The sequence below is a fragment of the Pristis pectinata genome, chromosome 3 (assembly GCF_009764475.1).
Source record: "Pristis pectinata isolate sPriPec2 chromosome 3, sPriPec2.1.pri, whole genome shotgun sequence".
Classification (NCBI taxonomy): Eukaryota; Metazoa; Chordata; class Chondrichthyes; order Rhinopristiformes; family Pristidae; genus Pristis; species Pristis pectinata.
In genome coordinates, this window is record NC_067407.1 from 114,008,493 (window position 1) to 114,080,581 (window position 72,089).

General features: G+C 40.0%; 1 protein-coding gene across 1 annotated transcript; it reads left to right on the forward strand.

The window, feature by feature from the left end:
- Positions 1-3,118: 3,118 nt before the first annotated feature.
- Positions 3,119-47,580, forward strand: pkdcca (protein kinase domain containing, cytoplasmic a). Its single transcript, XM_052011923.1, has 8 exons — positions 3,119-3,184; positions 3,275-4,028; positions 16,728-16,850; positions 19,321-19,592; positions 22,199-22,278; positions 25,521-25,628; positions 44,719-44,892; positions 46,200-47,580. The coding sequence occupies exons 2-8, from the start codon at positions 3,306-3,308 to the stop codon at positions 46,283-46,285; spliced, it is 1,566 nt and encodes a 521-aa protein (XP_051867883.1). The 5' UTR covers positions 3,119-3,184; positions 3,275-3,305; the 3' UTR covers positions 46,286-47,580.
- Positions 47,581-72,089: the final 24,509 nt, after the last annotated feature.

Consider the following 72,089-nt stretch of genomic DNA (forward strand, 5'->3'; position numbering starts at 1 on the left):
GAAGTCGGAATGAAATAACATTCAGGGGAATGCCTCTTGCATCACGCGCCATGTTGCGGTTATCTATCTGTTAATATGCTGACACGTTTATTAATTTGATGTATAGCAATGTATTGATCTATTTATAAATATTGAAGGGTAACACCAAAAAAATTACATTTATTGCACTAGTACGCATCTTTTTATAATACCTTGGTTATTAAGGGAAATGGGGGAACTACTTCAGTATTATCCCACGTAATGTGCATGAAACATCTCTATGTTGAACTAATATTACTGTTATTGATCAGTGCTTGAGTCTCTTAACTGAAGGTCCACACTGAAGTCTGAAATTCAGAATCTTTGTTCATCGAAGAATGCCATTAGTACAGATGCGAGAGTCTCTGCAAAACGACACTTTCGGAATCAATACGAATGTGACAGAAATCATTACTGCTGTAGTTAAAACACACGCAGAGTGAAAGGCGACTTTAAGGATACATAAACAACGAGAACTCTCTAACTGTGGGCTCTATTGACACTGCCTGCCTTCGCTCACTGAATGACTATTATAGCTCTCCATTTGAATGGATTCCGTTGTGAACGTGTGCCAAGCTCAGTAAACGTTCCTGGAAATAGCATCCAGAATGACAATTCCCTTGCTTGCAAACTAGCAAGATAAAGGCTAAATATGCTGATTTAAAGCTTCAAGACACATTGAGGTTGATTGATTACGATAGATGTGACCAAGCAAAGAACGGCCGTTCGTTCAACACACCGTTATACCTCTCCCAATACGATTATTTTTATTTTTGACAAATATTACATTAAAGTCCTTGGTATTCCTTTTTAACCAATTGCGGATGGATGGACAATAGCCCTTTCGTTTTAAAGAAATTTACAAATTTTGAAAGCGACCAACACAACAATTTTCCTAAACAGCTTTTCTATAAATCGATGGCTGAACATTTCTAATTCGTTAATTTTGTATTTATGAAAATGAGCTAATGTCCATAGGCTAGTTATATAAACCTTGAAACTTTAGATTCACATATAACAGATCTTTGAAATAAAAACTTTTTACGTGACCTGGTGTATTTCATTTAATATGTGTGGAAATCTTAAATCATGTTCCTCTACGGATCTTTTGATGACCGTCTTCTGATCCAGTTGGCATAGTCGTTTATATCACAAGGAAATTGGTGCCGTGCATATTTTTATTGACATGCGCCGGGTAAGTGAGTAGTGGGAATGGTGTTTCTGAAACGAGTTGGATTTATTGCTCGGAGCTGGCTTGGTCACCCAGTGCCGGAATGTTGGCCTCTCGGGTTTCAGCAGCGTGAAACAGTAGATGGCGTATTTCTTAATTGCGAGAACATTTCTCGACTTTCCGTCTCCGAAATGTGTTGCTAGTGCTGACAGTGCACACCACCCCGCCCCATCAAACCCAGACCACAGTGAAGATACATTTCCATCAAATAGGCCTAACCACAATATAATCCAGTTTATAAAAGGTTGTGGCATGTTTTTATGTAAGAAATTAATGTTGGGGTCGTTTTAAAGATATACATGAAAGAGTACAAAGCGTATTAAACCTGTCTACAAAATTAACAGGACGGGTTCGAACCACACACAGAGCAAACCACTGCAGTAAATATATTGCGCAATGCTTAGGGCTTTATAAATATGTCGCCGATTCTATGTTTCTGTGAGAGACGAGACTCGCAGTACAATTAACACGCAGACACAGACACACACTTATACACCAAACACCCGAGATATCGGAATCTTTCTGTTGGCAGGCAGCTTCTCTGAAAAGAGAAAAGGACAAAATCAACTAGGTGTTTCAAATGTGCGTCTCTGTGTTGTTTCAGCCCTTTACATAGGGAGTGGGTGGGTGTGGAAATGGAGAGGGGGTGGGGGAGAGGAGCAACTAATTTAAACTAAATTTAAAGTATTTTATCCAGTGCTTTAGCCCGTACAATATTCAATGTTAAACTACGTTTGTGAGGTCAATGTAACAAACAAGGAGGATAAGTAAAGAGCATGGGTAGAATAATTGTATAATATTTTCAGAAAGTAAATCTTGCTTTTTGAAGAATCAACGATGACCTACTCAGATATGCATTTTGGGGTTCTGCGTATAAATACCAAAAGAAAACGCCACTCAATTTAACCGACAAATGCAATTTTAGTTTAGTTGGCGCTCTGAATGTCTCATATTTTTAGATTCAGTATTTAACAGCCTTAATGAAGATGAAAAGAACTGATCACAGGCGATTTCAAACTGAAGAGATATATGTGCTGTGTGCGGTCGATTGTCGAATAAACCTGATAACATTCGGTGCATTCTTATGAGAGTATGATCAGGCTGAATTCAACAGAGGTTACAAGTCAAACTACTGTTATATCTTTTTAATGAAAACACTCCATCACCATAAGGTACGTTTCAAACGTTGACCTGTTGCTGATTGGATAAGGCTTGTAAGAAGTTGCCCAAATTGACCCATTGACTTTAAGTACATATTTCAGCAAGTATACTGTAACATTTGTTGACAACATTAATGAATAAGCTGCGTAAAAAAGCTGCCCTAAAGATGTTCAGGTTACGCGCCCTTAATTTATTACCATTCATCAATTATCGCACTAATCAAAACATTTATTTTTTTTGCTTCTTTCCTGCTCCTCCAGAATTTGAAGCATGATTGCATCTGTTAATTAGTCGCTAATAGCAAGCTAATGTGCGCTTGATGGATAACCGTGTCATTGCCAATCACGCCACTCATTCACATCCCCAGCGGTGCGGCGCTGTCGTGTTTGCGCTCCGATTTGTCACGTGCACAGGATCTGGGGCGGGACGAGAACGACCGAGAGGAGCGTTCTTAATGATTGGCATTAAGTCTAGCCAATAGACTTTGCGAGTCTTCCGCCTAACCCAGCCCATCATCGCGCTGATTGGCTAAGACTCACAAGTGGGACTTTCCCCCCTCTCCCAGACTCGGCGCCTTGCGGATGCCATGGTGCATGCCGGAACATGTAGTCCTGGACCTTCGGAGCCGCCTACCAACCACAAAGCGAAGAGACTACAACGCCCAAGATGCTCTGCGCTTGGCTGGTGCAAGACTGTCAATCATCTCACGTCACGCTGGTTTGCTTATCAAGGTTTTGGAGGAGGGCGCAGCAAATGTGAAGAATACATAAGGGGGTGAGAATCCAGTGTTATCTTCCCTGCGGGGTAGAAATCTTTACTGTACAATGTGAAAACTTCAGTTTCAATCTCTTTCCTGTTTCATAGCACCCCTCGCAGATCGCAGGTTAGCAACGAAATGAAACGCAGAAAGATTGCCATCGCAGCTGGGTTTTGCTTTTCCTTCTTCCTGGGCACATTACTGAATTTGTTATTTATCCCTGGTTTTGATCATCACCATCAGCAACAGCGGCATCAGCGTTTGGAGCAGACCGCCCAGGACCATCTCAGCAACGAGCCGCCCGTGCTTTTTAACCGGGTGACTGACCAGGACCTGTTGAAACAAATTAAAGAAAGGTACGAGGAGGTTGTCCGCTATCGGCAGCAGTCAGCCCCTGCAGCGGCTGCGGGGAGACTGGCCAGACCGCTGGAAAGGCGCTTGATGGACCTAGCGCAGAACAACTCTCCAGATCAGCTCCAACCCCAGCATCATCATCAGCAGCAGCAGAGGAGCCCGGATTTTCAAGAGAGCAAACCATTTACTGTTCAAGGAGAAAACACCTTCGTTTCCAGTAGCCCGAACACTGACTTTCAGTTCCGTTCTCTCCCTTTAAGCTGTTCAGATATTAATAACGCGAGCAGTGTCCATTACTTGGGTTCTGGATACACAAAAGCAGTATACAAAGCGGTTCTTAATGAGACCCTGGCGGTGGCGTTAAAATCGGTGGACTTTGAAGGACACGACATGGAAAACTGCATTAAACAATTTGGGACATTGAAAGATTGCTACCGATTAGCGTCGTACAAACTTGTCAAAGAAATGACACTTTTACAACGGCTACAGCATTCAAATATTCTTAAGGTAGGGACCTGCAATGCCTTATCAGCAACTTGTTATTAAACTATTGCCCTAGTAAGAAGGGAGAAACATCAGGTTTTATTGGGCAATTTAATTCATAGTGCAGGGATCCCTAAACCCATCCATCTGATTGATCTACGTGTCAAATAGAGGAGTGGGGAACGTTCCTACACCGGATGCTTAATGAGCTCTTCGCTAAAATCTGCATCCTAATCAGTCATGGCTTCCCAAGTATCTTGAGTAAGCTATGAACTGAAGAAGGCATATGTAAAACAAAACATTTTTCAATTTGTAGAAGATATTAGTTTCACAAGAAGTTAATTGGCCGTGAAACTGCGCCTCTAAATATCAAACATAACACAAAAGATTCAGCAACGTCTGGCCAATTATTCAGCAATATTTCGGCTCATAATCAATTGCAGCGTCGGATCACGATATTAACGCCCAACAGTCAAGTTCCCAAACAACTCGCTTTTTAAAAAGTCAGGGAAACAGAATCCCGCACTGGGGTTTCTAAGGTGAATTTAGGGTTTTCAGACGAAAGGTCATTATGACTAAGAATGTGTTTAGCTCTTTTTCTCCTCCACTTGTTTGCTATTTTATGCAGATACTTTGTTTGCATTAATTTCCACCTGGTCTTTGGGTAGTAAGTTTTCGGGGTTGCTGAAAGGAGTGGTCCTCTTGGGTGCTGCCAAGTGCCCCTCCAGACCTCGGGTGTCTGCTTTATTTTATATTTAAGGACTCTTGGGTAGTAGAAGATGCGATCGCACCTTGTAGAAAACACAGGTGCTGAGGAATATGTTGCCAACATCGTGGCAGACTGTTTGAAAGGCTTTAAAACGACTGTCACTAGAATGGTCACGGTGGATTTCATCGCCACAACATCAAGCACCAGGTTTTTCACCAATATTGTTACAGTTCAAAATTGAATTCAGTAAATCGCAGCTCTGATTAGAACATCAGCAGGCAATTGAGGTTAAAAATGCTATTTCCTCAGTATTTAAAAACGATGGTCCTTGCTAGAATGCAGCACGTTACAAAGCCAAGAACACAGCTTATCACCATGTGACTCCTGACGTTCTTTTTAAAGATACGTACGTGATGTAGTTAGACATATTTTCTTGAAAGTTGAGTGAATCCACCTCGGCACAACCCTCGTAAAGACGAGACTTGTCATTTAGGTTGTCAGGTCACCTGCTAATGTGCTAATTCCCTCTGGTCAACCGTAATGAGCCCGTTACGGACCCGGGGGAATCCTTCCTGCTGTGACTACCTCGGGCATTGTTCATGATTAATGATTTGGTTTTAATTTTAAAAAAACTATTGTGGAATCGGCCCTTCAATTAGTTGATTGTGCGGACCTGCTTTGGACAGCCACAACGTGTTTGTTCAGTATGATTTTCTTTTAGACTATTTGAATAGATCCCTTTCTTCAGAGCTCTTTGTGCTTAAATCAACCCCAGAATGAATGAAGACAGATTAACTGTATAATAACATGACCAAAAAAAGCCTGAATGTACTTTTAGAGAATTCTTGCGCTTGTACAGTCAGCAGTGTCAGTAGTTTGTAGAAAAATGAATGAAGTTGTGTTGCGCCCGTTGGTCGGTTTTCTGTTTCGTTTCGTGCTTTTTTAAAAAAAAATTTAATTGAGGAAAAGGGACCTTGTGGGTTGTTGGGGCAGATGGTAGGCTTGTGCATAATTTGCAAGATAACGGGCACATTTGTACCGCCAAGATCAGATCAAACTCATTTCACTCGTATGACTTGTACCAGCCTACTACCAACTTCAGATATAAATAGTTCAGAGGACGAAAAGTTTAAACTATAACGTACAGCAGTACGCTTTATATCAAACTTCAGTTTTTATTATGCCTAGGCCTGAGTTAATAATTTCCACTATGAAAAGGGCACTACATATCCGCAGACAGACACAAGGTGCCAAAGAAACAGAACTCGGCAAAATGTTTTCTGCTTCTGTTTTCGTTTCTCACTGGTCTCGACCCTGATGAAAAGTCATCAACCTGAAACGTCAACTCTTTTTCTCTCTCCACAGATGCTGCTTGACCTGCACGTTATCTCCAGTGTTTTCTGCTTTTATTTCCAATATTGTACTTGGTGTAATGTTTAAGGGTCTCAGTCTAAATAACGATTAAACGTTGCACTCAATAACAGCATATGACCATATCCCTCAACTGTACTGTCCTCTCTCTCCCCAGTTGAGAGAAAACATAAGTTTGTCCTTTTTTAAACACTAAACATCGGTTAATCTGTTTAAGGACCAAAAAAAAATCTTAAATATATGCGTCACAGTGTTAGTTTGCAAATAACTTTGCGTCGAATCTCCTGCTCAAGCTAATGTTTGTTTCTAAAGTGTTTTAAAAAAACAAAGTATAGTGTATCAGATTTTGTTGAGGAAAGTTTGGCTGCGTTACTGGCCTATTCTTAGCGCAAAAAGTCCAAGAATAATGAGGAGGGGTACTTTGGAACAGCGCTAAATGAAGGAGCCTATGACAGTAATGAAATGATGGCATCATGCAGTTTGCATGGTTTTAAATAAACTGGAAATCTCAGAACTCGGGCTTTTGATTATTTTTCCCTGGGAAGAAAGACCTGTGCAAAATTTAAGCTACGTAATAATATTCAAATATGATAGAATGAAACCATCTCAGCTTGTGTTTCAGACATGTCTTTAAATCTTTTGTAGAAGAACTACATAAACCTGCTGACTACGCGTTGGTAAATGGGAGTAGCATAGAGAGGTACCTGATGGTTGGCATGAACGGGATGGGCCGAAGGGCCTGTTTGTGAGCTGTATGACTCTATATTAGACTGATAATCAGTGACGTTTAGATTGTACATTTCCATATTCGCCATAGATTCTTAAGGTTAAGAGTAGTTGTATTGGAAAATATAGCTCTAAAAGGTGTTTTTCCTATCTTGAGGCAGATAACCAATGACAACATCTGAACTATATTACTTATTTATTTGGCGAAACTGTACATAAATAACTTTTCTGTTAGCCACCCACTCATTAAACTAAATGAAGTTCTTTGAGACGAGATTTGAATATGCAACAACGGCTGTCTTGTTGCGAAATCTCATTTTCTCCTTTCCTCAGGAGCAGGTGTCTTGGGGCTGGGAGAAAATGTATCTTTCAGCAACCGCTGTTTAATTAGTAAGGACTGGATCCGAGGGACGCCAGAGCAAAATTAATGCGGATCACTGATTTATGACCAGACATTTAGTTGGTACAAATTGCACTCGCTTTGTCACTAAAGCGGGGAAGTCCTCTTCCCTTCATTGGCTTCCCCCCCCCCACTCATTAGCGTGCTGTCCTTTCTATTTCTATGCTAATTTTACTTGGTCAGTCAAAAGTCTCAAACGCAGAAGTCTCATAAATGAAACAATGTTTATAAATATAGCCAAATTGTACACTAACACTTAATAACCCTGACCAGTTGTGTATTTTAGGATATTTGCAGGAATATTCAGTGGGATTTTTTTCTGCGCACGCTGTATTTTATGGACATTGTAGTTAAGTTGTAATTAACATTTGGAGAACACAATGTGATCAGCGCCTTGATTGATTACCAATGGTCACCAGAACCAGAAACGCCTCCCTCCTGAAATCAGTGCATTTCTGCTTTGGATGGCATTCTTTCTAATTAAAGGAGATGGTAATCCGCTCCTGATGCCCGAAGCTGATTGGGTTTTTTTATTTATCTTCCACTGGAAAAACAGTATTTGCATCTCAGAGCCTCGAGTTAACAAAATGCAATCGATTGACGAGATTAACCGAGCGATCAATTCCTAGTTAACTGAGTTCATGAGCGTGTTTTTGAAAGGTGCATGTTGCTTACTATTTTACACCGCCGTGTTTCTGATATGTGTGGGGATCCCGGAGCATTAACGGAATGATTTAAAGAAAGCCTCTTGGAAAAATTACCTGCCGCCACATTGAAAGTGTTACTCGCACAATTTTGTCCAGTGTAGCCTTTTCATTTATTCCAATGTGGCAGCCTTATGGATTTTAATTAGTGTTGCTCTGGGGGAAAAAAATACTGTTCCCTTCCGTTCTCGAGATCCCTTTACGAAAATGTTGAATTAGCATTTACTTTGCAGCAAGCTAGTTGTTCGAAGCAGATACAGAGAATCGTCTAAAACTGTTAGGCTTGCTCTGGCGTGAGAGTGGAGTTGGGTTCCGATTCGTTATCTGCGATGACAGATGCCCTTTAACCTCATTGCTTTCCGCTTGGTATATTACTATTGATCGATTGCCTGTCATCTTCCGCTCTGCAAGCGCTGCATCTCACCAGCAGCCGAGGGGCGATCTTTGTTCCACCGACTCTGGGAGAGGGAGGAGGGGTGTCTGGTCGGTTGGGTTGTAGGTCCGGTCATTGCGCGTTAAGCTGCGGCTCCCGCTTTAATTCGCGGGAGATTTAAATCAGTCAGTCAGCAGTAGAGCCGGGCGCTGGGGGTTCGCTGGTCTGAAGGGCTCAAAGCTTTGCATGCACTGGCGGCAGACTGGAGTGTGCCTTGTGTCATCGCTCAGCACACGGTTCCTCGCAGTAAACCATGTCCTGGCAGCTCTTTACACAAATTTATGCAAAGCCAGTTGCTTGCATTCACTAAAACATCAGCTTGGTCCCCTTTTAGCTCTGATTTTTACTTTACTGTCTATGAACCCATGCCTATCCCTTGAATGTAAAACCCAAAGTCATCTGACGGGGAACAATGTGCCTGAATGTTCCCGCGGAATGCCAGCATTGTGCAGCGCGTTGGATCTGTTCTGCTGCGTTAATGGGTAATTATTAACTCGGGATTATCCAGCAAACTCCCACGAATTAAAACATGAGCCGAAGTTTAACGCGCATTGAGATGGCTTCCGGTGAAAACTTGGGACTGCGTGGGGCAGCTGGTCTCTCGCCAGTAGAACGATGCAGGCTGTGTGAACGCGAGGGTCCGGGGCGCTGGAGTGTGGATGGAGAGGATTTGGGGGAAAAAGCTCATGTCAGTTTGTTTCGCGACGGACTCATTTGTGATGAAAGGGAAGAGTAGTCGCAAAGAGTACCTGTTAGAGCCGCCACTATATGCTGCGTGTATTAAGAAAAACAGGACGGTGATTCATTTAGTTCTGTTGTCTTAAGTTGCTGCCTTATGGAATTTAACCATCCAATGTACAGATATAAATTCAGTTCAAATACTGAGAGGAGGATACAGGAATAAGAAAGATGCAAAATAATCATCTGATGAAGGTGCCTTTCATTCCTTCTGTGTGAGAGATAATCAGGGGAAAATGAGAGGGAAAGTTACCGATTAAGACACAGATTGTGTCACAACATTAAATGTAAATCTGCAGTATATATTGTTGTCAAGAATGTACTTTAGGTTATCAGGTGCACTTTTAAATCCTGAGGTGTTAGATTCTTTCAAGCAATGCTATCACAGATCACTTTAACTTCCCACAAGTGTCATTTATACTAGTGGTGTTTGGAATCTGAGAGATCTGCATCCATAAACCAGGTCACAATATTTACGCTACTACATCCAGCTGTCTTTTCTCGCTGCACATTGTTAATAGCAGTTAAAAGGTCTACCCAGATTTCGTGGTAAAAGTGCATATTGATGGCTCATAAACCTAGTCTTCTGGAATCCAGTCGCAATGAAATTGTAATTCTACCCTTGTTTGGTTCAATTCATTTCAAGTTCATAAGAACTCTGAAGGTTTGTCTTCCTGCCATTGGTAATTTTAATGCAAAAATACACAATGTAATAGGAGAAAATACCAGCATATTATTTGGTGCTGATATAAATTATAAAGGCTTGTGAGAAGTATTAATTGAGTAATATTTTTGTTTAGGACCGAGTTTAAAAAAAATCAGCAGCATTCTATAACTGTGAGATCAAATTAAAAAGTGAGAACTTAATTCAAGAGACAGTCTAGACTTTAAACCCACATTTACATCGGGCTGAATGGCCTAATTCTGCTCCTATATCTTATGGTTTTACATACTTGAATGATAAGTGATAGCTTATATCCCGTTAAGCATGAATATAGCAGCCAATGATAGATATATCACTGTGGCATGGGAGGATGAGTAGAAAGGCAGACATCTTTAGATCTTGAGCTCAGTTTGGAAAACAGTATTTGGCAATAAGCTGATATCAATAAAATGACCTTGAATTTGTTAGACTGCTGTAAAAACCCAAGTAATTTGCCAGTGTTTAGGGGGAAGTAAAACTGCAGTTGTTTCTTGGCCTGTCCTCTGTGTGAATCTAGTCTCTCTGTAACATTGCTGACCTTTAAATTCCTCCCTGAAGTTACCCAACAAATCACTTGACCCTCCAAACTGGGAGGATAAAAACTCAGGACAACAAAGGAAGGGCAGTGATTGCCAGTCTTGCTAGAAATGTTCATATCCTAAAAAAATTTCCTTTCAGAGATAGGAATATTGCTCCTTGAAGGTAGTATTCGAAGCAGTGGATATACTCCAAGAGTCAAGTATCTGGGCACGCCAAGGAGCTATATTGAGGAGGAAGATAGAATCGAATCATAAAAGAATTTATGACACATGAGACCATTGAGTTTGTACCAGATGGAAAAAGAGCTACACAACTTAATTTCAGCCTTTATTAGATTCATGGCACTGTAGGATACAGCTCTTCAAGTGCACATCCAAGTACTTCTATAAATGGGAGTTTCTGCTCTTATCCTCATTTAAGGCAGTAAGTTTCAGACCCCCACCGTCCTCTGGATGAAAATATTTTTCACATCTCCCCTCTAATTCTTTCAATAATTACTTTAAGTTCTCTGGTTTTTGACCTCTGCTAAAGGAAATGCATCTTTCCTATCACTCTTTGGAGGCCCCTCATTATTTTGTACATCTCAATTGATTAAAGGAGCAATGGCAGAGATATCACTCCTGGTTCATAGAGGCCTTCAAAGACAACCATTTGTGATGCCAAAACAATGGTGAGACACAGACTATCTCCAGGTTTGGATTTGCTTTTTATCTATTATCTTATCCTTTTCTCTGCATTTCTCAGTTCCTCTGCCAAAGCTGCTGTCTGATTCTTATGTATGGTCACAAAGGCACTATTGGCCCGCTGACATCTCACCTTTGCTTTAGTGTTCTGAAATTGGAAGCCTAGACTGTGGCTCTCAGCAGGTCACTTGAAAGTTGGGAACATCATACTTGGGCTTGACCCATACATGTGTGCTTCATTCACTGGCTAGAATTTGGAAAAGAACACTGGGCTGACATTCTTCTCCTGTAACTCTTCTCCCCACTTCCATCTGGCAGAGATATAAAAGCTTGAAAACACACGCCACCAGGCTCAAGGACAGCTCCTATCCTGCTGTTATAAGACTACTGAATGGACCTCTTGTATGATAAAGATGATCTCTTGACCTTACAATCTACCTCATTATAGCCTTTTCACCTTATTGTCTACCTGCACTGCACCTGTAACACTATATTCTGCATTAGTTATTGTCTTTCCCTTTGTACAACCTTGTTGTACTTGTATTTTGGAGTGATCTGTATGGGTGGCATGCAAACCAAGTTTTTCCACTGTATCCCGGTACATGTGACAATAATGAACCAATTCTCAATTACGTAGAGGTGCAGTGGCATCTCAGTGACAGAAATCATTCAACACTGTGCACGTCCTTTTTCTGTACATATTACACTAAAGTGCTCTTCTAAAAGATGAGAAAATGTCCATGGGGCAAGCTATTCTTAGTTGTTCACCTTCTTGGGTGTAGTCTCATTGAATGCTTTCCACAACCATTTGTAATGTGTAAAGGAGGTAAAAGTGACACATTTTGCATTCTATTTCAGAAGGAAAAAACCCCATGGGGAAATTCAGTAAGATAATTGAGCACCTCCCAAACCTCCAGTCTCTTACTGCTAAGAAAGACAAGGGTGGAAGACAGAAATATCACCACCTGCACCTTTTCCAAATCAGAGGAGTGAGAGATTTGGAGATGCTTCAACATTTATTTATCTTGACTAGGTCCAAATATTGGATCTCTTTCTCAAACACGGCTGCAGTATCTTTACTAGATAAATGGCTTGCCACTATCTTCTTGAGAGCAGTTCAGCAGTGACAACCTATGTGGTTTTATAAATAACTGAAAAAGAATGTGAGATCTCCATAGTTACCCATGATGCTTCCAAGGGCATTTGCAATTGTCACAGCCATGATATGCCAAACTGTTCTCCACCATCAGGGATTCCATGTTTGCCATTTCCATGAGTAACCTATTCCTTGGACTTTCAACACTACAAAAAATAAATATTGCTGGCTGTTTGATTTCTTTTCTACATGTTTTTGGTATGCTCTTGTCTCATTCAAATGTTATTTTGATATTATTTGAATCCACCACATCCTTTTCTACCACAACTTAAAATCTGGACACCATTTCCCGAGCTCTTAAATCGTCCCTGTCCTCATCCACTATAGAATAAATTAAAATAATATGTTTGATTATACCAGAACTTTGTGTAATCTCATCTTTGGATCTTGAGGGAGAGCTCCAATATCTTTAGTAAATACATAGCAACTGATTGACAAATTGCATCCATCTATTTACAGAAGACAATATTTTGCAAGATAACTTGCATGACGCAATCCCTTTTTATTAAGGCTTTCCCAGTGAACTTTATCTGCTCTTGTTGAATAAAATTAAAATGTCTGCTCACAGAAATTCAGAAAAATGCCAGCTCTATACATGTATAAAAATCGCTTGCTTTGAGTCAAAGCAGTGCTGGATTCTGGCATAAGAGCACTGACTCGCACTAGGATTCTCCCTCCAGTAATTCTGTTTGCTATTCACTTCACACAACAAACCAAGGCCCATTTTTCTTGCATATTCATTCATGAGGGGCTATTGCATGCATGCTGTTAACTTGCTGATGACAGCTTAATAAGGTCCTCACTTTGTGTTTCATCCCAATGAGCTTGTCGAGCTTTGTGTGGCAGGCTAACCTTTCCTCTTTTTTTTCCCTGAATATGGGGCAGCTGTGTCACTATTATTTAGAAGAATGAAGGACCTTTGAGAGACCATAGCTGTGACAGATTATACTAAGGTTGTCTTACACATGAAAACCTACAAGATTCTCTGTGCCATTATTGGAAACAACAGTGGACAATTTAACCTAAAAAAAATGCAAGCCATGTTACAATAGGGAACTTTAACAGTTGGACAGAGATGCTGTGTAAATTCAGTAACTTTGATTCCATAGGTCGTTCCCTTATACAAACACTTAATTACCTTTTACTAAAACAATTGGGAGTTGACTTGAGGTGCAAATTGATTTTTTAAAAAAAGCTGTTGTCCTGCAAAGTATAATTTTCTTTGTTGTTTGTGAAGTGGATAACATTCCGGGCCAAAAATTTAAAAAATTACTCTGTCGGAGAATGATTTATAATTAAGTAGCGAAGAATGAACAACCTGGAATCCCCAGCAATTAGGCAGAAAATAATTGTCTTTTTACATTGCATTTCAGTTAGTACTTGGTATTCACAAATATGTATTCAAGTGTGGGAGAAATTAAATTGTTGTTTAACATTTCTGAAATACAAAATGGAAAAAAAGCAATTTGTATTATTTGATAGTTAGAAGTCACTTTATTTGATTTTATTATATCACATGTAAACAGTGCTCAATTTCCTGAGAATCTTTATTTATCTATTCACTTATCTATTTGATTCTGACAAACAGATAACCATAAATTAGTTTTGAACCTTTTAATTAGAACATTTTTCCCTAAACCTAAAGGTGTAGAATTTACCATAGATGTGAACATCTGGAAACATTAAATTGTTCACAAATCAACAATAACATACTCAAATTTTGCTAATATTTGTAGAATGTTAAACTGTAAATCATGGCAATGATTATGAATCACACTAGTTTGGTGTGTGTAAAATCAAAATAAATTGCCCACAATTGACAATAAGGCTGCCAATGCAGATATCAAAGATAATGTGAGGAAACAGGTGTTGATGATGGAAATATGCTGACAATGTCATTGAGATTTGACTTAAGGCACCTTGTTGAGGTCAAGTAGAGGAAGCTTTACTTTGCAGGTAACCAAAGTTATAATTTGACTCCATACTTGACACTGAATTAGGTGTAAACAATGGGTAAAAACGCTGCCACCCAACACTGAGAAACTTGAAGCTAATCATCTCTCAAAAGGACTTGGCTGAGGTTGCTAATAATATCTGATTTTAATTCTATATAGAACAATTAAAGTTATAGTGCAATTTTCCAATTACTTGAGGTTGAGTTTTTTTGCCACCCAGTGTAGAGCCCATAAGATTTTCCCTTTTATTGATTGCTGCATTTTTTTCCTCATTGAGTGGGAACAGTTAAATTTAACCCCCATGTTTTGGAATTGAAAATTCCTTTGATCCATTGAATTTTTTTTTACTGCTTTGCAACTGATATGATGGAACATATTAAAAGATCATAAGATTACTCTTGAAACATTTTTAATGGAATAAAGGAATACCATTTCCATTTAGTTGACAATTACATCATTAACATGCATTTTTTATTGCAATGATAAATTCTAATCAATATTTTATAATCTAACCATTGTAGCAAGGAGATTCCAGTTTCCATAACTATGGAGTTCAGCAGTCTTTCCCTCTGGCATTTCCCATGTTGCACCGATTGCATTGGTGCATGCAACAGGTCCAATGACTGACACTGATGTGCGCTGCTAATGTTGGCTTTAAACACATGCACCCCCAAATAATTATTTTTTCAAGTCGTTGTGTTAAATAAATAACATGTTTTTCAAGCTTATCAATGTTCATATTATTAATGTCTTCGAAGAGCTAAGGAAATCATCACTATTGATCAGAAAATATCTTCTTGGGAATATGTTGGTGCAAATAAATTAGGTTATTATTTGCTGGAATAACAATATGCAGGACAGCAGGCAAGGTTAAGAGGCAAGGTTTAATTTGGAGACTAAAAGCCAGCATTCTGGAACATTGATTCAGACATATGAATTCAAATCCCACCATGGTAGCAGGGAAACTTGAATTTAAATAAAGTAAATAGCCTCAGTAATGTAATGATGGAACTACTGGTTTGTTGCAAAAAAAAACAGGTTCAGTAATGTTTCGGGGAAGCAAATCTGTCCTCCTTACCTGGCTTTGGCTTGTATGCGACTCCAAACCAGTCAATGTGGTTGATGCTTAACCATCTCCTCAATATTGGGGCAATTGTAGGAATGGGCAATAAATGCTGGTATTGTCAGCAATGTTTAAGTTCCATGAATGAGTAAGTATAAATTAAACTCTTCTTTGTTCCATATTAACAAATCTGAAATGGAGATTTTCTACAACCAGTGGTCAGTATGAGGATACATTTGCTCCATCATCCTTAACATTTAAATCTAACATTTGTCTGGATATCTACCTCAGATTAATTTGATTGATATTTGACACTGAGAATATCTGGTGTTTGGGGAAACTTGTGAGAATTCTTTGGGATGCAATGGTCTTGAAATAATAATTGGTCTGCAAAGACCAGGAGGGACAGAAAATTATTTGCTTTGCCCTCCTCTGGTTGTAAGGCCAGATTTGTCCTCTATTTATGCTACAAAAGTTTTTGAGTTAATTTCTAAGTTGCATCTCCAGGTGCTCTTTCTTAAGATGGTAATTAAAGACCATAACATCGTGCACCCTCTGTAAAAACTAACCCTTGCAAGCAGTTGCAGGGAGGCAGTCAAATGAAATACAATCTCATTGGCCAGCTCTTTAAGTCAGCAAAGCAATTAGAAACTATTGATTGCTTTTGGACATCTTTGCCATGCTTGTTTATTTTAGTTGTCTATTCTTTATGATTTGCCTAAACATCACAATGGAAGAATCATTAAAATAAGAGATCCAAGATATACTGGGATCACTGAGTTTATCTGATCAAGTAATGCTAATGGTAGCTTGTCTTGCAGAAGTCTGCACATTCCCCTGCCCATTGCCAACCCTAGTCCCACAGTGAGCCAGAGACCCTGATTCTTCCTTGGGTCTCAGTCAGCCAGAGACTCCTGCCACTCAATTGGCTAGTGTACTGAGAAGTTTTGGCTGCCTGCTGGTGCAAAGATTCCTGGCTCCAGCTGCACAGTCAGAGACTGGGTGGGCTGGAAGTTGCCAGCTTGGAAGCTAATGAGCATCTCCACAGGTCCAGCCATCTACTGAATTGTACAGCAGGTAAGTGTCTGCAGCTTGGGCCGTATCTGCTGGTCAGTGAGTCCAGTGTTCTGGCCCAGTGGGTTTGATGGAGTAGATGTTCCGAAAATATTTTGCAGTGTCTAAAACAAGGGGATGTACAATAGAAAATTCAGGAGGGAACCTTATTCCAAAGAATTGTTAGTATGTGGACTCACTACCGCAATGAGTAGTTAAGGCAACTAGCATTTATGCTTTTGTGAGAAAGCTGGATAAACATGCAGAAAAAAGAAACTGGGGATTATGCTGCTGGAGTGAGATAAAATAAGATGGCAACAGCTTGTCTGGTGTAAATTTTATGAAAATGAAACAAATATCATACTTTGTAAATCCAGTAATTATACATCACAGCAATATCACCAGTAATTGTCTGTTGTTCCATCGAACAATTTTGATTAAACAATTTAAAATATTGATTTTCTTGTGTTTTTTGTTTCCTTTTTACAGCTCTATGGTTTTTGCTACCAGGATAGCAATCACATTGCTGACACATTAACCACTATTACAGAGCTTGGATCCCCTTTGGAGATGATTCAGCTTTTACAGACCTCATGGGAGGAGAGATTTCGAGTAAGTAATGATTATCTCTGGAGCTTTGAGTGCAAAGGAAGTTGTGGGGGAGGGAGGGGATGAAAAGTGCAGCAAAGCAGAGAAAGAAAATTTCTCAGCTGCAAAAGAATTTTGTTTCCTGGACATGTTTTTCCTTTTAAAATTTTGAACCATGCTTGGTAAACAAGCATGTCTTTTAAAATCTTCCAATTAGGTGGGGGACTGCTGGTCAAATCAAACTGATTTTCATTTGATTAAGCATAATGAGATGATTTCTCTGCTCTCCCTTTTTTAAAAAAAAACTTCTAGGCTTAACATTTGAAATACCACAATATTTAAAATGAAGATAATGTGCTTCCTTATCTTTCTCGGGGCATCTTGTCATGAATGTATTTTTTTTTATTTTCATTTGGTGTTAGACTCAGAACTCTGAATGTTGTGGGGAAAAGCATTCACAAAAGGGACCAGGCTCAGACACACCACTCAGTTTAGGAAGAGACATGATATAATGTTACACATTCCATTTAATTTATCATAACTAACTCTGTCTAAGCTCATTTACATCACTATGCATAACCTGTTTCACTTTCAAACTAGTTTTTTGACTTTTTAGGAAAAACCAAGATAAATTTAATTTACTTACCCTTTTTTTGTTTGGGGTGGGGAGACTTTATTTTCTTTTATCCAACATAAGTATCCTGTTCTCCCAGTCAGGTAGTCACTTCCATTCGGCATACAAACAACTATTGAAACTGTCAGTGGTAGTAATTTGTCACCCATCTGGGAGGGAGAGTTCATTGATGGAGGAAACTCCAACTGGTGAATAGGGTTTTTCTTTATCTACATGCTCCAGAAAACTACTTTCTGTGAGACCAGCATTATTTGGCTTTCTAGTTGACCTCAAAAGAAAAAATAAATCATCATTGTATTCAGTAAATCACAGAAGAGCCCCCCTTACCAGATTACAGTGAATTTTATTTTTCTCTTCCCAAAAGTAGGTACATTTAAAGCCTTAAAACTGTCTGCTTTAACATATTAACTTCTCAGGAAATGTTAAAAAGTGAATTATAAGATACTGAACAAATCAAAGGGCTGATACCTGAAACTGTACCACTGTCCTAAATTAGCCAGGATGTGTATGTTCTTGTGTATAGTGTAAACAAAGTGAACTTTCCTTTGCGTAGTGTCATATTTCACTAAATGTTTGAAGATGGCACATGATAGGAAAGTGTGATGTAAATGCATTGCATGATACGGCACTGTTACAAAATAGTATAGCTCGGGTCCAATTTGCAGTCTTTGCAGAGCTAACAGATTTTCATCCGGGCAGCAGTTGGGGCTCTTGTATTAGGGAGAAGGCAAATCGATCAGCCTTGCTGCTTTTAATCATTGTCTAATGCAGATTTACAGGCTTCGTATAGGGATGGAATAGGATTTGGCTAGATATCCTACATGATTGATTTACATATTAATAGTATTTAAAGAATAGACATTTGGATGAGATGTAGACTGCTTCTATAGACAGTAGTCTAGAAATTCTGTGAGCAGCTTGACATTTCTTTGTGCTGCACAAAGGAATTTAATCAAAAACTTGATCTGGTGCTTGCTGCATAATTCTCTCAGGACATCAGTTTGGTTGCAGGTTCCCTTTTGCATATGATATGCTTATGGACAGGGGTGTCTGGACATGTACAATGGTGTTAAATGATGTACAACACACATTTTGATGCCATCCTCATGAAATTCAGTTATGCATAGGTGTCCTGGGGACATGCAGGAGCAGGATTCCACAAAGCTTGAAGCCTTCAGTGCAGCTGGTAGGAGATCAGTCTGACCTGGTTCATGACCGTGTAGTCTGACTTCTGGATCTTCCTAAAGATAGGAACCCTTTTGGTTTTCTACTTGCTCCACTCTCCAACAAACATTTCACAAACCCTATTCCTCCACCTTGCTGCATCGCCCTGCCTCAATATCAAACATATCATCTCTGCCTTTCCCTACACCCAGCCACTCTTCACATTTGCCCTTTTTCCTCTCTCTCTTCCCCCCCCCCCCCCCCGAATTCAACTCTTGAGATCCCATTCCCCTCCCACTGAGCTATTTTCTTTTAACCTCTTTCCTCCCAGTCCTGGAATCCCTCCACTGAAAGCTTTCTCTCCAAGACCCACAATCTGCAGTCTGCATCCTATCTCTGCTAGTTACACAATGGAAAAAGGGTTTGGAGGGATATGGGCCAAACACAGGCAGATGGGACTAGCTCAGGATGGCATGGATGAGTTAGGCCGAAGGGCCTGTTTCTGTGCTGTATAACTCTGAGCTACATTGGCTAGATATTCATAATTTATGATCAGTTTCAGTGGAATTCATTCCTTGTTGAATATGTTTATTGGAGAACAGCTGAAGCCATATTTTACTGAGCTCTGTCATTCTGCAGTTTTACTTAAGCTGAAGAAAATTGTATGACTTGTACCTTGTGCTACTTTCATCGCAGATATGTTTGAGCTTGATACGCTTATTGCACTATTTGGCCCATTCTCCTCTTGGCTCAGTAACATTGCTAGACTTCCGTCCTCGCCAATTTGTTATCGTTGATGGTGAACTCAAAGTGACAGACTTGGATGATGCCAGCATCAATGAAACACCGTGTTCAAGCAACAGTGATTGTTTTATGGAGTTTCCTGCCCGAAATTTCACCTTAATCTGCTCATTGGAAGGTGTATGTCAAAGGATGAATGAGAAGCGGAATCTCTACAATGCTTATAGGTAATTGCTTCTTTCACTGTTGAACATGTCAGAAGAGCTCAGTTTGCAACCACCACCATTGCCAGAAACTGAATATTTTTCAGTTTCATTACTACGCAAAACTGCTTTGAAACTGCATTCCACTTTGTAAAGGACTTGTGTAATTGACATCATTTTGTGGTCCTCAGGATAATATGTCCAAACATGGTATACAGGAAGTCCCCGGGTTACGAACGAGTTCCGTTTTTGAGACTGTTCGTAACCTGATTTTGTATGTAACTCGGAACAGTGTCCGCGCATGCGCACTTGGGCCGGGGATGCGTGGCCGCGCATGGCCTCGGCCACATATGCGCACTTGGCCTGGGGTTGGGCCAAAGAAGGTGTACCGCCGCCGTGGTAGGATTGGGTGCCAGGCCCACTTACAGACCGACCACGAAGGTCAGTTCGTAAGTACGGGTGTTCGTAAGTCGGGGACTTCCTGTGCTTCATGTTTATTATGACAAGAGAAGTAAAGCAATGAATAGTGAGAAGTTTGCAATGATTCTAATATTTTTACATAGTTCGCTCAATTTAGACAAACAAGATAGTCAGTTACATGCACCAATAGTTTCAGCTTAATCCATTCAGTTCCTTTCAGAATGATGGACTCAACATAGAACATTCTATATAACCAGTAACACACAAAAACTAGCTCTACAAAATTCAGTAGGATCTCTAAGTAGAATTTCAGTGAAGATGACAAGGGTTGATGTGTAGAGGACAAAACTAAACGTTTTGTACTTTAGAAACCATAGTTGGATGTAGTCACTTTGATTGCATGAAACTGCGAATGAATCTGCTTTTGACTTTTAAAGTTACTGGTGATATAAATGAAGGACCACGGGCCTCCATTTGATGTTTGAGTGTAAAAGGAATGTAAACAGACCCATTCCACACTAATTATGCACGGATTAAGTGGCAATGCTGTGTTACTCTATAATGAATGGCTGTAAGCAATCTGTTATCTCTGGGCAGTTTCATAAACTCGTATCAATGGCGGAAATATGAGTGCACTGGGTGACGCTTCACCGCAGTACTGTTGCACAAGTGTTAAAACAGAGAACCCATGTGTCCTCTCCAGTAGAAATGAATGATTCAGCATTGCAATTGGAAAAATCATTAAGAAGGGAGTATTGACATTGGCCTAGTGAATATTTATCTCTCAGGCAATACCTGAAGCAAATGATCTGTCATATATTTAATTACTTTTTGCAATTTAATCAGGAGTTTTCTGTGCACAAGATCATTGCTTGTACTACAACAGGGACTATGAATATAAAATACTTCATTGACTGTGAGGTGCATAGCTATATCCTTGGCTTATGAAAGATGCTATATAAATGCAAGTTCTTTTCTCCCCATTTTTCAGTTTTTATGTTGGAATCTTTGCATGGTACCAATACATTTGTTCAGTGAAAGACAACTTCAAGCTTATTTTAAACACCAGCCCTTGTTTCATTAGCCATTTGTAACTTCTCTAGTCTTATTGCACACTGTGACATTCGTAAGACAGTTTTCAACTCCTATTGATCTGCCTGTTCTCAACCAGAATTTGGATGGTTAGCAACTGAAAATGGGTCACCTTGACCTTGTACAACGTTACAGAACAGCCTGCAAATGGGCAAGTGTTGTCCACCCATCTGAAATCTGCTTAAATAGGAAAACCTTGCCTAGAAATTCAATTGCATAATGTTTTATTATCAGTGTTAGCCAAGTGAAAATTGATTCAATTTTTCGGAAGTGAAACACAATAATTATTTTGTTTATTCTTTCTAGTGGAAATGAAAGTTAAATAGCTTCTATTATAGTGGCTGATTCATAATGGCACATTAAAAATTCACACCCTTGTTCTTTCTCCTGCATCTAATCTTTTGGAACATCATACCACGAGTGTTGTCTCAGCTTTGCTTACCTTTTGTGATTTAGTAAAGTGCGAAATAGAAAACATTGTGAGGCTGAAATTGTACTTCATTGTCGAGTGCAAAGAATGATGGTCAATGGGCAGCCAGTTTTACTCCCACACAAGTGACTTCACTTTATTTATTAAAAAAAATTATTTTATTTATAAAATAATATCAGTTGCCCTAAACTTCATGCCTGGTTGATAGCTTACAACTCTGCTCCAATGACTTTAAGGGACTTCAATGGGACAAAAGTTCGGAGGCAGGAGTACAACATCTGTGGTTACCAAGTGGGGATGCATTTACAGGCAGCATCTTCTGAAGAAGACGTATGGAGCTGCTTAGTGAAATATTGAGGGTGTCTGCTCAAAACAGGACACCATAGAATGACCATCCCTAGTACAATCCATCTGGTTTTCCTTCCCATTAGCTCCATACCACTCATTTTGTACCTTTTGATAACTTCAATTTCACGTCTGTGATCCGACCGTGGCTCTTGACTGAAGTTAAGAATCATTGGTAACCATGCTAATCCATTGCAGCACATCATTTGGCACGTGCTTGTAAGCAACTGAACTGTAGATCTGAGATTGCTTCAAGTAAGGAGAAATGGAGGTGGGGGGGGAACATAGTAAATCTCTTGCCCTTTCAAAGACACCTAATACTCAACACTTTTTCCTGTTGCAGGTTTTTCTTTACCTATCTCTTGCCACACAGTGCCCCATCAAGTCTGCGACCATTACTGGATAATGTGGTGAATGCTACAGGTATGGTATTAAAAAATTTTATTGCAACTGGCTTCATTAAATCCAAAGGTTTCAGTTTTCATCTTATACTTTTGGAAATATTTTGATCAGAAAGACATCAGACCCCTGTTCTTACAACAGGGTTGAGTGAAGGTTGCAAAAAACTTTCATCAGCTTGACCTTTTTAATCCTGACTCGCAGTCAGCTGTATCAGACATGTTTAATCGATTTATACTTAATCGCATAAACCATTTAACTGAATGTATTTCTGTCATAAAAACAAATCCCTTACTGTTATAGAAATTGTCCGGATTAGTTTCATTTGTTTCTTTTACATTTAATCTAATTTGGTCTTCTAATTGGCTGTTAGACAGAGGACATTGACAACAAATTCCATTCATTTATTGTTATTAATGCAGCAAAATTATTTCAAATCTTTCACTGAACCATGAGGAAAATGTCAGTACGAAAGGAGGAGTTAGAAAGCATGACCAAAAATATATCGGACAGAAAGATGCACTTTAGGGAGGGTTTGTTTTTAAGGAGAAAAAACAGTGAAAGGATCGGGAAGGAAATTTGGGCATGAGCCTTGGGTTTCTGAACTAACAGTAGAGCAAAAACCCTGTTGGTGTACAGGGGTCTGAGTGCAGAGGACATGAGAATGGGGCGAATGACTAGATCTAAAGGGCCAGAGGAGGTTCCAGATATAGGCAGGGGTAAGGCTAGGAAGGCAATTAAACATGGATTTGAGGTATTAAGGTATTTGTTAGAGATGAAGAGCAATGGCTGTCTGACTGAGAAACCTATTTGTCTTTGGTGAGAATGTTCCAAGTGGAGAGTCAGGAACTTGATTTGTGTGGACAGAGGAATTCACCACATAGAGAACTATAATCAATTGGAAATTAAAATGCCTCATTGTGTTGTATAATTTTACTAAGTTTCTTTGCAGGAAGGACAAGCATGGAATTGTGATGAGAAGTTGAACTTCCTGCTTTGGATAAATTGGTTTATTTGATTAATTCCATCTCTCACATTTCAGAAACCATTGCCTTCAGCAGAAACTTTATACAATTAAGAAGACAGTGTAGCTTGCAAAATGAGAGATGGATTGATACAAGGAGACATTCTACAAAGGATTGCTTCCATTGTATTTTACTTACTCGAAAGACAAAAACAGAATTTGAGACTCGTACCTCTGAGTATCCAACTAGGGGATTAGGCAGTGCTATCCATGTTGTGTTCCAAACAAACAAGGGTTTCCATTTATAGCTGAAAAGAATTTGCATTTACAACAAAATTACATAGGAACAAAATAAACTGCAGTGGATTGGATAGGGGAGATTATTGGAAATAAGTATTTTCTTTGCAATGGTTTGATTTATGCAGAAAATTGCATCCCTTACTGAACAAATTTTAACTGAATAAATATTTGACAAACCTCTAACTTCAACAATCCACATAACTGCTGCCTACAAAGAGCAAGACTCCACAAGCTCACAAAATAGCCCTTGTGTCAGGTAAATACCATTTAACACATTGCAGGTGAAAACTATGGGATTTATTAATCCATAAAACTTTAGTCCTGCTTTAATTATTTTTAAAAATAGCTACTTATAACCATTTATTTTCACTCAACTTTATTTTATCCCCAAAATATTAAACAAGTGAAGCATATAACCTGCTACCTGAATAAATTCAGTTGTTTTGAAATACCTTGCAGTAAATGGATCTACGGATTAGTACTTAACAGTGCCTTGGTATTTCAAACAATACTTGCTCATTGCAAAACAGGTGCAAACATGTTTTGTTCTTTGCAATGTAACCATAAATGCATTTTGTCACTAATGTCTTGACCTCCTGCTGCGTTATGCCATGGGGGAGGGGGGGGGGGGGGTGGAGAAACCAAAGATTAAGGCAGTCATTCCTCTGGCACAGACACTGGCTGTTGGCTATCTGACAGAACATTAATTGTTAAAGTTAACATACGGTCTTCAGCTAAGTGGACAGCAGGATGGACTATTAGAGTGACGAGTAGGAAGAATGTTCTTTTTGATTACTTATCCTACTGCAAAAGCACCATGGTTGGCTGATTCAGCAACCGATCACAGTTGGGCTAGCTCAGGCTCCCTGCCTCCTCTTGTACCCCTGGCTGAGAGAGCGGTTTGTGTATTCAAACTGCAACATGAGAAACAATATAGGGGCCAAAGTTTCTTCCTGTAGGTTTTCATAATTATGAAGAAATAGACAATGTTGCAGGGTATATTGCCACAGTACTGCTCTCACATTCTGTTTGTTAACGACACAACTGCTGTAGAACAAACAATTGGCAGTCTGAGGACGCAGTTCTGCCAAATACATTCCATTTGTCACTAATTGTAAAAGCTCATTATAGATGAAGCAGTCAGAGAAGAAAGTTTTAACTGTTGTGGTTGCCAAAAGTATCTTGTGTTTCTGACTTTGCTATTACTCTAATGTATGGTATTGAAGTTGTTATATGTGGTAACTTTTAATAATCCTTGTTTATTCCTGCCTATTGACTGCTCCATATCGATGATATGGTCAAATGCAATGTTGCATTTAGGAAGAAAGGATAACATGGGAGCTAATCATCTGATGTCCTATTGCCTGGCTCTTCTGTGGAGATCTGCCTACATTCTACGGGTTAGCTCCATACTGTCCTAGTTAAGATCAGGAACATCAAGTCTGGGAGGTTACAGAAACTGCTTCCTAACTCATTCTGTGCCATTGGACTTTCCTGAAGATCAGTATTCTACCTGTTGTTTTTTTTAAATTGAGGAGCTTTGGCATGATAGCCAAATTGACTGCAAATTGGCTATCGTGTTTCCTAACATTCAGAGTGACTACACTTCAAAAACACTGTATTAGATCAGGTTTGGGATATCCTGAAGTTACCAAGACAGAATATAAATGCACATCTGCCTTTCTTTAAATGAATGGCTTATAATGCAGTAACAAGAAGAGTAGAAGAGAAAGTAATTAACTTCAAAGTAATGGTTAAGTGACTTATGATTGGATTTGAAAAGTTTAGGGTTTGGAGGAGGAGAAAATGATTGGTATTTCACAGTTTAAGGTCCTAAGGAAGTGAAAGGACTGGAGTTAGAAACACAACAGTGAGTTCAGCACACTACAACTGTTAAGGGAGAAGGAAAAGAGAAAACTGGCCTTGAAAGTGGAAAGTAGCACAATGCTCAAGTGATTGAAATGGCAAGAAAGCATTTAACAGAAAGAGGTTTGTTTTACAGGGGAGTTGCGCTGGGGCATAGAAGAGACATTGGCTCAGCTCGAGGAAGTTCTGTACCTGTTCAAGAGTGGATTATATCTGCAGAATGTCACCAGAAGCCAAACCTCGGGTAAGATGGCCTCAAATACTTTAACTGCAGTACTTCCAGTGTTTGAGCACCAGGTTAAACAGAGGGGGCAGGGGAACTTTTATTCATCACAGATTGTCTCATTGATCCAAATGTTCAAAGCACTGTGATGAAAGAGTCTGTGTGGTTTGAGCTGTATGGAGGCAGAGTATAAAGAAAAGTAATTATAAAGTAAAGGCCACATATTTTAACCCTGGTATGTGTTTAGGTGGGGCTACCTTGCATGTATGTTTAGTTCTCTGCTGTTGATAACTTAAGAAAATAATAACTTTTATCATATAGTGGTTCATTAAAAATACTTTAGTCTGATTGTTGCTGTGAAAATAAATAACAGCTTGAAGCTTTTGAGGTTTTCTTTCTTAGTGCCAAAATTCATACTGAAGCCTAACAGTTTGCAGGAGCAAATTTCTTCTTGTATGGTTGTCACTGGGGGTAGTGGTGGGTGGGGAGGGGCTAGACGCTGGATTGGTGCTGTTTCACTGTTTGTGCATGAAATGGCTTGCTAGCCGCAACTAATTAAACATAAAAATTGCCAGGAATCTTGCCTAGAAATTCAACCCAGTTGGTAACAATAAATGTATTGTATAGAAGCAGAAGTGCATTGCACCCCACTTTCAACTCGGCTGAATTTTTAGGCATTGCCTCCTCACAGTGAGATAAAGAAGCAGAATGTGAGTTGCCTTTTTCCAATCTACTAAGCCTAATCTTATAAAATAAGCACACCAATGTATATTCTACAATTTAGACAAGATGTCCCTCCTTTTCAGAACGTTAAAAACAAATCTCTGTTAGCAGACTAATACACCAATTTTTATAGCATGTGACGTCTTTCATAACTTCCTAAAGTACCCTGCAGATTTTGAAATGCGATCACTATTGTAACATAAGTGTCGAGACCAGTTTATGCACAGTGAAGTCTCATTTAACAAGGCAATAAGGTGCAGACATTCTTCAAATAGTGCCATGTAATCCTTTATACCTGATGGAGAGAGCAGGCACGACATTGCTTTGATATCTCATAAGAGAAATGACACCCCCATTAGTGCAGCTTTGGAGTAAATTATTTTTTTTATTTACAGCATGGTAACAGGCCCTTCTGGCCCAACGAGTCCGCACCGCCCATTTTAAACCCCAAATTAACCTACCCGTACGTCTTTGGAATGTGGGAGGAAACTGGAGCACCCGGTGGAAACCCACGCAGACACGTACAAACTCCTTACAGACAGCGATGGGAATCGAACCCTGATCGCTGGCGCTGTAGTAGCGTCGTGCTAACCGCTACACTACCGTGCTGCCCACGGTACAACGAGTACAGTTGTGCGAGTTGAATTTCAACAAGTACAGTTGAAATTTTACATTGACTCCTTGCAGTGGGATTTGAACCCACAACCTCTGATAGAGGAAAGAGTGATACCTATTGTGGCACTATGAACTTGGCTGTCACCAGACTGCCAATCTGTAAATTAGGAAAAATGGGTGGAGCTTGTACTTTTGCATATGGCTTTCAAGGGACCACCGCAAGCTGCTCAGAAAATAGGTGTAGAAAGCTTAAACGTTTTATTTTAATGGGCCCAGTAAAAGAAGGGGTCCTGCTGGACTCACTAGAGACTCTGTCCTTTTGCTGGTTTGTTCAGTTTGTTACCCACTCCTCTGAATTGGAGGAGATTTCCTGTCTGTCTGATCATCAGATGTAGTTAATCACCAGTCTGGGATCCACTTCACTCTTTAAATGAGGCACAAAGGCAAACTGGCATTTGCCTGCAAAGACCAACATGAAGACCCTTCATTTCACAGACTTTGCCTGCTTTGAGTTGAGGTGACATTTCTTGCCCACTCTCGTTGCATGGAACGACATGCCTGTCTTAGTATCATGTGATTTATCTTGAGGAGCACCGCTGGAAATTTGGCAGGTTAGCTAAAGAAACACTAATGCTGGAAATTCATGGGCCTGTCAGCATCAAAGAAAAGATTTTTTTTGGGAATGTTTTGGGAGGGCTCTCATTAGAAACAATCTATTTTTTCTTTCAATTATTTCTGTATACTTTTATTAATAACTTTGGATATGTTGAGCTGGCAGGCAAACCTTTGGGTACCAGGTTACCTGAGGACTTGTTAATACTTTTAGAACTTTGGGATTTAAAAACAAACTTAAAGCTTTAAACTTGTGCAATATGTATTTAAACAAAAAATAAGTGTCAGAAAAGTTCAGATTGTTTTCCTGTGTATTAATATGTGACATTTTAATATTTGGTGTTAAGTTGATCATATTCATACAAATAGCACAACAGATCAAAACAAAAATGTTTGGTAGATGGAAAGGAAAATCCTAAACAGGTTTAGGTTGTGGGCAGATCTTGAATCTACTGCAGTTGAGTTATCCCGTCTTCCTGGCTGTTTGGCAGTTGTTTGATTTGAATTGGGCATCTGTCGCTTAGTGCTTCACTGCAGCTGTATAGCAGAGGGAGCTAAGTGATGACTGATTGTGGATTCAGAGGGAGGTATGGAAAGGACAGAAGGGCTATTCATTGTCAGACAGAAATGAAATAAACCCAGACTCTCTGTAGTTACCTTGCTTCGTAATTAGTTACCTTGAAAAGCTGCGCAGGTGTTCCGATGACTTTCGAGTGGTCTGAAATCCACCGTGCTCTCGCTGACTGATGCCTGTCATCACACTAAATTTATTTTCAGCATTACAATAAATATAACAAACATTTTCTTTGTGAGAAAGTGCCAGGAAGGTTGTGTTTTCTCTGGTGGCAGTTAATCCTATTTTGTACCAAATCGGAACTTGCCATTGAGGTAATATGAATTAACTGCTCTGTGCTGTTTTGATTGGGGGGGAGAAAAGTTGGTGAGAGAGACGCTAAATCTAGAAACAACTCCTCTTGAATAATGAGAAAGTTATGATCACTTTTTCTGTCCTTTGCTTTCAGTCTATGTTTAGTCCATCACACTCTATCCATCTTCCTCCATTTCTCTCTGCCAATCACCATGTCTTCCTCTTCTTCCTTTAAGATTTCCTTATTAGTCACATGTACATCGAAACACAGTGAAATGCATCTTTGCGTAGAATGTTCTGGGGGCAGCCCGCAAGTGTCGCCATGCTTCTGGCGCCAACGTAGCATGCCCATAACTCCTAACCTGTACGTCTTTGGGATGTGGGAGGAAACCGGAGCACCTGGAGGAAACCCACGTGGTCACGGAGAGAACGTACAAACTCCTTACAGATAATGGCCGGAATTGAACCCTGGTCATTAGCGCTGTAATAGCTTTATGCTAACAGCTACACTACCGTGCTTGCCCTTGTTTCCCTTCCTCATCTTTTTCTCTCAAACATTATTTCTTCCTTTCCTCTCAGTCTTTTGCAATTTTCTTCCCTTTGTCTCTGTCAATCATATCTCATCTTATGATACTTTGTTGTCTTTTTCTGTCTCGATCTCTTGATCTTGCCCTGTGTGATTCCAAGATTCCAATAATGGAATTAAGAATTTGGTCTCTTATACCATTCAAGATCATGACTGATCCTCTACTTCAATGCCATCTTCCTGCACTGTTCCATATCCCTCATTTCCCCTCATATCCAAAAACCTATCGAATGCTGTCTTAATGACTGACACCTGACGAAGATTCATTTCACTCTGAAAGATGACATTTCTCCCCACCTCAGTCTAAATGGCTTGTCCTTTCTTCTAAAACTGACCCCTGGTTCTAGACTTAAGTAGGGAAAACATTTTCCCTGCATCCAGCTTGTTGAGCCCTATAAGAATCTTGTTTCAATGAGACCTCTGATTCTTCTGAACTCCTGGAGATTACAGGCGCAATCTACTCGGTCTCTTTAGTGGCAAACCCCTGCCACCCCAGGAAGTGGTCTAAGGAATCTTCATTGCACTCCCTCAATGGAAAGCACATTTTTTTATTTTACTTAAGACCATAGTACACATTCCAGGTGCAGACTCGCTATAACCCTATATAATTACAATAAAATGTCCTTACTCCTGTACTCATCCTTTTCTCATAAAGATCATCATATTATTTCCCTTCTTTCCCTGCTGCACAGACCTATTAATTCTGGTTATTTGTGCACAAGTACTCTTGGCTCTCAATATTTCCCAGTCTCACCGTTTGAAAAAGGTACTTTTAATTCTTGACTCTTAATTGAAATGGACTAACGTGCCACACAGTTCAAGGGAGATCAAGAATGGGCAATAAATGCTGGCTTTGCCAGTGATGTCCCTGCCCCTTGAATGAGTGAAAAAGGCATAACAGCAGCAAAATGAGTGTCTAAGGATATTCCCAGAGGGGAGCTAGAGAAATGTTTTCACTAATTGTAATAGGGCAGGCACAGTAGTGTAGCGGTTAGCATAATGCTATTACAGCGCCAACGAGCCGGGTTCAATTCTGGCCGCTGTCTGTGAGGAGTTAGTACCTTCTCCCCGTCTCTGCATGGATTTCCTCTGGGTGCTCTGGTTTACTCCCACTTCCAAAGACGTACGGATTAGGAAGTTGCGGGCATGTTGTATGGGGCCGGAAGCGTGACGACACTTGCCGGCTGCCTCCAGAATACTCCACGCAAAAGATGCATTTCACTGTGTTTCAATGTACATGTGACTAATAGAGGTCTTATCTTCATGGTTAAATTGTAACACAGAACAAATCATTGGTATGAGGGGAGCTTGTGTGATATTACCTTTGCAAAGACAAATAGGATCTTGAAAGATATGATATACCATAAGCTGCATGTTATCAGTTACACCATATAGGATGTAACTTTCATCTGGAGACTGGATCCTGAAGTGTGTATTGTCTGAGTGAAATATATCAGCCACATCACAAGATGCAACTTGGCCTATCATCTAGAGTTTGGTTGGAAATTATCTTTTGAAAATTAAGTTGCAAGTAGATTTGTGCCTTCGTTGTTTGGGCAGAGCAAATTACCCACTATTACAGAACCCATGTTTTCTTCATTACTCTGAAATCAGCCGATGAGATATTGGATAAGATCTTGCTGGCCAACCTCACTGGCACTCTGCATCCTAGCACCCAGTGGCAGGGCCTCCAGTGGTAGAGTGAGGAGGCTCCACCCCAAAACATCCCTGAAAACTGGCAAAGTCACCCTCACCCTCCAACCACCTCCCCCAGTTTTTCTTGTTTTTGTCAGAAAGCTAAATGGTTATTCTGCTTTTTGCTGAAGCCATACCTTTAGAATCACAGTGAATTTGCAGGTGATAAGTGGGGAAAGGCTGGCATTTTTCCAGCCAGGAACTGCAGTAAATCACAACCTGACTGCTGTGGGTAGAGTCCATGGTCATTAGCACTGATTAAACTCAGCTTCAGGGGTTCCTCAGACAAGTTGAATAAAGAGACCAGAATCTATTGCATCTATTATAATGCATTAAAAGTGTAAAGTGAGTTTGTTTGACCCCACAGGCTTTTGGGACGTGTGCTTTTTGAGAACGTGTGCAAGACTGAGTTATTGCTGGTGAATTGTGCCTGTTGTAATCGTTCTTATGCTCTTTAGCTGTATGTATTCACAATGACTTGCCTGGAGGCAAACTGTAACAGATTATTTTGTACTCACCAAGACTGTTTATATGTGATGTATGGTATTTGTTCTTTGAAAGAAGTAGGACTGTCAAGTTAATTCAATTCAAGCAGACGTTTAATCAAAAGTAGAAATTACTGTCAAACTTTAAGATTTTTTTTACAGGAGTTTTTTTTAAAGGAAAAGTATTGACCAATTAGGAAAGTGATTTGCTTTGTGGTTTGAACTAAGAATTGATCCAGCAGATGTTCAGTCACCTCTGCAGTGCACTTCTGTTTACCCTTAAAGTGGTGGATTGAAAGATTAAATCTGTGATGGAGGATCTGGGGGCCAGTGGTGTAAACTTGTTGTATTTGTCTCCAATTTTTCTCCCCCTTTTTTTGGAGGTATCTTGCAGGAGTACAATTCCCCAGGAACCTGCAAGCCTTGGGTACCTGACCCAACTTTTCATTCCTTGTATATAGGACAGGATTGAAAGGAATTGCAACTGAACCCAAACCTGACTTTGGGGAATGTCCACTTGTGCTGTTTTGGTTTTTACTAGAAGTAACAATGCTGTTTGATCAGTTTCATCCTCTTTAAAACAGGGCCATTCAACTATATTATTCTTGGCAATAGCCCAACTGAAACCAGTAACTCCACACATACAGGGAACTAAATGCTGGACCTTCTTGGTCTGTCAGCTCAGTCCCACATTAGGCATTCCGTTTATCAATTTAGCATCTGAATGGGACTCAAATTGTCTCCAAAGCAGATGAGAGATTCCTTGTAAATCTTAAAATTGCCACAGTCAGATGGAAACTTGGTGCAGGATGGATGTGGAGGGAAATCAACAAAAGTATTACTAGGCCTTACTTAATTAGTAGCTTCTCAGATTGGCATTGGTAGAGGCCCATCAAAGGCTGCCCTCCTTACCCTTCCAGCTAACGTTGAGTGGTTCTGATAAAGAAGGCTTCCTTGAGCCTGGAATCAGAATGTTACCTTTATCATTAACTATCCTTACAGGGAGCATAAGAAATTAGAGTAGGACTAAGCCATTTGGCCCCTATAGCCTGTTCGACCTTCAATAAAATCATGGCTGATCAATCTTAATGTCATTTTCATGCCCTATCCCCATATCCCTTGATTCATCTAACTTCCAGAAGTTCTGTCCTCCTCCAATAGTACTTTTGAAAATGAACTGCATTAGATTTGCAGCTGGAGCTGAACCTCCCAGTTGAGTGGAATCTCAAATATTACCAATTGTGAGTGAACATGTTGAGATTTCTGGAGGCCCCTACCACTGAGACTGGATCGTGTAAATCTTAACGCGTCACTTTAAATAAAACCTTCAAACTGCAAGATGCAAAAGAACTGAGCCAAAGGACGTGCCCAGAACACCAAGACATTTCACTTCAGAAATGACACAATCACTTGGGAGTAGCTGCCAAAGAATGTTACCGTAGGCTCCAACTTGAAGCTGCCTGAGCCTTATCTGGGGAATGGGCTGATTAGAGGGAAAGGAACATTAAATGATCTGATTAAATGCCATTTTATCCACAAGCTTAAAGAAATATGCTGGTGTCAACACTCAAGTTATGAATGTATATCTATTTAATTTATTTTATAAATGTTGATTGTATTTTTCAATCAGTTTAACTGCAGCAAAATGTTCATTTAGCTGCAGTGCAAAAAGATGAAAATGTGTGAATTTATTGCAGTGCTTAGCTGGAGATGGACATGTACTTATTACTTTAAAAGGCCATTAGTGTGTAAATCAAGCATAACGTTGCTTTTTGTACTGTGATTTATTGTTGTGACCCTTCAAATTTTATTGAATTTTTTTTTGGGTGAGGGTCTCTCTTGGCAAAATGCAGGGCTGAACTTGGCCATGCCTCAATAAAATCTAACCATTTTATGAAGTGTCTCTGGGGCTGGGTAAAAGTTGAGGGAAGCTGGGTGAAAGTGTGCTTGGATTTTTGATAAATTGACATTTATCACTCACTGCTTTGACCAAGGCTGGTCATTGCTCACAGGAAATCTTTAGTCTCATTTTCATAGATTACCCTGTCAAACTGACTGCTCTGAATGACTGAGAAAGGGAAGGAGTTGCTGCCATTTTGTGGGGGTTGTGGGGTGAAGATGTAACGGATTTGTCATGGAGATAAAGGATTTGCCATGGAGATGAACAGAAACTTAGAACACAAGCATACCTTTTGCCTACCTGCACACTATATTGCAGGAAGTCCCTCTTCTCTCGGCATTGGCTGGGATCCAAAATGATCCATATTTATAGGGTAAAGATGTGTGTAGTGTGGGAGGTGATCCTCCAGCATCATACTGGAGCTACGCAGAGAAAATTACTCCTTATCAGGTAACATTGAGACAGGAAGGTAAATTAGGCAAAGTCTAACTCGAAGGTGGAAGTGAATTGAGATTAATGTTTAATTTTTGGAAAAAAGATGATCATGCTTGGTACGCGAGTGCCATTGGGCAGTGTGAGGAAAACTTTTCAGGATCTTGTGGCCAGACTGTGCCCCTGCTGTGTGCTGATTTAATGGGTCCATTCAGTTTGATGCTTTTTACCCTCTCAATCTGATATAATTTAGTGGCTTGATTGTGGAGCATGGACCAAGCCCAGAAAATATATGCACAAGATTACACCATTCCCCATGCAGTGTTCCCTTTGGATCATTATAGGGAAACTTAGACCAGGTTGTCTTGTGGATTAACCATTGCTGAGCACCAGGATAATCTGGTTTACCCAGCACAACAGTGGACTGAGAGACTAATGACCGAAATGGTGATTGGCACCTTGCTGCTGCACCCACCTAGTGCATCTGTTGTAGCACACTAGAGTGTCTAGGCAGACATAAAGGTTGTTGTTGTGGAAAGGCATCTGAACTAAGATTCATGTGACAAGAGTTCAGAAATGGGCCTATGTGCACACTGCCGTCTTCACTGCAAGACCAGATGTAGGCACTCTCAGCAGGGATTGTTGAATTGTGATCAAGTGCAAGAACCTTGGCCAGCTTCCTCTTTCAAAGGGAGAAGCCCTGTGCTGCCTTGCACTTTTGTGCCGTGTTGGAAGGTGGTCTCTCTGTGGCAGACTGCATCCTGTGCCACGTTGTAGGAGACAGTGCGGTTAAGACATATATAAATGGTGAACTCTGAATAGCAGAAGATCTGCTCCAAAGAAATTAATAACTATGTAAGTATATATAGCAAAACCACAATATATATACTGTGTTTTGCATCCAGGGAATAGCAAAGTAGCTTCCAAAATATTTGCTATATTTAACACATGAAAATATTGGATCTTTGCCTTTCCTTTACTTACCTCACCAGTTGTGAGTACTCCAGTACTGTCTAACACATGTTACCACTTTACAATGGTTTGGAAGGCCTGTCTCATTGCAACTTTAAGTAGCTTCATGTAAACGCATTCAGCACAGAGGAAAGCCATGCTGATGGAGAAAAGTGCAGTGAATGACGATGGAAGTGTTGGGGAAATTGCATTACCATGTGGTGCTGGAGAGCACATATACACATGGGAAAGGTTGTGAATGGCATCTTCGGTTATTACTCACTACAGACAAACATCATTGGCCTCTGTGGATTTGAAGTATCTCTTTCTTTGGGCAGGTGTATTCCTTTCCAAAAAGTGCTTTACTTCATTGGCCCCACTGGAGACTTTCTACATTCAGAAAGAGTAACTGGGTGCCCAATTTTCTGAAGGTGCTTTGAAAGAATGATTCTGCTTTCACTTATTCCAGTTTCTTCCTCAGGGAACCACCTACCCTCAGTGTAGTGTTCCTTTAAAAGCAATATGTACACCATAGCTTTGAGACAGGTTCTGAAATGTTTCCCAGCACTCAGGCCATAAAGTGATGAAGAAAAGAACATTGTTTACAGAATTAACTAACTAGTGTTGCACAATTCATTTTTTAAATATCTCTTTTGGTAATAATCCTATTCAAGAGTAGTTTTACCTGGGAATCTGAAAATCCATCACCCTCCCCCTCACTCCTATGATCACTCCAGCCAAAGTTGTTTTACCATTTAGAATATTAAATACTTTTAGAAACTGCTCAATCTTAATACTTCAGGAGCTCTTTCTTGTGTTGTCTACTTTTTTTTCTGGGGTTCTCTAACAATTTTTATTACAGTAACTGCTTTACTGGATATCTCAGTCATTTATATATTCTGAGTGGTGTATTGGCTGCGGGATTTAATCGTCCAGGGAGCTTAAGTTTTCAGTGACTCCCTTATGAACAACTGGAAAGGTGCCAGCTTAGTTCCTTACAAAATGTGCCATTTGCCTTCTTCCCTTTTAATTTTTGCTGCAAGAAACAAAGCTGAGAAGAAAATCTGATTCGGGGTTTATAAATTTTACATGACACATTATGATTCTGGGCCTAAACTAAACAATTGCCTTCATGAGCGTCTCATGACTCCGATTCAAGTGCACCATTTGTCTGCTCAGTAGATTTTGCTGTTACCATAAGGATTGATCAAGGAAGAATTTCAGCATGGAGGAACGAGAAAATTGTCAAGTGACTGTGTGGGTCAATAGATTAGGCTATTACCCTGGCTGGCATCTTACAACATTAAGGAACAGAGGGATTAACATTTCTCGTTGGATAAATTAATTTCAAAGCTCTCTCAATAGTTCACTGGATTAATGCACCATCTGGCATGATTCTGAGCCACAGGAACTAGAAGGACCCAGTTTCAAGTTCTGCTTTGTGTTGAGATGATGATGTGATTAGCTTGTGAGATGGAGAAGGGGGAAATGATCAGCAGAGTTTCCCTTTACTATGCAATTATCAGTGCCCAAAACTGATTGCATTTTGCTGGATGATACTTTTCACAATCCACTAACCTGTCAGTACTCATTATCTATGGTAACAAATGAATGATCCCCACTTACCCAAGGTAGCAGAGGGCTGCTGAATCATTTTCTCAACATGTCAGAGCTTTCAGAAAATAGGAAATGGAAGGAAACAAGTTTGAGCAATCTCAGCCCATTTCCTGTTCTCCAATGAGGCTTGCAGAGCAACAGTAGAACCTAACTATCAAAATGAGTGCCTGATTATAGGGCCACCATTTCCTTTTGGTCGATAGTTCAACTGTTCATTGGGTTTGGCTGGCATGGACCTCCACTAGTCATTAAGAAATTACTCATGGTAAGTAACAAAAGCTGTGATTTTGGTTTAGACCTACTGTTACTGTTTAATCAGCTATGATGTAAATGAGGCATATTATATACTGCAGCCAAAGTTGTTATCAAAACCTCTTCAAGTGGAAGCAATTGTGTAATACAGAAGTGACGTTATCGGGATACTTGTTGCTAAGAACACAGTTCAACAGAAGGCTTCAATCACATTAGGTTAAAAGGTGGGGCCCATTTACATCTGCACATATAAAAAAAATCTTCATCAGTGATTATTTTAATTTGCTGCTGCATGGCTTAGCTTAAAAGTTCAGAGGCAGCTGGGGAGTTGAGAAAAAGAAAAGTTGACTTTTTTTTCCTTGAACCACATAGAAATGAGGGAGTTAAGGAGGGAGGCGAGACTGAATGGCAGCCAAGGGTGCAATGCAGGGCAGGCCAGAGGAACTGGGCAAGAATCAAACTGACATGCTTCACATACTCCATTATTAGGATCCCATCAAGGAACCTTCTTCTGTCAAACAGAGCAAGAAAAGTTTTGTTAATTAAAAGCCTTTGCACTATTCATGTCCAGAGAGAAGAGAAGCAAAATAGTTTTGCGTTTCTGATTTCGGGGGAGGGGCAGAAGACGCCAGTCCAGCTCTAACACCAACAATCAAACTCAGTGTTTAGGATTTGATGGAAAAAATAGTTCAGTTGAATGGACGCTACTTATTAAAAGCTGCATTCTTTGTGTGAGAACTGAATTCAATAGAGACATGCACTTCATCAGGTAATGGATATTGAACCTGCTGAACCAAATTTATCTGTGACATCTTTTTCAGAAGTATGTAGGCTTTGTGTAGATTTAATGGATAAAGCTTTGTGTTGTTAATCACAAAGGAACTTTTCAAAGTTACAGTTAATGCTTTGTTTACAGGTGATTTTGAGGTGGTTAAAGGCTCAAATAAACCTTTTCCTGTATGTTTGCAAATAACTAAAAAGTTAAGGAGATATTTAACCACCTGAAGCATGCAATGCATCTCCCTTATTTAAAGAAACAATTAGTTCCATGCTCTTGGGAAACAAATGTTCAGTCCATTGCTTGTTAACCAAGCCCAGCTGGTTGTAGAGTGATCGGGAAGAAATAATGTATAATATGCCAAATATTTACAGCAGGTCAGACAAAAATGCTTGTTTCAGAGTAACAGATTGACTGACTGATTTTCAATCTCATAGGTATGTGTCCAGTTTCCACCCTGACCTCTTTCCATTGATATGGTACAGCTTTAAACTCAATGCCAGAACTGCCCGCATACATCTATAGGACTCAGTGTTGCACTTTTAATTGAATTTTAGTATGTTTAGTAATCCAGTGAAGCAGAAATAGGCTGCTGTAACTCTTAACACTATTAAACAACGTACTGTGGTATATCTGTTGTGTTAATGTATCTGTAAATGCCACGGGTACAAATTAGGAAGATCCCAAATCTATTACCAGGCGCGTGAATGTATTTTTCTTGTGCACGTTGCTCTTGTCAGTTTTTTGTATCAGGAGAAGCTGAAGTCGAGCAGATTTACACCTCTGATTGCAGTACTATTCCATCTACGGATACTGGGTGCGAACTGGATCATGAGAATGTGCAGAGTGTAGACTGCTTGGGTTCACTCTGAAGGATTATATAAGAAGAACGGTCATAAGACAATGTAGTGATACACTCTGTAATGATAGGTAGAGAGGGTGATGAAGAAGATATTTGGCATGCTTGCCTTCATCGGTCAGGGCACTGAGTACAAGGTTAGGGACATTGGTGAGGCCACACTTGGAGTATCGTGTGCAGTTGTGGTTGCCTAGCCGTGGGAAGAATGTTGTTAAGTTGGAAAAGGTGCAGAAAAGATTCACGAGGATGTTACCCGGACTGGAGGGCTTGAGCTATATGTAGAGACTGGATAGGTTGAGGCTGCTTTTCCCTGGAGTGTAGGAGGCTGAGGGGTGACCGCACAGGTATATAAAATCATGAGGAGCATAGATGAAGTGAATAGTCACAATTTTTCTCAGGGTAGGGGAGTCTTAAAATTGGAGGGCATAGATTTAAGGTCAGAGGGGAAAAATTTAAAGGGGACCTGAGGAGGCAAGTTTTTCCACGTGGGTGGTGGGTATGTGGAACGAGCTGCCAGAGGAAGTGGTAGCAGCAAGTACAATTGCAGTGTTGAAAAGATATTTGTACAAGTATGTGGATTGGAAGGGTTTAGAGGGATATGAGCCAAATGCAGGCAAATGGAACTAGCTCAAGTTGGCAACTTAGTCGGCATGGATGAGTTGGGCCAAAGGGTTTGTTTCTGTGCTGTATGACTCTGAGCCCAGCAAGATTCACTGCCTTTTAAGGAGGATACAGCAAATTGGGAAAGTAAATGGAGAAACCATACGACCAGATAGAACGGCACTTAATGAGATCAGTATATCAATTTACATTGCCATCACTGAGTTTTCTGGGGGCACTTTTGACTTTTCCAGAAACCTAAACCTTCACAAGAACTCCCTAACTGAGACATTTATCAATAATATAAAGGTTATCAACAATTTTTTTTACAAAAGGAAATACTTTTATGAAGTTCAGTGGTTAAGTAGTTGACTGTTTTTCTTTTTTTAAAGCCAAGCTAAAAAAGCTCATCTTTTAATACTTTAGTCTCACTTAACGGCATGATACTGACAGTAAAATAACATCTGTTTGCAAATGACTAATGTGACTGACCCAGTCCCATGGCTGTAAATCTATTCGTTGTACATTTAAGTTGCACGTGGCAAGTCAGCACTGCTTTGCCAAAGATTGTGCTTTGCTGAAAAATGAAAGGAAGAATTTGAGGAGCTGGACAGGCTGCAGCCAGATTTTGTTTTTAAAACACATGCTTTAGACTCACCATAGTACATCAATTCATCTGTTTACAATTAGCCCACTATGCCGTGTGTCTCTGTGCAGTCCAACTCATTTGGATGAAAAATCCATCTATAATCTGACTAACCAACTCTCCCTCATTCAATGGAGTCTCATGAGTGAGGTTGCTTTCTCTTGCCCACCTGCTATGGGATTTTGCTCTTAACTCCTTGCCAATATATCCCACGGCTTTTCTTGCTCTTCAGCGAGGAAAAAGGAACAGAAAACATTAACAAATTTCACTACCGGGTGGGCTGAAGAAAGAGTGAGAGAAATAGGGAACAAATAGTAGGAAGGAAAGAGAACAGGCTAAAGGGATTAGTTAATGCCATTTGACAGTCTTCAGCAGTGTTTGCGACAGATGGAGATTATTGCATTGAGCCACATGCATGCTTCTAGAGTGACTCTTAAAGTCTCAGATGTATGATGGGAATAAATTAAAATAAAGAAAAAGGCCACATGAGGGATGTCATGTTGATGACACAACTGAGAACCAGGTTGATGTTGGAAGGTTCAGAGAAGTAAAAAATTAGAAATGAGAAGGGCAGAGGGAGGGAGGGTGTGCAGAAGATCTGGCAGCAAACATTAAAGGGAATCCAAAACTCAGCTATAGATATGTAAGTAGATATTAAAAGAAGAGTTGGGGCCAATTAGCAGCCTAAAAGGAGATCCACATAGTGGGAAAGGGTATGATCTTAATAATAAATGAGTACATCAGATTGTTTTTCACCTACCTGCGAAAATGATGCTATAGAAGTCACAGCAAAAGCAGTTACCAGGGAGGCTATTGCTGATGCTAGAAAGAACTACTAGAATGGCTAGCTTCAGAATCAGATCTATTATCACTGATGTATGATCTGAAATTTGTTGCTTTGTGGCAGCCGTATTAAAAGCTGTATTTAGCTGTATTAAAAGCAAAGTAAACACTTGAGTCCAGCTTGAGTATATCCGAGGTTACAGAGGGAAGCAAGGGTGGGAATTGCAGAGGTATTGATCATCATCCAAATGTAGTTATGAGGTTGGTGTCTGTGGGCTGGAGAATTGCAAACGTCTCATTCTTGTTCATGAAGGGATCAAGCAAATATAGGCACTTGGTTGAAATTCACTGGCGAGAAAACTAGAAATGAAAATCAGGGAGCAAATTAGCAGTGTGTTGGAGATGTCAGAATTAATTGGGGGAAAAGCAACTTGGAATTTTTAAAGGCAAATCATGTTAACCTGTCTTGGAAGTGTTTTGATGAGATAACAGAGGAAGTCAATACAGAGGATGTGGTGCATATGAGGTAATAGAGACTGTGGCAACACAAATGGACCATTGGCTTAAGTGACGGGAAACAGGGTAGTAGTGAATGGTTAGATTTCAGACTGGAGAGAAGTGTACAGTGATTTCTCCAGGGGTTGGCACTAGAATCACTGCTTTTCTTTTGCATGTTCATGACTTGGATCTGGGTGTACACAATGTCCAAATTTGCAGATGACATAAAACTTGGCAGCTGGTGAATTATGTGGAGAGTGCAGACAGGCTGGTGGGATGGATGAAATTGAATGCAGAAAAAGGTTGAGTGTTAGATTTTGATAGAAAGAATGTGGAGAGAAGCTTCAACCAGAGGACATAATTCCTGTTGGTTTTATGGTGGTATTTGTGCCTAGATTCAAAGTGATGGTAATTAGTGTCCAGATTCAAAGTGCTGAATTCTCTTCACCAATTCACAGAATGATTGCAGTATAAAAAGGCTATTTGGTCTGTCAAATTCATGTCAGCTCTATGCAAGCGCAATTCAACTAGTCCAGCTTCCCCAAAATCAATTTCTTTTCAAGTCCTTATTCAGTTCATCTGTGAATGCATGCATGAATCTACCTCTGCTATTCTCTCTGGCAGTATATTCTAGATACAAACTACTCACTGTGTTGGTCTTTTATCAGTCACCTTCACTCTGCCAGTTAGAACAGTTACTGCACAGTTAAAAAGCGGTTTAAAAAAGTGTAGGGGACCTTGGGCTTTAGAAATGGAGGTATAGAGAACAAGAGCAAGGAATTCCTGTTCAGTCTTTGTAATACATTAGGTTTGTCACAGCAGGAGTATGCCTATTTCCAGGCAGTGCAATTTAGCAAAGGTGTAAAGGCCTTAGAGGGGGTGCACAAGAAATTTACTGGAATAATTCCAGTAACGAGAGACTTCAGTTATCTGATCTGACTGGAAAAGCTGGGATCTATTGTCTGCTAACTCCTGATTTTGCTGAACTGGCAGAGGAAGTAAGTTGGGTTTTGGATTGTGACTGGGGTAGGTAGAGAGGATTGGAGGAACAGAGAAGAGGATAGGGGGTAGGGTTAGAGAAGATTGGGCTGTAGTATGCTTGGAATCATGATCAGAGTCAGTCTGGGAAAGAATGGGGCTACGGTTGTGCTGAGGATTATGTTGGGATTGGATAGACAGGTAGCCAAGTATTAGTGGTTGGGATGTACTAAGTACCTGATCACATTTAACAACCCATATTTTGATAAAATTGAACTGCAGTAGGCAAAAAGGTTGCATTACCCAAAAAGGCTTTTTAGACCTATTTATCAGACCTTTCCACCTTAGCAATGTTGCCTTTTCTTTTTCTTGTCAGGTAACTTGTGTCATGAGTTATGGAGTTAAGATGTAGATCAGCCATGATTTAATTAAATGGAGGAGCTGGCTTTAGGGCCTAAGTAACCTATTCCTGTTCTAAACTCTCTAAGTTCCAAATTGCTACTCAGTTCTTCAGAAAGGGATAAGCAAAGGCACCTCAATAACATTTGGTGGGTGATAAAGGCATAGCAATTTACATTTAAAACAAAAATTAAATCAATCTACTTGCCTGGACTAGGCCTTGACGTTTCCAGAATCGGAGGTTATTGCAGGTAATTACAGATATTTAATCGTTCCAGTCAGTGATGTTATGGCAGTGTTTGATGGCAGATCAGAATCACATGTAAAAAGGAATATAGGTCTGGCTGTTATAATTATAAATAAGACAAGGTTTTAAAAAAAATCATCTATATTGTAATTATTTGCTCAGTTTATCTTGGCCTTTTGACATTGTATCAGATAAAGGGTAATGCAAAGATGAAAGCTACATTCCAAAGAAGTATGTTTCAACAGAAACCCATTTGTATGTAATGGTATGAATGCTACATCACACTTGAGTAGTCCAGCCTACAAAGACTGCCAGCCCTGGCTGTATCACAGGCCACTGTTTCAGTGTTGAAAGGGTTAAATGCTCATACACTTAATCTTGGATTCTTTTTAAATGAAGGCAGATGGAAAGCTGCCATTGCTCCCTGTGCAGCAGACAAAATAGCACTTAGAGCACTGAAATACATATGCTTTTTGGCAGTCTAACACAAATAGATTGTTACCAGCAGATACAATGCCAATATGACCCATGCCAAAAGCCATGAATGCATTGTTCCCACTTAGAAATCACAGATGCTGGCATTAAAATATGTTGATCGGAAATCCCATTTCCTTTTATAATCTTTATTCAGCAAAATGCTGACGGATTCTGAGTAACATGCGTCCAGAGAGTTATTGATGTGAATTTTCCCCATGATTCTCCCAATTAGCAGCCATAATCACAGGGATCGTGATAATCCCCAAAAGATGGGGAAAATAGGGAGTGGATTTTAACCCTATTCTGGTGAGGGAGGTGATTAAAATTCAACCTGTGAATTACCAGTTGATGCTTCCTGCTAATCTCACTACTGATTACTGTTGGTATTTCTGTTCAAGCAGTGAAGTTGTCCACCTAAAACTAGGTGTGTTCTTCTATCATCAATAACTGAAACATTAACTGTTTATCCCTTCACAGATGCTCCTTGACCTGCTGAGCATTTCCAGTATTCTTTTATTTTACTTTGTGTTCCTTAAATGGATATTTTGAGTTCCTATTATGTAATTCTGCCTTTATACTTAAGACATTGATTTGAGAATGAAACTGCAAGAAAAACGATGGATATTACTTTGGTATCTTGGCCATTATTTATCCGTCAACCAACATTAAGATTGGATGAACTATTTAGGTTATTATTATATTGCAGTTTGTGGAGGCTTGCTGTGCACAAATTCGTGAACAATGGTGACACCTCAAAGACACTTCTCTGGGACTACTGAGGTCATGAAAGGTGTCATAAAATGCAAGTCTTTCTTTCTCATGGTGTGCCAGTACTTGGATATGTAGTTGGTGGCATGATGGTGAGTGAAACCAATTATGGGAAACTTGGTGTTTTTCATCCCAGGCCAGTTTTATTCATTCAGTAACAATGAACAGATGACAAACTACAGAAGGATCCAATTGTACAGTGATCCAAGTGTTTCCATTTCTTGGTTACACCTCCTGCTTTACTCTCCCAGCTTCCTTTAGGAATGAGTATCTTTGCCAAAAAGGGAATGCTCTGCCTGCAGTTGCAGAGGGACTGGTTATCAACTGTTGTCCTAATTTGCTTGGCATCCTTCTTTGTGTTTGTATTCTGAATGGGATACCGATTGGGCCAGAAATAGCGCTGGAGAGAAAATGTACAATTGACAAGCAACGTCAAGAGAATGTATGTGGCGGTAGAGAGGAAATGATGAAAGATGATTAAGAAGTAGCTGAGGTATACTTACCCTCACAATACCAAATTTTTCCATGTCCTTCATTAACAGTTCCCGAGCTGCATCTTTGGGTTTTATCTATATCTGATGTCTGAACATGCTAGAATGGTGGAAACTAGTGTTCAGACTGTTCCAAACTTAAATGAAGTGTATGTGTATTTACAGTAGACACATGCACTGCATTCTGGAAAATATATCAGGCATGAGGTAGATGGAATTCTAGCAGCAAATTACTTCTCATTTCTCCATACCAACTACCTGATACATTTTGTAAAAAGAAGCTGCCAGCAGTGGGAAATCCATGCATTGGTGCTAGGCGCAGCGTTATAACTTGATCAAGATTGAGAGTGTTCCTCGATTCCACAATGCAAAATTAGTTTTCAGTACATTCTCACAAGAAATCCATTGAAAGTGGAATAATAACTGGACCATTTTCTTTTAATTTGATTGCTCTTATGGGTACCATTTTTCTGCAGTATGTGATTTTTTTTTTACAGTCAGCTCCCCTACTTATTTTTTGGAACATCAAGGAGGAGATGATAATGATCTGGGGATTGCTGGTGCTGGTAATTTATGACATTTCTCTTGCTGAAAAACCCAAGAGATGGTTGTAAAGGCAAGACTTTCACAGATTTTATTGCAACAGAGAGAAAAACCAAGAAACCAGAATGAAAAGGAGGGGAGAATAATTGACCTTCATGAAGTGATAGATGAGACATGTGTTTGGGATGAGTGGATATCTAACACAAACTGCATGCAGTTGAAAATCAAGACTCACTCCACCAATTATATTTATCAGTTTGCTTCGTGTACCAATGACATTAATATCATTTATTACATTTGGTTTGCAGAATATAAGCAATTGATTGATGTTGCTGTACCTGAGGAAAATTACAGATGTTGGCCATCTTACCACCATGAGGGCTGCCTGCTGTCTGTCTATGACATCAGTGAGGCAATGGAGATCTGTGATAATCATTCCCAATGCCATGCCTTTGTTTTAACCAATTGGACAACCTGGACCGGTAAGTCTTATTGCAATCCAGGCAAGTCCAGACTAACGTATTGACAATAGTTGAGCAAAAAGATGTAACAGCAAGTTTGAGAACATTGGCCTGGTTAGACCGTGTGAACCTCATTAACAACAGTTAATTCTGCAAATTTCTATTATCTGAGATTCCAGATCTTTACCAATGTTTTCTATTCAGTTGTTTTTCTGACATGCTAATGACTTGTACTCAATGTGCAAGATAAATGTTACAGGATTAGGTCCCATAGGGAGTTCAGTACATACACTGTCAGACCAATTTTCCATTTAAATGTTAACATGTAAGCCCTCCTAAGAATATTAATCTCAGGCATGTTTCCATCAGAGGTCTAACTACATCAAAACTAAATACTGGAAATCTGAAATAAAAACAGAATAATGACCAGGTTAACCAATCAGCCCTTCCAATCTGCATTCTAAGCATAAACATTGAAAAATTATTTGTTTTTAAAATTGCAGCTGTCTCTGTTCTAACTGTACCATGCCCCCTTCGAGGGTGTATGCTGCGGTTTGAAATGCTGGACTCTGAAGTACTCCTCTGAATGAGGCCAAACATTCTTTCAGATTGTAGAGCACCCAAATTCAAAACTGCTTTGGCAATTTGAGATTTTTTTGAAATGTATGCCGTCTAAGGAAACTTTTAGATTAAGGGACTGTTTTAGAAAAACTGTAGAAAATAAAGTCTGCTGAATAGAAGATATTTCTAGAGAAATGGTAATACGGAATCTGATTGGAGCACAGATGTGGGGAGGGAGTTTGGTTTTAAAAAAAATATTGACATCAAGTTATAAACTACATACCAGTGGTGAACTGGATGAACCATGGATCTATTTTTCTCTGTCATGTTCTGGTGCACACTCCAGTGATCACGGGTAGTGTAGACTAGGATCAAGTCCAGCTGCTGGTGAATGTGAGTGGGAGATCAGCTCAACTTGTACGAGGTCAAAGTGTGAAAATACCAGGCACTGATGAAATCTACAAATGACACTTTACTGAAAGATGCCTTTAATTACTTCTACGAGCTGCTGAAGGACGTGCAGTGTAGCAGCAACAGTAATAGGTGTCTGTCTGTCAGCATAATATTCTATTATATATTTTAATAGGAAGCTTTGAAAAAGTGTCCCATTTAATTATAGTACACAAAGTAAACTCATCATTTGACATTTACCTTGGCTATCTTTTACTGCAACAAGCTTGAGAGGGACACCAGTAGTTCAGGATGCCTCACTTTAATGAACCTCTATCACATTACTGTTCGTCTTTTTTTTTCTCCCCCACTTGCAGGCCGACATCTTGTCTTCTTCAAAACCAGTTCAAATCACATCATGCCTGATGTGGAGAAGATAACATTTGTGAAAGTGGCAGACTGAGTACTGCATGAGATTTTTGACACTGAGTTCGAACTATCCTGGCAGGGAATAAAAGGCAAAGCCCACCATGGGCCAAGTTGCTTGTTCTAGGGTACCGTGTGATGGGGCAATAAGTAGTTGATCACCAACATCTGGAATACTGATGACAAACGTGCAATACTGCGGGGGTGGAAATGTGAACAGCAGAATAATCCAAATGTATATGTGGCTTTTTAAATGTAAGGACACTGTTTAGAATTTTTGAACATGATGATCTCCTCCACTTGGTGCTAAGCAAGCAGAAGAAGAACAACCCATACTCTATTGGTTGGAAACCAAACCATAATCTATTGGTTGGTATTTTCCCTGTGTCGGGACATAGAAATGGATTAAGTGTCACTGTGGTCCTGGCATTTTGGATCTTAAATCATAACAATAACATCTTATTTGCCTTCATTTCCTGATAATGTCCTCCCCTCCCCTACTTTGCATGCAGTCACTCACCTTCTGCAAAAAATATGTTCTTTATATTCCTGGTGATACTGGTCCTGACAACTGGCATGGAATGTGCATGGCCAGTGCAAACAGAACCTCCATGACAAGTGCTTCCTTCTCCCAGAATCTCAGGGAATCTCACAGTTGAAACCTATCCTTTGAAGTTGGCCCTTTAAACTTTATTCAGATGAAATTTCCTTCTTGCTGTTTTGACTGAGATGTTATCTTTTCTTTAAAATACACCCCTGTGCCTAATTCCGAGGCACTAACTTTGACCATTCACGTAATATCTGCCACTTAAACACTGGTGCTATTAAATAACAAGGCTCATCACTCCATTGCTGTTCAGAAATATTGGAAGGAAGGAGAACATTAGAAATTCAAACAATGATACACCTAAGAGCATAAGCACAATTGCCAACCAGTCGGGTGTATTTTTTAAAAATAATGTTTTGTGATTGACAAAGTTTGTCTCGCTTATTTGCTTTCTGTGAAAGTATATTTGATGCAATGACATCAGTTATAATTCTTTCAGATGTCTAGAGGTATTTTCCAGCTTTAGACTTTAGTGAGGAAGCATTGCCAATTGGAGCTCATATTGGAAAAAGGGATGTGGATTGTGCACGATTTTCCAGCACCATAATGACATCATAAAAGTCATGCCTGCTTTTCCGTTATGTGCTTTTGGTGCATGAGGCTTTCCACTGAAAGCAATGCAGAAAGTCACCTTTTAATATTTTAAAAAATGTGATATACATATTTTAGTAAACATTTATTTATTATTTTTTTCTATTGAAAAAGTATTAAACTTGAAGTGAATATGCAGGTGTTGTGTATTTTTTTTCAGTGACGGTGTGCATTCCTATTTGAGGACTGACGTGAGACTGCTCAGAATCAGATATTGCACCCAGTAACAGTTTCTGTACTCTTCACTTTTGGAAGGATAAGTTCTAGTGGTCTGAGAGCCTTAACTGTACAACTGGATGGTCGTAGTGTAGGAGCCAGTGTTCTGTGGAACCCATGTAGTGAGGCAAGGGGTCCATGGTGTGTTGATGGCCCTCTATAGCCATGTGTATAAAGTGGGATTGGAGTGTTCAGGGGTTGGGGGATAGTGGGACAACTTGCATATTGTATGTCTCATTGCTGAGATAATGGAGTGTTTTATGGTTTTGGGAGTGGGTATGGAGAAGGTGTAGTTTTCTAGGCATGTATGGATCCTGTAAAGCTAAAGTATGACAGACCCGTTGAAAGTAGAAATCACAAGAACCAACTCTTGGTTGTACAGAGTCTGGCAAGGTCTGTGTATAGCAGGGACAAATTTTTGATTACACACTTGATTAAACCAGAACATTACACAGTTCATCAAAGCTTCTAAAACCATTGAGGAGGGGGAGAAAAGCAGTGTTCTAGCCTTCAAAATTACACATCGTAAAAGATAAATTTGTAAGACAAATAATGTGGTTAAACCAGTTAGCAGATGGACGTTGCTTCAGATTAAGGAAGCATCCGTGTTGAATGGAGCAGGTGTGATGGATTGCTTGTTACTCTATCCTCACTGTGAAGTTCAAACAGGCTGACCTGCCCTTTTGCCTTTTTAAATACATCTCCTCACTCCAGACCTGAGCAGCTCGAACACTGCTCTGAAAGAAGATCCAGCGGCCTGCCGAATGACTGACCCAGAGCACAAAAAAAACAAATCAGAAAGCAAAGCAGCTGAACAGTATTTATTCAGTGTAAGACCAACAGCCATTGATGAAAAGTGACTAAAGGATAGGAATGCCATGGAACAGGAAAACACAGTAGTTCAGTATAAGCTTTACTCTGATATCTGGATGTTCCTGCTATTTTTTTTAAACATGGGCCAATTAAACTACTAAGATGCATGTCTTATAGGATCGTAGGGAGATATAGTATGGAAACAAGCCCTTTGGCTCACTGAGTCTGCACCAACTGTCAGTCATCCATTTTTTTCAATAATCCTATCATAAGCCAGTTTATTTTCCCCATATTCCCATTGATAATTTGCTGGATTCTACCCCTCATTTACAGTAGGGGTGATTTACAGTGGCCAATTAACCCACCAACTGGCACGTTTATGTTTGAGGAAACTGGAGCACCCAGAGGAAACCCACAAGGTCATGGGGAAAACAATACAAACTTCACACAGACAGCATGGAAGGTCAAGATTGAACCCAGGTTGCTGGAGCAGTAGGCAGCAGCGACCTGGGTTCAATCCCTTGTGCTGCCCCATCGTCCAAACAACTATAGGCCCAGCCCACTGACAGCAAAGAATGGAAGTAAACTTCTTCAGGGCAGAGAGGAATTAGGTATCTGCTGGAAGAATCACTTCAAAGAGACCCTCAACCATGCCTCTATCCTTGACATGATGGTCCTTGACTCCATTCCACCTAAAACTATCCGGTTTACTTTGCCACTACCCCTGACAGATAATAAGTCAAATGGCGCATGTGCTAACTGATAAACAAGATCTTCAGAGTGAATGGTATTCCTGCTGAAGTTTAAAGTTAGATAAGTGTATCCACTAAATTTTAAAAGGTTCCTTTTGCCTTGGCAAGCCAGGTGAGGTCATGAAACTCTTTCTGGCAATACCTTGCCATGAAGCCTTGGAGTTGCCGCTGACTGCTCTGCCTGGCTCCTTTTTTGTGCAAAGTGACTGCTAAATGCCAAATATTGGCTTCTGTCTCTACCTAACTTTGTGGAAAAGTACCTGCCCAGATCCATTACCTGCCATGAAAAAAAACTGAATAATGTCAATGTGAATCTTGGCTCATGAAATGGAGTGCCCATTATCATTTTTCAAATTAGACTGTCTTTAGAAGCTGCATCAGTTTCTGTGAACTTCTCAGTGGGAATCAAACTTGGACATTTACTGCTTTGGTTTTTAGTGAAGTGAAAAACCTAGATTCCAGTGCCCACATATTCACTTTGTGTCATTGGATGGAATTCAAAAGCAGGTGTTCTCATTGTTGTTACCCACCTTAGCTAAGGAGCTCTGAATTATTATTATTTTTATTATTAGTAGTAGTTCATTCCATTGACCTAATTCAGCAACTATCCCAAATGAAAGCTAGGAGTGCAACTGTTTACAAGGCACAGATTTTTAATAAACAATTCATTAATTGTCCAAGTATAAATTAAACCTTGGTTGTGCCATGACTTTTAATAATTGAAATAGTTGTTTGAAAGCTCAGGCAATGAATGGGGAAAAAGTCAGCTTGAGTTATTTCTTGTAGGTATCCATGAGCTTAATGTTCTGAAACTTTCAGCCAAGCTGGATAGATGCCCATCACTGAAGAAATCTAATGGTTTCATTATGTAATTTGTTGGCAATATTTAATACAGACTTTAATTTATGTATTCCACCATGCGGAGTCTTATCGGTCACAAAAATTGATGTTTCCACAGCAAATTATATAGTTATCTCTCTATTAGTCACCCACACAAAGTGCAATTACCTGTCTGGCACAAAACTGTGAGGGTTTTATCTTATGTCATGAATTCAGGGGAATTGCAGAGTGGAGCCACCTCCCAGCCTAGTGGCTCATTGGCAGTGTAAGCATCTGATTTCATCTTGTTGCTGTAATCCTCCCAGGATATCTGGAGTCTCATGCGTAATTGAGAAACTTTAGTGGTAAACACAAGGCAAATCCAAGAAAAATTAGTTCAAAATTAAAAGATCTGCCTGATTTACTTTCCTTACATTTCTCTCTGCTCTCTAAACTCCTCCAGGAATAAGTTTCCATTAGACTTTTTGTGGAAACTTAAAATAATCAAGGACAGCAGGTAATACAGGCAATAGAACATGCATTTGAGCAAAGACCATTGGCATGACTTGCAGCAGATTTCACTGGGTTTGGATCAGTAGTGGAAACCTTGATGGGATAGGGGGCGGGGTGGAATAGTCCAAGAGGAATCAGTCAATTCAGACTGGTAATTTAACATGGGGTGTTTGTGATCAAAAATGGCTCTCCCATTGTCAAAGCATATATTGATATAACTAGCAATCGTTTTCAAATCTTACTACATGGAAGGATAGAATTTCTTTCAGCAGCAAAATGAAAAATGTTTATGACATTTTTCTTCTATACCTGGTACGTGTGTGCTCAGTCAAACAACATAAAACATGATTCATACATGATTTTCATGAATGTTTTATTGCCGCCTATGCATTAGGTGACGATATCCATCGGAATTCCAGAAGCGAAGTGAGAATCACTGACCCTAACATCAAGGAGGTCTGGTAAAACTGAAGTTAGTGGGCATCAAGGGGAAAACACTTCAATAATTGGAATCATACCTCACATAAATAAGGAAACTTGTTTGATAGGCATCTCATCCACCACCATTCATTTCCTCCATCTTGAGCACAGTGTGGCTACAGAGTGTACCATCTGCAAAAAGGATTGCAATTACTCTTTAAGCATATCCCAAACCCATGCCCTTTTGCCATCAAAAATAAGGACATAAGAAACAGGATCAAGTGTAGTCCAATCAGCCACATAGGCTCCACAATCAATGAGGTCATGGATTATTGGTTCTTGCTACCAACACCATATTTCTGTTTGCTGCCTTTAAACTTTGATTTACTTGTAGTTCAAATGTCTGTCAAATTCTGCTTTGAATATATTCATTGACTCTGCCTCTGAGAGAAGAAATTCCCACTAATCTCTACCTTAAATGGGCGAATACTTATTCTGAGGCTTTAGTTCCAGGTATCCCCACTAGGGGAAACATCTTCTCAGCATCTATCCTGTCAATATGTTACAATGAGATCACCTCTCATTCTTCTAGATTCCAGTCAATACAGGAGCAATCTGCCCAACCTCTCTTCATATTGTCAGTTCTTTCATCCTAGGATTCAACCTCAAGGACCTTCTCTATATCTCTCCAGTGCAAATGTGCCCCTCTTTAAATATGGAGATCAAAATTGTAATCAGAGCTCCAGATGTGGTCTCACCACTGCCTGTGACATTGCATCAAAACTTCCCTCCCTTTATACTCTAAACCCCTTGCAATAATGTCCAACATTCCATCAGCCTTCCTAATTAATTGCTGTACCTGTAAACCAACCTTTTGTGTATTTTGCACTGGGACCCCCTGATCCCTTTGTACATCAACATTTTGTAGTCTCTCTCTCTCCATTGAAGTAATTATTTGCTTTTTAATTTCTCATTCTAAAATGGACAAGCTCACATTATACTCAGTCAGTTCTTGTTCACTAGTTTAACCTTTCTATTTCCCTCAGCAGACTCATTGTGTCCTGATCACAATTTGCTAATGCACCTAACTTTGTATCTTCACAAACTTGGCTACCATTCACACAGTCCCTTCATCCAATTCAATAATATTGACTGTAAGTAGCTGAGACCTCAACACTGCACCTCATGGTACCTCAATTGTTAATGATTGCTGATCTTCTTCTCGAGCAATAGAGATTGTTTTAAGTTCCTCCCTTCCCATCGCAGCTTGATTAGCTGTGGTTATTGGGATTTTTTTTTAGCATGGAATCCAATCCAAAATAATTATTTAGAATCTCTGCGATTTAACCCAACTCTTTGGTTTCTTTTGGTTAATCTGTTTACCAGCTCAGTATGAATGAAGTGAGCTGCAAGGGCCCGTTTCTGTGCTGTATGATTCACTGACTCTATGATTCAGTGTCCACAACAATCCCCATCTTCATATGTTCTTATTTGTGCAGTAATGTTTTATGTGGAACCTTATCGAATGGCTTCTGGAAATCCAATACTCTACATATACTGGCTTTGGCTGCAGATGCAAGTGAACACCATACACCATCTTGACTTGGAAATATAACACTGCTGCAACTCTCTACCCAAGAGCATTTTGGGAGCACCTTCTCCAAAAAGGGACTGCAGTGGTTCTAGAAGGTGGCTCATCACCTAAGTATCATGCAAGCTATTGACCTCACTGATGATTATAGGGCATTGGATTTCAGTAATGTCATTGTGATCTGAGTTCAGTTTTTATTAGGTCAATAAAACAAAAGCCACAGTATGTTGCCTCCTAGGCACAAAGTACAGCAAAGTGTTGAGTACCCAAAACGGTAGGTTTAGCATATATGTTTACTTTCATATGGAGCTTCTCCACAAGCCAGGTTTAAGCCTTCTTTTCCATGAATGATCCCCACTTTCAATGCAGAAGTCATATGGAACAACACAACAGATGACTCCCCCCTATCCCCTCCTCATTCATTAATAGGTGGTCTCTTCCCACCAACTTTCCTAATTAATTGGGAAGGGTAGAAAGTGATGTCTACCTCTTAAAATTGGTTAAGTCTCATTTTGCAGTGGATAGATGTGTGATTTCCCATAGGGGAATATAAGAAGTCAACTAGATATTACGAAAATGAAGGCCTGTGTAAACCAAGCCACTTAAGACGGGTGGGTTTCTTCTCCTGCAGGACATTATTAATGCATGTGAATTTCTGCAGCAATCCAACATTAATTCTTGTGGTACTTGCTCACAACTAATGAGTTATTGAAACCAGTTTTAGAACTTGACATGGTGGAATTTACATTAATAACTTTTGGGTCTGACTTCATAATTGTTGTTATTATGAGGCTGTTCTCTGGGACCCTTCCTGCAGTTATTTTCTTTTTACAATAGTTTCATGTTTGAAGCGGGGAATATTGTAGGATGAACAGTTGATAATGCAGCTATCTCTTTCTTCATTGCAAACCAATGGATCTGACCTAATGCTTTTTACTTCAAATTTCCATTGTCTCAATACTGCTTTTAGATCTTATTGATGGAAGCTGTTCTAAAATAAATGCCTAGAACTGAGGCAATTTCTGTTGGAACTATGACCATCTTTAGGGCAATGGAAGGGCCTGGCTCATTGTCTTATTCTCTGAGTATAACTGAGTCATGCTATTGCTTGACTAATCTGTGGGACAGCTCTTCTAATTAAATTACCAGTCCCTAAATGTGAGGTGCACTTTGCAAGGCCAACTGTGAAAGGGTCAACTTTGAATTGCCTGAATTTTGAAATGCCAGATTTATATCAGTTGGGTTATGCAGTTTTATTCTTTCTCACTTTTAATGTACCATTAATGGTACAATTGAATGCTAGAACACTTCAGAGGGCATTTAAGTGTCAGCCAGATTTCCTAACCTGAAGATCATTAGTGAACCAATGGGTTTTTACAACAATATGGTAGTTTCTGTGGTCATCAATGTTGCATTTTCCATCTCTGGTCTTTGGATTAAAAAAATTAATAGCTGTGCCAACACTGTATCCTGTTGGGGTACAAACTGGATTATTAATGAAGAATTGTGCTGAACAGATTGTCAGGTTTCACATTGATCAGAACTTGAGCCGAGATAAAATATTAGGATAATAAGGGAACCTTGTGACCTTGCACCTTATTGTCTACCTGCACTGCACTTTCTCTGGAGCTGTGACACTTTACTCTGTACTGTTATTATTTTTACCTGAACTACCTCAATGCACTTTGTACTAACTCAATGTAACTGCACTGTGTAATGAATTGACCTGTACGATCGGTGTGAAAGACAAGTTTTTCACTGTACCTCGGTACAAGTGACAATAATAAACCAATACCAAGAAAATGGAGATAACAGTTTTCAAGAAAATAGGAGGAGAAAATACAACTTAAAACTTAATGAGGTTATATATTGAAAAGAAGGCTCATCTCTTGGTGATTTAGATTGTGATTGATCCTAATCTGACAATGAGATCTACTGGCAGCAGCTTTGGACTGAGCTGAGAGGTCATCGGCCTGCAACATTAACTCATTTTCTCCCTCTGCAGATGCTGCCTGACCTGTTGAGTATTTCCAGTATTTTCTGCTTTTATTGTACTGTATAGGTGGAATGAGGCAGGACTGCTGAGCTTATGACAAGGTTATGTAACATTGCAGTTGAATTTTAAGTTTTGGACACAACAGTATTAAAAATACAGAGATTGTATGTGTTGGAAAGCTCCAGCATGTTTGTGAGCTGTTAACGTTGACACCAGCAACATGCCAGAAATTTGAGAGAGGGGGCAGAAGTGAGTGCAGTTGTTATTACTAAGGAAAAGGTGCTTGCGGAACTGAAAGGTCTGAAGGTAGATAAGTCACCTGGACTGGATGGACTACACCCCAGGGTTCTGAAAGAGGTAGCTGAAGACATTTTGAAGTAGTGATCGTTCAAGAATCACTAGAGTCGGGAATGGTTCTGGAGGACTGGAAAATCGCAAATGTCACTCCACTCTTTGAGAAGGGAGGGAGGCAAAAGGCATGAAATTACAGGCCAATTAGCCTGACTTCAGTGGTTGGTAAGATGTTAGAGTCCATTATTAAGGATGATGTTTCAAGGTACTTGGAAATGCATGATAACATAGGCCGAAGTCAACATGGTTTCCTTAAGGGGAGATCTTGCCTGACAAATCTGTTGGAATTCTTTGAGGAAGTAACAGGCAGAAGAGACAAAGGAGAGTCAGTGGATGTTGTTTACTTTGATTTTCAGAAGGCCTTTGACAAGGTGCCACACATGAGGCTGCTAAACAAAATATGAGCCCATGGTATTACAGGAAAGGTACCAGCATGGATAGAAGATTGGCTGACTGGCAGAAGGAGAAGAGTGGGAATAAAGGGGGCCTTTCCTGGTTGGCTGCCGGTGACTAGTGGTGTTCTGCAGGGGTCGGTGTTGGGTCCACTACTTTTCACGTCATATGCTAATGATCTGAATGATGGAATTGACGGCTTTGTGGCTAAGTTTGCAGATGATACAAAGATAGGTGGAGGGGCAGGTAGTGTTGAGGAAGCAGGGAATCTGCAGAAGGACTTGGACAGGTCGGGAGAATGGGCAAAGAAGTGGCAGATGGAATACAGCATAGGGAAGTGAATGGTCATGCATTTTGGTAGAAGGGATAAAGGGGTAGACTATTTTCTAAACTGGGAGTGAATTCAGAAATCGGAGGTGCAGTGTGGAGGATCAGAGGGATCTTGGGGTCCGAGTCCATAGGATGCTCAAAGCAGCTGCACAGGTTGACTCTGTGGTTAAGAAGGCATATGGTGTATTGTCCTTCATCAATTGTGGAATTGAATTTAGGAGCCGAGAGGTATTGTTGCAGCTATATAGGTCCCTGGTCAGATCCCACTTGGAGTACTGTGCTCAGTTCTGCTTGCCTCACTACAGGAAAGATGTGGAAGCCATAGAGAGGGTGCAGAGGAGATTTACAAGGATGCTGCCTGGAATGCGGGGCATGCCTTATGAAAGCAGGTCGAGGGAACTCGGCCTTTTCTCCTTGGAGCGACAAAGGATGAGGGGGAACCTGATAGGGGTATATAAGATGATGAGAGGCATTGATCGGGTGGATAGTCAAAGGCTTTTCACCAGGGCTGAAATGGTGGCCACAAGAGGACATAGGTTTAAGGTGCTGCGGAGTAGGTATAGAGAAGATGTCAGAGTGGTGAGTGTGTGGAATGGGCTGCCGGCAACGGTGCTGGAGGCGGATACGGTAGGGTCTTTTAAGAGACTGTTGGATAGGTACATGGAGCTGAGAGAAATAGAGGGCTGTTGGTAAGCCTAGTAATTTCTAGGGTAGGGACATGTTTGGCACAGCTTTGTGGGCCAAAGGGCCTGAATTGTGCTGTAGGTGTTTCTATGTTTCTAAAGGGACTTGGGAGTCCTAGTGCAGGATTCCCTAAAGGTTAACTTGCAGGCTGAGTCAGTAGTAAGGAAGGCAAATGAAATGTTAGCATTCATTTCGAGAGAACTAGAATATAAAAACAAGGATGCAATGCTGAGGCTTTATAAGGCATTGGTCAGACCACATTTTGATTTGGGGCCCAAAACTGCTCATAATACTCCAAGAAAAGATGTGCTGGCATTGGAGACAGTCCAGAGGAGGTTTACCAGAATGATCCCAAGAATGAAAGGGTTAACACATGAGGAGCGTTTGATGGTTCTGGGCTTGTATTCACTGGAGTTTAGAAGAATGAGGGGGGATCTCATTGAAACCTACCAAATATTGAAAGGCCTGGATAGGGTGGACATGGAAAGGATGTTTCCAGTAGTGGGAGAGTCTAGGAACAGAGGGCACAGCCTCAGAATAGAAGGACATCCCCTTCGAACAGAGATGAAGAGGAATTTCTTTAGCCAGAGGGTGGTGAATCTGTGGAATTCATTGCCACAGATGGTTGTGGAGCCCAAGTCATTGGGTATATTTAAAGCGGAGGTTGATAGGTTCTTGACTGGTAAGGGCGTCAAAGGTTACGGTGAGAAGGCAGGAGAATGGGGTTGAGAGGGAAAAATAAGTCAGCCATGATTGAATGGCAGAGCAAACTCGAAGGGCTGAATGGCCTAATTTTGCTCCTATGTCTTATAATACTACCATGCCATGGGATTCTTTCAAAGCACACAGGTTGTAGAATAACCAAAAGCTTGATGATAAAGAAAATTTTATGCAGTAAGTTATTATGAGCTGTAATGTACTCTCTTAAAGGGCAGTAGAAAGGGCATGATGGTGAATGACCTCTTCTTGTGCTGCACTACTTATGATACATAGAGTTATTGAGTGCTGTTTAATATGTATCTGTGGTGCAAGCTGTGCTTTTCCTTGTTGACCCTATTTTCATCTAATATCCAAAAACTTGGCATGTCCCCTTTGACACTCACCAACTTTTATCCATGCACCATAGAAAGCATCCTATGTGGATACATCACGGCTTGGTACGGCAACTGCTTGGCCCAGGACTGCAGAGAGTTGTGGACACAGCCCATCGCATCATGGAAATCAGCCTTCCCTCCATGAACTCTGTTTATACTTCTTGCTGCCTTGGTAAAGCAGCCAACATAATCAAAACCCCACCCACCCCAGATATTCTCTCTTCTCCCCAGAATTGGGCAGAAGATACAAAAGCCTGAAAATCATACCACCAGGCTCAAGGACAGCTTCTATCCTGCTGTTATAAGACTATTGAATGGTTCCCTACTACGATGAGATGGACTCTTGACCTCACAGTCTACCTTGTTATGACCTTGCACTTTATTGTCTACCTGCACTGCACGTTGTCTGTAGCTGTGACACTTTACTTTGCATTCTGTATTGTTTTGCCTTGTACTACCTCAATGCAGTGTGTAATGAATTGATCTGTATGAATAGTATGCAAGACAAGTTTTTCACTGTCACCTCGGTACAAGTTCACTGTACCTCGGTACAAGTGACAATAGTAAACCAATTCCAAATCCAGTGTAGGCTGTTGAAGTGTTTTCCAATGACTGGGTAAACATAATCTCTTTACAACGACTCTAGTTGAAATTAAAAACTCATTGATGGCTGCCAATTAAGAATAGTTAAGACTATTAGTCAAATTGATCCCTTTGTTTCACTCTGATCATTTCAATTACAAAGGAATTAATCTTTATCTAAACAGAAAGTGCAATTATCTGTGGAATGAATACGAAGCAGATATTGATTTGGATCTGCACTGAATATGAGGGAGTTTATTTAATGTCAGTTGTGATTCTAATATTTAACACAGACATGATATAGACACTGTCATTTCAAGTCTTTCTACTAACTCAGCTCTCTTGCGCTGTTGGATTCAGGGACTCCTGCTAGACATTGATGATATCATCTTAATGCTCATTATAACAAAATGACAGGGAGGAACCGTCTGCTTTTCTCAGGGTGTCTCATTCGATTTAATGGGGGCTGCAAAATTAGGCCAGCCTAGATCCAAAACTGATTCACGCAGCCGTGGGAAAATATGCCATCAGTAAAGAATGTGACTTGTCCAGCATAAAGAATGCTTTACAGGCATTCTCAAGCAGGCAAAAAGAGCCCTCCCTCTTCTTAACATAATTGGAGCTCTTCCAAATCCACGGGCGGCTCCTGCCTATCAACAGTTTCACCTGAACACCTACGTAAGGGGAAAGACCTGAAGTAGCATGCCTGTGTGAAGCAACACCACAATAATAACAACGGCACTCACATTGACCGCAGACTGCATTAACAAAATGTGCTCCACTCTCAAAACCACCTCCACTTCATAACCACCCTTGTGAAAGGAGTTCAAATTATCTACCACTCCTCTACCCCTTGGATCCTCAGGGGTATTTACTATTGTTGAAAGAAATCTTTGTGAGAATACCTCAGCAGAAAAGATTAACTCCAACAGTTACCCATTTTATCCACTGTTAAGCTGAGAAGTCACAAATAAAAATCAACACTGAACTTTATTTTTATTAAAAAAGTGCTCCCAATTATCTTCCTTGTTCGTGTGGTCCATTCTGTGAGGAGAAGAACATCAGTCTCTCTAATCTCATCTAAACCAGCAGAGACTCCAACAGTAATCCTTCAAATCTCCCTGTATCCACAGTACATTATTGGTTTGTGACATGTGCCTGCCACTGGAATGTGCAGGTTAAGTTGTCTTAAAAAGGGAATGAAAACATTTTTCTTCAGCCCACGAGCTGTCTGATACCACAAAGGAATGATTGCAATATAAAAAGCAGAAGTTGTGAGCAATACTACCACTGGTTTGTCATCAAGTACATTGTGCAGAATAACTCTGATGTAAAGTCAGCCTAAACAAATTGGAACAAGACATGTCAGGCCTCAAGAAGCTAATTTTACATGCTTTAACTTCAAAGTTGAACTGCAACCAAAATTTGCAACGTCATATTTAACATTTTTAAATGTTGAAAGGAGCCTGTTGTTACATTAGTCCTAATAATCTTCCTAATTTAACCTGCAGTTAGAAGCTGGTGAGCTCTCTGCGTGCATCCTGCGTGGAGAGCTTGTCTTGCTGGACTGAGGAATGGCACTGGGCCAGCACTTCTGTCAGTTTTGTCTCCCTCCAAGCAGCCGCTGGTCTCAAACTGGCATCTATACCAGAAGAGTGCTCTGAGCATTCAGCTATTGTAAAAAAGTGCTTCCTGGCTTCCCTCCTAAGTATTCTAGCTCCAATTTTAAGATTATGTTTCCTCATTTTTAATTCTCCCACCAGAGGAAGTGGTTACTCTACATCACATTAACTAATCTTCATAACATTTTAAATGCTGCAATATAAGAAATAATGAATGAATAGTGTATCAAATATTCTTCTGTGTTATAGGCCATTATTGATGCACATACCTAATTTTAGTGACTTTAGAGCAAGATTTTTCTGGAGAAGGTTTAGCTTTGTTGAAGCTGAGTTACAATGTCACAATTATTAAACTGAGTTGAGGCCCTTACTTATAGAACAATAAAAATTATTTGCAGTTCAAATTGTGTCCATTATTTTGTTCAGTATGACAAATTGTTCAAATATAAGTTAAACTACAATGTTAAAAAACTGGTAAGGAAGGAGACAGCAAAAAGAGAAAATATGTGGACTGGCTCATGGCTTAGTGAAAATTTTCAGCAAAGCGCTCCAAAGCAAGTTGTCTCAGTGCACTTAAAAGGCAATTTGTGTCTATCCAGAGGGAGAATGGTAAGGAAAATATAGCAAGAAGGTTGGGTGACAGAGTTAAAATCATTCAAAACAATTTTCATGTTTCTAATCGTACTTTTGCCCCACATTCTTATGTCCTTAGTTAGAATACAGAACAGTACAGCACAGTACAGGTCCCTTCAGCCCACGATGTTGTGCTGACCCATATAAACCTACTCCACAATCAATCTAACCCTTCCCTCCTACACAGCCCATAACCCTCTATTTTTCTTACATCTATGTGCCTATCTAAGAGTCTTTTAAATGTCTCTATTGTATCAGCCTCTACCACCACCACCCCCGGTAATGCATTCCAGGCACCCACCATTCTCTGTGTTAAAAAAATTACCTCTGACATCTCCCTTAAACTTTCCTCCACTCACCATAAACTGATGTCCTCTGGTATTGGCCATTGCTGCCCTGGAATAAAGGTGCTGTTTGTCCATTCTATTATGCCTCTCATAATCTTATACACCTCTGTCAAGTCGCCTCTCATCCTCCTGCATCCAAAGAGAAAAGCCCTAGCTTTCCTCATGAGACAGTCGTCAACCTGAAGCAAACATCATCTTTGAATAATGTCTCTGAAGCAGCCTCCTATATAACTTGTGCAAGACTGTATATTTTGTCTCAGCATATTCAGTCATTGTATTTCAATTGTCTAAAAATTTGCAACATTGCAATGAATTTTCCCTTAAGAATTTTCTAAAATGGCTCAGCATAGTCCTCACTAGTTGAGCCACTAAATTTTGAAGAATGAGTAAAATGTAATGGCTTGTAATATACTTGGAAATCTTTGCCCTTGTTCACAGAGTTACATATTTCTCCCATTGTACCGTAGAGGACAGCTGTCAGCTGTTTCTCATAGGTTTCCACTTAGAGCTGCTGTGAGAATGCTGTTTTTATGTTAAATGTTATTTTGGAGAATGCTTTTTTCATCTACAGTGAACAGACAATTATTTAATGCCCTGGATTTTGTCAAAATAATAACGGTGAGACTGCTGCTGCTTGCTGTTACTATTCTGGGAAACTGTTGGCAACATTGGGATTTTCATGCAAGTGTAGTCTAAAGTGGAAATCATGAATTGCTGTCAGTGATTCAGTGCTCCTCTGCAGTTAATGCTGCTTTCAACCTTTTCCATCACAGTCAAGAGAGCTGATGTGAACTTGAGCTCCTAACAAACTAGTCTCACCACAAAATACCACAAAAGTCTTTTGCTTAGTGACATGACGCCGAAATGATTTTTCAAGGTATCCCAAGCCAATGTTACTGCTAAGCAAACCATCTGGCTCTAACAAACTATTGAAGCGTATGTGTCCTGTAATTTCCCCATAGATATTTTAATATTAAGTGAATTTAAAATATAAAAAGATCTTAAAGTATATCAACCACATTAATCATATGTTCCAGACGTTTTAAATACTCTGTGCAATGTTTCAAATGTTAATTAAAATTGTGCTTTATTTCTGAGAATGTTGTCTGGCAGAATTCTTTGGTATAGTTGACTGCCTTGCCAATATATTGGGCACCCGCTCAACCCATTTGAACTTATGCTTGACAATAACAGCATTTTACCAGAAATTGCTACAATTTTGTGGGGAGCTTTCTTCATGGTTAATGCCAAAGACAGTTGTTTTGCCACATACTGCAACTTCTGGGCCAGTATTCTACGACAATCTTATGCTTTTACGCTCTGGGCATGAAGTTAGCAGCAGTTTGTTATGAAGGAAATCACATGACAGAATATATTCACAGTTTCAGACCTGAAAAATATTAAGCTAAGTATCCCCAAATGCTAGTGAATGCTATTACATGATACCACGGCACTAAATGGTGACTGAATGAACAGATGGCGTCTGGAACAAAGCTTGATAACCAATGTACAGGTTTGAAAAGTGCAAAAAACCCAGACATCTTTTTCCAGAACAAGGAAAATCAAAATGGAAAGTTAACTACACAGTTCAATTAGCCTTTGCTCCATTGTTCCCCTTCATCTAACTATATCAGCATGTTGTAATATTTCTTTCTTGCTCATGCTTAATCTAGCTTTTCCTTAAATGCATTCATGCCATTCACCACAACCAAGCCTTGTCATAGTGTTATACAGCATGGAAACAGGCCATTCAGCTCAACTTGTCCATGCCGACCAATTTTTCTATCTGAGTTAGTCCCATTTGCCTATGTTTGGCTCATATCCCTCTAAACCTTTTATATCCACTAAATGACTTCTGAACGTTGTAATTATACCTCCCTCTACAGCTTCTTCTGACAGTTCATTCCATATTCCCGTCACTCTCTCTGCGAAAAAGGTTCCCTTCAAGACCCTTTCTAATCTTTCTCCTCTCACCTTAAAACTATGCTCTCTAACTTTAGACTCCCCTACCCTGGGAAAACGACTGTACCCATCCACCTTATCTAGGCCTCTCATGATTTTATATCCCTCTATAAGGTTACCCATCAGCCCCCTATGCTTCAGGGTAAAAATTCCCAGCCTATCCAGCCTCTTCTTATAACTGACGCCCTCCAGTCCTGGTAAAAGTCTTGTGAACCTTTTCTAGCTAAATGACATCCTTCCTATAGCTGGGTGATGAAAACTGCCCACAATACTCCAAGAGTGGTCTCGCCAACGACTTGTGCATTTGTAACATGACATCCCAACTCCTGCATTCAGTGCACTGGCCGATGAACACCTTCTTCACCTGTGTTGCCACTTTCAGGAACTATGTATCTGTACTCCGAGGTCTCTTTGTTCTATAAAACTTTCCAAGGCTCTACCATTTACTGTGTAAGTTCTGCCCTGGTTTAATTTACCAAAATGTAACATCTCGCACTTGTCTGAGGTAAATTCCATCTGTCATTCTTGGCCCACTTCCCCAGTTCATCTAGATCCTGTTGTAGTCTTAGACAACCTTCTTCATTGTCCACTACACCACCAATTCTGGTGTCATCTGCAACCTTACTAACCTTGTGGTAATGGGTTCCACATTCTAACCGTTCTCTAGGTAAAGAAGTCTCTATTGAATTTCCCATCAGAATTAATAGTGACCATGTTATATTTATGACTACTAGTTTTGAGACCATTCACCTTATCTATGCCCCTCGTGATTTTGTATACCTCCGATAAAGTCACCTCTTAGCCTCCTTCAGTCCAGGAGAAATAAGCCCCAGCCTATCCAATCTCTCCTTATAACTCAAGCCCTCCAGTCCCAGTAACATCCTTGTGAATCTTTTCTGCACCTTCTCCAGCTTAATGACACCATCTTGCATAACTGCAACATAATGTCCTAACTCCTATACTCAATGCTGTGAATGATGAAGGCCAGCATGCCAAACACCTTCTGCATCACCCTATCTACATGTGATGCCACTTTCAGGGAACTTATGTACTTATATTCCTAGGTCCCTCTGTTCTACAACATGTCCCAGGTCCCTACCATTCACTGTGAGAGTCCTACCCCTGTTTAACTTCCTAAACACCTCGCACTTGACTGGATTGAATGGCATTTGCCATTCCTCTACTCACTTATCAAGCTGATCGAGGTCTCCTTGTAATTTTTGTTAACCTTCTTCACTATGATACCACCTATTTTAATGTCATCTGCAAACTTACTAACCATGCTTTGTACATTCTCATTCAAATTGTTTATATAAACAGTGGGCCAGTACCGATTCCTGTGGCACACCACTAGCCACAGGCATCCAGACCGATTTAAAAAAAAACCTTCTACCATCATCTTCTGCTTCGTCCCATCAAACCAAAGAGGAATCTACTCAGCTAACTCACCCTAGATCCCATGCTATCTAACCTTCCAGACTAGCCTTTCGTGCAGGGCCTTGCTAAAGTCCATATAGACAACATCCACGACCCTGCCCTCATCAATCCTCTTGGTTACCTCTTCAAGGGCCTCCGCAATTTCTTCCTTAGCTTCCCACAAGGTCCAAGCATGCACTTAGTCAGGCCCTGGGGATTTACCCACCTTAACGTGCTTTAGAATCACCAATACCTCGTCTTTGGTAATTCGTATGTGGTCATAGCTCATTTGCCTCATCTCCTTAATTTCCATGATCTTCTCCACTGTTAATATGTGGTGGTTTGTGGTGAGAGGGAGAAGGTTTAAAGGGGATCTGAGGGATAGATGTTTCACGCTAAGAATAGTTGGTATCTGGAATGAGCTGCCAGAGGAAGTGGTGGAGGCAGGAACAGTAACAACATTTAAGAGGCATCTGGACAGGTACTCAAATGAGCAAGGCACAGAGGGATATGGAATTAATGCAGGCAAGTAGGATTAGTGTAGATAGACATGACGGTCGGCATAGTGGTGGGCTGAGGGGCCTGTTTCTATGCTGTACAACTCTATGACTCTATAATCTCCATGACTCTAGCACAGTGTATAAGAGTAGTGAGGTCTTGATACAACTTTCTAAAATATTGATTAGACCATAGCTGGAGTACTGTGTGCAGTTCTGGCCACCACTCTTTAGAAAAGACAAGATTGCACTGGAGAGGGTGCAAAGGATACTTTTGAGGATGTTGCCTGGGATGGAAAGTTTCAATTATGATTGAAGACTGGTAAATCGGTTTATTATTGTCACATGTACTGAAATGCAGGGAAAAACTTGTCTTGCATACCATCCATACAGATCTTTTCATTACAACAGTGCATTGAGGTAGCTCAAGGTAAAAACAATAGCAAAATGCAGAATAAAGGGATAGGCTGGGTTTGTTTTCCTTGGAGCAGAGGAGGCTAAAGGGGTATTTGATAGAGGTTGACAAAGTTGTGAGAGGTTGGGGTAGACAGGAAGACACTTTTCCCATGGCAGAGGTGTCTAAAACCAGAGGACATGGGTTTAAGGTGAGACATAAGAGGTTTAGAGAGGATCTGAGGAAGAATTTTTTCACCCAGAGGGTGGTTGCAATCTTGAAAGCACTGTCTAAGAAAGTGGTGGAGGTAGGTACTCTCACAATACTTGAGAAGCATTTGGACAAGCACTTGAATCCCCAAGGCAAAATAGGCTACAGACCAAGTACAAGTGCTGGTAAATGGGATGAGTATAGTTAGATGGTTGGTATGGACATGGTGGGTTGAAAGGCCTGTTTCTGTTCTGTATGATTTGCCCATCAACAAGACATCAAATCTGAAATTTGCCTTTTCCAAACCACCAGTCCCACCAAATTAAGAAGAAGACAGTAAATACTGTAAAACACAGAGGAACTGAGTTTCAATTAGCCAAGCCTCAAAAATCAACATGCAAGAGTTTGACACCCACAGGTGATCCAGAAATGAAAGATGGGCCCTGGCTGAGTAGTAGATGAAAAGACTAAAATAATTAGCAGGAAGAATAAAATGGGGTTAAAATGACCAATTTCAGTCTCCCATCTTTCTCTATTAGCTAAAATTCACATATGATAGGCAAACTAATATCTATCAGAGAATCACCTGATGGGGAGGATTCCACTCAAGAATAATGCACTCTGTTTTTTAAGGATGGTTGCTATTCATAACATTGCATTTACATAAGATATTTGTTTGAGACACTGGATTCTTTGTTCAGAAGTTCAGAGACAGTGGCTTCCATGTTGCCATACTTTAGCAAATCCATAATAGTAGCTTTGTCCCCAATAACTAAATTTAGTAAAGCCAGCATATTTGTGACTAGGAACCGTTTAACATAAAGCTTTGCTTTGCTGATCTTCTTTCATCTTTCCTCCAACCTTCATGATAATACATGTACAATTATTACATGTTGTACATGTTGGAAGAATTTTATTGAAGAAAAATAGTTTGTGGAATCAAGCTGGTAGAGACTATTACCCGAGGGAGGCAGTGCACTCTTATAAAATGTTGCCTCGAAATTGAACCCACTTTTGCAAATTTCTATGTGCAAATAGCATATAAAAATGGCTATCCATGAGGTACTTGCATTCGTGATCATTTCCATGTAGCTTGGAGCTCATCTGGAAGTTGTCCTGGGTGCTTCTGTGTACAATTCCCGTTCGTGTAAATGACATTTGCCCGACATCAATTACACAGCTAATGTCATCATCAAGTGTATTAGGGTGCACTATGATCTTCACTTAATAGGAACAAAAAGAAGCAAATCCCATTGCAGATGTGCAAAAAAGATATGAAATAAAGACTGACATTGATGTTTCACTCATATCCAATGCCAGCTTCATTTTCCACTGTTCTGCAAATGAGCAGGAACATCACTGTATTGTTTACTCAATGATCACAACATTTCCACGTCATGTACATCAATACAAGATGCTGTGGTGTCCACCAGACTGATCAGCCCATATCTTACATCAGTGTGGGGCTACTCGTGTCATGGAACTTGGCCAATATATTGAATAAAGAAGTTTGGCCACACACACTGGAGACTGGTGTTTCATCTGCCACCTGTGTTTTAGCTCACCTCTGCAGCAGCCTTTTCTGCAGCTGGTCTCTGGCTGCCGTGGAAAGAAGTTAAATATGGGTTCACCTTCCCATGGTACAGCATGGCAGTGAGGTGGTGATGGAGCTCCTCACCTTCCATTCTGGCGTATCAATTGGTCTGCAAGAAGCCACAGTGCTACTTTGAACATATTTTTGCCTAGTTTTGAAAATGTTTTTGGGAGTTTGAAGTGTTAGTGCTTACGTGCAGCACATGTTTAACACACTAATAGGGAGTGAACTCTAATTTCTAGATAAGTTGTCGGAATTTTAGAAAAAAACTTAAAACTTGCACTCTAAACACTGAGAAACATCTGAACAAAACCACTTCCTTCTGATCTTAACAAAAAAAGAGAATACATGTAAATAGCACTTTATTGAAACCTTGAGGTGTCCCACAGTAATCACTATTAATGAATTAATTATCTATGATGAAAAATATTAAGCAAGAATTTGGAAGATTTTCTCTGTTATTCTTTAAATATCATGTGATTTTTTCAGTCTAGTAAGATTATTCTTCACATTTGTGAAATGGTGCCCCTCCCTTTCTGGAACCCAGTGTTAGAGTCAAGCATTCCTAAGCCACCTTGCTCATTGGCATATCTTGAACTCTCTTACAGATGACCAAGGCAGGTTGGAGGTCACTTCCAGACACATCCAACTTCCTGACACAGTGCTGGACTCACCGGGTATTTTGGTACAATGTATTTCGACACAGAATGGTGCACTATTCCTTATACTTAAAAATAGCTTCATAAATCAAAGACACATACCCCAAAGAGTCAATACCAAAATAGCAAACATTTGCAAATCAATCATTCTTAATTCAAAGAATTGCTTTAATGTGCTGAGGAGGGTGGTAGGTACACTTTACATTTAGCCTCATAGATTTACACCAGGTGGAACTAGCATATGTAACCAAAATCATTTGAATGGAGTGACTGACTCTGTGAAAAAGGCAAGTCAAGCCACTCGTTGAAATATCTTGCCTTTCATAATGCTTTTAGTTATTTAGAGCACCGAATCATAGATTTGTACAGCACAACCATGTCCAAGCTGACCTTTTCCCATTTCCTCATATTAGGTTTATATCCTTCTATTGCCTTGTCTATTTAACCACTTATCTTTAATTACCATCTTAGTGATTGTTTCTGATTGTATCACCTCCTCTGGCAGTGCATTCCAGATATCACCCACTCTCTGTGTAAAAGAAAAATCCCTCGTTTCCTTTAAAACTCCTTCATCTCACATTAAACTCATGCTCTTTTGTTTGTGATACCACTACCATGGGAAACAGATTCTGACTATCTACCCTCTCTCTGCCTCTTGTAATCTTATATGTTGCTATCAGATCACCCCTCAGCCTTCCTCTCTCTAGGGAAAATAAGCCCCACCTATCCAGTCTTTCCCCATAACTAAAGTCCTCCAATCCAGGCAACATCCTGCACTCTGCACTCTCCAGTGCAATCACATCCTTCCTACAGTATAGCAATGAGAACTGTGCGCAATACTCCAAGTGTGGTCTGACCAGTGTTTTGTAAAGTTGTAACATAATCTCTCAACTTTGATGTTGCATGTTATATGCCTTCTTCACCACTCTATCTACTTGTGTTGCCACTTCTAAAGAACTATGGACTTGAACCCCAAGGTCTCTCTGTTCATTAACATTCCTTCGTGCCCTACCATTTACTGTAAATTTCCTACTCCTATTTGACTTCCTAAAATGCATCATCTTGCACCTGTTGGGATTAAATTCCATCTGCCAAATTCCATCTTTTCAAATGCCTTACTAAGGTCCATATAGACAATGTCTACCATATAGACAATGCCTTTATCCAATCTTCTTCATTACCGCCTCAAAAACTCAATGAAGTTAGTGAGGCAGGTTTTCTCCCACATAAAGCCAGGCTAATTATCCCTGATTAACCATTGCCTTTCCAAATATACATTTTCTCCAATAATTTCCCGGCCATTGACATAAAGGTCACTAACCTATCGTTATCTGGCTTATCCTGCTGTCCTTTCAAAATAAAGGAACAACTATCCTCGAGTCTTCTAGCATCTCCTCTGTGGCTAATGAAGATGCAAAACTCTCCATCAGGGCAGTTATGTCCTCCCTTGCTTCCCATAGCAACCTGGAATGAATCTCATTAGGCCCTGGGGATTTGTCAACCCTTATGCATCCCAGGACAATTATCAGCTTCTCCTTCTTAATACTGACCTGCTCCAGATTATCCATGTACCCCTCCCTGACTCACCAGCTTCCATGTCCTTCTCCCTGATAGGTACAACATTCAATTAGGACCTCGCCCTCACTGCCCAGTTCCACACATAGATTACCCATTTGGTCGCTAAGAGGACCCACTCTTTCCCTAATACTCTCTTGTTTCTGATATACTGATAGAATGCCTTGGGATTCTCTTTAATCTTTTGCCAAGGATACTTCATGACCCCTTTTTGTCCTCCTAATTTCTTTCTTAAGTTCTCTACCACACAGTCTATATTCCTTCAGACTCTCTTGATTCCAGTAGCTATATTAGATAAAATATCTCTATTAGTCATATGTACATTGAAACACATAGTGAAATGCATCTTTTGCGTGGAGTTTTCTGGGGGCAGCCTGCAAGTGTCACCATGCTTCCAGTGCCAACATAACATGCCCACAACTTCCCAACCCATACATCTTTGGAATGTGGGAGGAAACCGGAGCACCCGGAGGAAACCCATATCTGCTAAATGCTTCCTTTTATTCCTGATCAAACCTTTAATATCCTTTGTATTCCAAATTTCCCTAATCTTGTTACCTTTGCCTTTCACCCTTACTGAAACATATTGGCCCTGATCTCTTACTAACTCTCTTTTAAAAGACTCAAAAGTTCCCATTTGTCAGCTGCTGTTTTACCTACAAGCATTTGCTCCCAATCTACTTTTGCCAGGTCCTCTCTTATGCTATTTCAAAGTGTTTGCAGTTTTTGAACATGTTTAAGTGAGTTTTATCTTTTTTTTAATTATTATTAGAAACATTTACAACTTGGTTCCAAAGCCCTTCAATGGCAGGGAACTGTCGAAAACCATCATGGTGCTAGGGGAGGAGCCCCAGTAATATGCTTCTTGAAATCTACTCAAAGTGCAGTTCCTGTTCCACCTCATGAGCAAGAAGGGGTCAAGGTGGTTGGCGCTTTGTACCTGAGTGTGGGCAGGCACCATGGGCAGTGAGTTCAGGCTACAGTACCATTTATTTAATACCAGTCCCTTGTCTGTGCTATAATCTTGATACAACACTGTACCAATGTGGACAGTTATCCAGTTCCACGCCAGCCATTCTTTGACAAAGCTGATTCCCATTTGGAAATTACTGAGGCAAAGATGATTCTTTTTACCCCAAACTGCTTTAAGTTAGGATTAAGATAGTGGAGAATTTTATTCTGTCTATCTGGGCTACATTTGACTTCAGACCACAGGTATTAAATGCTTACAGAGTAACGTTCATGTTGACACTATAGTCATGCATGCAGGCATGATTTTTGGGATGTCCTGGAAGCTGGGTCCATGAGAGTGGTGAGGTGGACACCTAAGTGGGTTTGAAAGCTGATTGAAGAGAGCTGCTGTTCCCAACTATCTGATTTCTAGTGAACAATGAGTGCCTTAGGTAAGAAATCCAGACCCCACAGTCAACATCAAGCACTTCCAGGTCCAAAACAATGTTCCTAATAGTCTGCGACAGCAACACTCCATTCAACCTCAGCAAATCACCATCTGGTAAACAAAATACTCCAGTGGTGTATTCACTTAGTGTGTGATAGTTACATGAGAGCACAGAGTGAACCAGGCTGAGGTGTGTCAGATCTGGTTATTTTTGAATCCGCAGGTTCTTTCAGGAGTCCAAGAATGAGTTGAAAACAACTTGGTGCTTCACTAAGTTTTATTGGAAAAGTTTAAAACAAAGAAACAGTCACAGGGCACATGGCGTTAGCTTTACTACTAGGAGGTGAGCCGAGACAAAAGGAACTCAAGATGAGCTAGGGCCGTGGGAGGAAGAGAGTAAGAGAGTGATTAACAAAAAACAACACCTTTTATACCTGAGATAAGAGGTACTCCTTAGCTAACAACAGTCCAGTCAGGAAACCTATTAGGTACCTGTGGCAAAACCAACCAATGAGAAAACACATATTCACCTGATGGACAAACCAATAAGCTAGGAAGTGACCATTCCTCGTGCAGCCACTTGAGGTGTATTAAACACTATACATGTTTAAAAAACTACTTAAAACAGATGAATCCAACAGGTGTGAGTTTGAAACTTGGATAGCGTTTTTACAGAAGAGGTTCAAGGGGCTATTGGGACTACTTCTGTTCCTATTTAAAAGTTCTCACATAAATAAATAATTTTTTTCCTTCTGGTTTTTCTGGAAGATGCTGGCAATATGGTACATGTAGTGCAAGTGGTTTTATGCTCTGCAGGGACCATGGCTAAGATTGCCATCAATTCTCTTCATTAAGGTCAGTTGGCAGGGAGTAGACTTCAATTCCACCAGTCCAAACTAGACTTGAACCTCCAGTGACAGAAATCAACCTTGATGGTTGTAACTTATGGCACTACCTGAGCTCCTTTTACATCTTTTAATTATAGTTTTCGTGAAATTGGAGTTATTGGTGTAATCACATATAACACTGTTTAATTCACTGTGACAAAAGTAGGGCTACAAGCCAAATAAAAGTTCCTTTATGGGCAGAAAGATTAAAAATGGATGGACTCTGTCAAAAAAGACACAATTGCTGGGCCCAAAGGTATATTACTGTTTCCAAAAATACTGTGAGGTAGTACTTCTTGTCATTGAGTTCGATATAAGAATTTGCCTAGGTACAGGCAGACTTAGAAACCCTTAATTGGAGAGAAAAACACAGTTATAATGCTCTTCCAATCTTATTTTATATCCATAAAATAAAATTAGTGGACTCTGTCATGGGCAAACCCAGTTCTGTGTGTTGGAAGTGATCATTTATGGTAAGAGTGAAAATTGGAAAATCTGCTGTTATGCTATCACTGCTACACTTGGGCCACAGATTATTCTATGGTTTACATGCTCATTTTACACCTAGTGTAAGTGTTATATTCTAGTTACATCACCCCTACAGAATTGCAGCTTTAGCAAGCAAACTCAGAATAATCCTGCTACTAGTTCAGTATCTTCCAGCTGGCCACCATGACAGTTAATCTCTGCACTCATGGAGGTTAGCCAGGGCTTCAGGAACTTGCAGAAGACAGCAGGGCAGATAAATGCATAGGCAAACAAAACTCATGTGTGGTACACTGAGCAGAGTGAAGATTGTCATCGTGTGATTAACATCTTTACATGCATTCGCTCAGATGATTTTGTTTCCCTTTCACCTTACAAAAACATGCTCAAGTATTTACATGTCCGCTC

What these genes read in the sequence shown, in the direction of transcription:
- pkdcca (XM_052011923.1), top strand. Translation starts at nt 3,306, where the DNA reads ATGAAACGCAGAAAGATTGCCATCGCAGCTGGGTTTTGCTTTTCCTTC. An exon ending in CATGGGAGGAGAGATTTCGA is followed by an intron (nt 16,851 to 19,320) that starts GTAAGTAATGAT and finishes CTTTCATCGCAG; the next exon opens with ATATGTTTGAGCTTGATACG. An exon ending in CACCAGAAGCCAAACCTCGG is followed by an intron (nt 25,629 to 44,718) that starts GTAAGATGGCCT and finishes TTTGGTTTGCAG; the next exon opens with AATATAAGCAATTGATTGAT.